Below are 72,089 nucleotides of genomic sequence, written 5' to 3' on the forward strand. Positions count from 1 at the left end.
ATTCATCATATGCACAATAGAATTAGTGGCACCTTGAGGCAAGGTACACATTCTGACAAGCCCAATAGGAGTTCTCACAGTGGTTATGTCCCTGCTTTCCAAAGCCAACTGAAACTGATCATATTCCGAATACAAATCACCTAAAGAATAGATGGCACGTCCAGCAAATGCTTCTGCAAACTCATCCACAACTGGACCTATACCAACATTCCTGATAGTAACTCTGTTTACTGGCTGCATGTCTTGTATAAATCGGAGAGTACCATTCTTCTTTGGAACCGTAAACCACCTGTTTGAGTATGGTGCAGATGAAGGCTCAAGAATTCCCATCCTGATTTTCTCATTCAACAAATCAATCAACTTTGGCAGGTGTGCCTTAGGCACTGGAATAGGTCAGAGGTTCCATGGAATATGAGGAATAGTAAAGATCACCATAGGAGCAACAATATCTGGATTCACACATCCAATCTCATGCAGGAAAAAAGCAAACCCCCTTCCATGTCGCTTAAGCATCTTCTGAAAGCATTGCTTCTCTGTAGATAGCAAGAAATCACCATTTCCAATTTTCAATTCAGCAAGAGCCTTCGCTGAAAATTTATGGCCTATATGCTCCGGATTCCTCAAAATTGGCTGTTTAGCAGCCCTCTCTATGTGACACAAAATCTGCAATTTCATGAAACATGTCCAGGGATTGCACTAATACATTACTATGACAACTCTGCATATCAGTTTTCAGCATATTCTCCATCTCTATCATCGTATCTGTACAAATCATACAGTCATACATCCCATCTATATGCTCATCATCCTCTAAAATTCCTGAATTTTTCAAATTTTTCTCCTTCTTGCATATGTACTGCCTCGCAGCTCTAGGCAACTTAGAAGTCTTTTGATAGCTCATCGAACTACTTGCTAAAATCCCAACAAAACTGGAGGAGAAAACACTGCTGCTAGGAGGCGAGAACTCCAATCTCCTCTGCTCTGTACCACCATCGTCTCGTGAAACGGCGGTACCTAATGAAAACCCGAATCCCTCACAGTGGGCAAAGGTGCATCTTTGAGAGTATCCCTGTTTCTAACATGGTTCACACACACAGTCATAAACTGAACTGCTCTCATACCATCTTTACTGCGAATCCGTGCATAAGCAAATCCATCATCCATTACCTTTGTTTCCATGCGCATCTCTGTGATGAATGGCTGTCCAAGAATTATGGGATAAGAGCATGAATCCTGCACAAAGAAATGGAAATCCTCCTCTACATCTCCAATAGAAACCGTGACACTGGGACAGGCAGCATACAAATCACCTGCAGTGTTGTTGGCGGCTCTCATACGCCACCCATGCTCTACATCCATAGGCCATCTATTGCTCTCATAAACTCCATGAACTATGAGATTAATCTCTGAACCATGATCCAACAAAGAAACATAAGGCACCTGTTTCTCTCCAATTTTTACCATCGTCTCTATAGTTGCCCTAGCTCAATGACTCCGCGAAAAGTGACTACCCGGTATCAAGACAGGCTCATCAGTTTCAGCATAATGCATAGGCTGAACCCTCTTCTCTATCTGCGGAAAAACAGAAGCATTCTCAACCATAACCTCATCCTCATCCTCATCCAACTCCCCAATCAAAGCTCCCTGTGTATCATTAGTAGGCAATGCATGTCTTTTCCTCTTCAGGACCTCTTGAAACTGATCTTGAAACTCTCTTTTCGAGATGCCCAAAACCTTAGAAATAGTAAAAGTCACCTCACTGCCAAGTATCTTGTCATTAAAGATTTTCTTCATGTCTGTAGATGTCTCAATATCAGACATCAATCTAAACCCTGGCTGCTTTCTCTCTCTAGGCTCTTGTCTCTTTTCTCTCTTTTGAGCATCTTCCATCTGTCATTCTGGCCCTGGTCTCAAAGACGGTCCTGTAGTAGGTGGAGTAACAAACTCACCGCCTCTAGTCTTTTAGCTGCACTTGGATTTTCTTCATCCTTCTTGCGCTTCTCCTCAACAAGTACATCCGCTCCCTGAGACTTAGCCAAGTAGGCATAAATAGAGTACCTGTTAACAGGCGAATCCCAACCTGTCTCAGATCTGATACTAGAGCCTGCACTAGTCAAAACAGTTTGCTGAATTTTTCCCTTGTTTGCTATCTCCATAGCATAAGTCCATAGTGCTGACTGATTCTCTGATCCCTTCTCAATCTGGACTCCATATGCAGAAGCATCTCCTCTAGCTGTCACATAAGAATTACGCGCAGCCATGTCATCCACTAACTTCTTCATTCCGCCTTTACCAAAGTTGGTAGCAAGCGGAGCTCCTGTTTCAGTCAACCAGATCTTACCATCTTGTCCCCAAAATACCAAATTCTTCCTCCTTGCATCCTGAAAAGATTCACAATCCCTACAATGCTGATGGTCCGTACTATCACACCAAATACATCTTTGATCTCTCCTAGGTGCACTAGGAGCACTCCTAGGTGCAGTAGAAGCACTAGAAGAAATAGTAGGCGCAGTTGAAGCAAACTGCTCTTTCAATTTTCCCACCAACTCCGCTTTAACTGACTCCAGTGTCAAATCCGTTATGCCTTTGATTATATCATCAAGAGAGGTAGGCATCGACAGATTGGATGGTTTTGAAGCAAAAGGTGCTGGCATCGGTCGTGTAACAGGAGGAATAGGAGGAGTAGAAACAGTAGGCACTGGCATAGGCCAAGAAACTGGCTGAGGAGGAGAAGAAATAACAGGGATAGAAGCAGGCATAGGAGCAGAAGACAGTGTCGGTATCATAGAACCATTCTGTAGGCGAGTCTTCCATATCCTCCTCTTAGTCAAAGTCGAGACTACATCCTGGGCATCTTGCCAATCTGTTTTAAGACCCATAGGCTTCATGCGATCCTCAAGAAGCTCTCCCAATTCTTCCTGAAGAGCAGGATCTGCAGCTTGCAAGAAAAGCTCAACTTTTTCAACATCCAATGCTCTTTGTTCAATGGCATCAAGCTGACTATACCTCTCTTCAAATTCTCAAATCAACTCTGAAGCAGCTAAACCTTTGTTTGGCATGTAGACCCACTCTTGGAATGACCGCCGTGTAGCCATCCCAAAGTCCTCAAGGAAATACTCTTCTTTCAGGGCCTTCTTAAAATCTTGCCAATGTGAATTTTGAATAAAAAGATCAGTCACTTTTGCCCTCAAGGCGGGTGTGACAAGACGAAGGAAGTACTTACTCATAAGTCCAGCTGGAACTCCAAAAAACCCCATCTTGATCTCATATGTCTTCAAATATACTGAAACGTTACGGCCATCAAATAGTTTCTTCTCATTCTCAAGTGCTTCAATCGCCTTAGTCGCACTGTTTGCATTCTCTTGCTCTGAATATAGTTGCCTTTGCTGAGACAACTGTTGTTGATGCAATTGCTGCTGCTGCTGCATATACAAGCGTGTCTGCTGATTTTGAAGCTGCATATACATGGACATATTCTGCAAAATCTTCTTTAGATCATCTGTTGAAGTACTTGACGCAGCAGTCATTGATGGAGCTGAAGTAGAGGACGCATCTGGAATTGTAGAAGAGGCTGAAATAGATGTTGAAGTATCTCCCATCCTAAAATTTCTGCGACGCTTTCACGTCGGGTTCACCAAAGATGTCGAAGGGTTTTTGAAAGCAAAGTCGCGACCACAAAGGACCTTGACTAATTTCAGGATAGAAGATCAATCAAGCGAGATCACATTTAATTACAACTTATTTTTCAGCCATGGAATACATATTTTCTTCCAACACTGTTTAGAGCCACACTTGATTCCTTTTCTGATCTGCTGCTATTTGTAGACTTCTATTAGTCACACTAGAGACAGTCTTCCTGTGCCCTGTTAATGTATGCTTCAGCTTTTGTCATATTTGCTATAAAATTCTTTTTCTTTTGCATAACCTCAAGTTCTCTATCCAGGCCTTTTGGGTTTCTGTTTGTTTTAAGTTTTGTGTTAACATCTGAAGTCGTTGTTTCAAACTCTCAATCTCCTTTTTATGAATATTTTGCTCTTCTTTCAAGTGCTTCTCATTCTCTGGTTGAATGTAGCTTCAGGCCCCAATCAATACAGTTTAATTTGGCATATAGCATAATGCCAAGGTGATACAAAGAGCGACGATACTTCTTGGGACAAAGGCCTAGCTGAGAAATTGGTGTATACACACTTTATTAGTCCCAAGTCCTCAAATAGCAGGGGGAAAGTGTTAATAGAGTGTCATCCAGCAATTCCCTATTACATTTTCTTTCCAAATGAGTTCGTATATCTAATTTTTGTACTTGTTAATTCCTAACATTTAACTTCCGTTTTCTTTAAAGATGAACTCATACCAAATAACAACAGTTGCCTTGCTAAGATGTGCAACTAGCAAATATAACTCCCTAATAATTTGAGCATCGAAAGAAACCTTTCATGAATTTAGCCATTTTACCATGATTCGTTGCGAAAGGAATAAGACTAATGGTGCAAGATATAATTTCTACACTTTAGGAATATATTACTATAGTAAATGGTTAATCTTGCCTATAATTTTATAATACTTGATGCAATTTGAAGAAAGTTAATTTGTATACATTGTCATTCATAAGCTAAATCCTTCGTTAAAATAACTCGAACAAATATATCTTTTCTTAACAATTTCCCTTTTGCATGATTGACTTAAAACCGAATTAACACCAACAAGAGAAACCTGGTTTTGGGGTGAGATATCCACATGGATTCCGGGAGATGATCCTTCCGCGGCTACGCCTTGGACTTTCTTAGGAGGCATTGCAATTGTAGTTTTTCGAACGTGGAAGCAGCTTTACAACTTCTCCTTAGAACTCCACCGTCACTCCTTGCACCGTTCGTCAAAAGTAGTTTTGAAAGGCTCTCTCCTTGAATTCGGGAATTGAAAAGGGTGTTTTAGAAACTTTTACCACTAAGACCCATTGAAGCCATGGGGAAGGCTTAATGGCCTTAGTAAGCTCGCACGAACGGGAATAACAAGGTGTGGAAAAGACACAAGGTGTAGGAGAGCTTTAAGGGAAAATAATAACCGTAAAGGTTATAAGTAAGGGTCTAAGGACCCTTAGGCAATTTAGGAGAAAAGGGACTCATGAGGGTTTACACACATAGGGGGGAAATGATTCCGAGACCAATGGGGAAGGCTAAAGGAAAATTAAAAAAAAAACACAGGGGTTGGGTTCCAACTAGGGGAAGGGGTCTTAATGGGGAAAGGGCTTAAATTGTGACGGAAAAGGGGTGTAAGGCAAGCTTGGGAAAGGCCTAAACTCTAGGGGAGGGAAGGGGGGTTTTAAAAAAAACCCGTTTGAGAGGCAATAGGATAGGGCTTAGGTGGAGCCCATGAAAATGGGAGCTTAAACCCTATTACAAAAAACCCGCTTGAAAGACAATAGGAAAGGGGACTTAGATCTCTCCCCTTAGAAGCTTGCAAGAAGCTTCTTGGAAGCTTCTGTGGTCTCAGAAACCACGTGGGAAAAGGGGAGATGACTTTGAAGAATTTATGGCGGGCAGGAGGCGGAATGCAGCAGTGATTTGGGATGGCATTTGAAGGCGGCTCAGCTTGAGGTAGCAGCACTGACGCAGGAGCTCGCGGCGACTTCAAGGCTTCAGGCAAAACATCCTCCTCCCTTCACGACTACCACACAGCCCCTCCTTCAGCTACGACTGGTGCAACATGTCATCGCTTCAGCTCCTCCTTCCTCACGATTTGTGGCGACTGCAGCGTTACCCTCTCTCTCCTTAATCTGCAGCATCATCCCCTCTCACACAATTCTTGGCGGCGTCCGATTATCACCCTCCTTCTCCCACTTGGCATCAACACGAGATTTTCTTTTAACAGAGCGATGGCTACCCGTCTCCCTTTTTTTTTCCCTCCCTAATCCTTCCCTCCCCCCCACAGGGGTTTATATGGGAGAGGGAGAGGTACCTCCCTTCCTTCACGTGGCTCGTGCATGGGCTTATTCCCTCTACGACCCCCAGCAAGGATGCTTAGTCATCCTTGCTATTCCCCCTCCCCTCCAGCACGACAGTCGCTGGGGGAAAAAGGGGGAAAATAATAAGAAAAATTTCCCTTATTCTAAAGCTTATCCTTTTGGCTTTCTAGGAGGAGGTTCCCACGTAAATTCTTTTAACTCGTTTATGCAAGTGGAGATCAAGATACGTAGTATGTAATTCGAAAAATCACACCATCAGCGTATTTTTGGATGTTGGAATTCCCTTGCATGACTATCACGTGGGTTTAGAAATATTCTCATAATGGAAATATTACAGTCAGGCATACCCAATACAATGTCCAAGTACAAATAACATAATCGTGCGCCCATGCGCATACAAAATAATAAATAAATATCCAACGCCTCAATAAATAGGTGTGACAAAATATAGGCGCCATGCCTAAGATATGCGCCCATCAAAATATAAGTGATAACTCGAATACTCGCTATCCTTCAATGCTTTCCTCCGCCACTGCTGCTATCTCGACACATCAACTGACGCATTCACAATCGTTAGTAAAATAATACAATTAAACCGACGAAAGTGAATACCTAGCAGTCTTCAGCTACATAAATAAATCAACTGGTTAGAAATCAATCCTAACCTTAATTTATTACGAGTGCGCACGTTTCCCTAAAACAACATAAATCTGGTAAGATGTAACTCTTGGTCATCGTTCTCGTTATTATTTTTGATGATGATGATCATTCCGCTGTCTTTCGAGATTTATGAGAAAAGTTCCCGGCTAACCGGGAACACCCAACCGTAGGACGCGGACCCATGGCCCATCCTCCGCACTTTCCTCGGTTTGTTTTAGTTAAGTAATTATCTAACACATTAATTTGACATATAACAATTAGCTTCTTTAATTAACCTTGTTAAGCACTGGTTCCTTCACGTAATCTTATCACGTGACATAGAAAAACAACATCAAGCAAGTTCTTTTAACATTTCATTATTTTATCTTTGAAATACAAGGAGTTCCGCCCGTAGGCTTTTCCATAATCTGTCCAAAGGCTAACAAGTAATCTCCATGGATCACTATTCCAAGCTTTCGCCCATCAACTAGTATGCGGGCCTCGAGATCCAATCCCGAGTCACGTTAGCCTCTTGTGTAGGACCCGAAAGGCGAGGGATTTACGGCCAGAGCCCCCCCTGGCACCCAAGCGTCCTCCTGCTCCAAGTAGAACTCAACGGAGAGACCTCTCGTGGCGGGTTCGGTCCACGTTCCTGGCGCGGTCAACAACCCCCTTGGTTAGGGTCAGGCAGGAAGTTGGGGGTAACTGAAGCTGCCTCTCCCTTCAGGCCTTTAACCTGAAGTATACGTACTTGTTTAATTTGTAATTCATAATTCAAACAGAGCCCTAAAATCTCTAGCAAGCACAAACATTTCCATTAATCAACCCAGTTGTATGGCAAACTGCTAAGGAAGTGTTCTTTTCTTTTGAGTGTATCAGCAGTCGTTCTCAAGATGTCTTGTAACTTGGCAAGATCCCTTATATTCGGGTGTAGGGTATACCCAACTTGGTTAACCCTAAGGTACCTTAGATATGCTAGTTTCTGGTTTACACCTTTTCTTAATTAGAAGGATACCCAAAAATATGTCTTTTTGCAAGATAACTTGCGTAAGGATCTGCCGTCCTCGATGAGGGTTTTTCCCTTTTCTCCTTGTGAATCAATCACAAAATGATTTCATACATGTTGCGCAAGTCCTGCGATGGAATAATCTGTTTAGATTCCTTAAGCTGGCGTATGTCAGGCCTAGGGTTTCTTCATTTAGGGACAAACCTTAGTTTCTTATCTTTATGAAATCATTGTCCTTATGGTAAGGAAAGTAGTCCAGTGTTTAGGGTATGAATGTTTCTATGTTTGGATTGGTTCAGTTATCTTTTGGAAGGTAATCTTAATCGTCTTGTCACGGTTTTACTATCCTTGTGACATTTAACTTTATAAGGTTTTTAAGCATTCCTAACACGTCAAAATTCTGGTAGGATAGCATTTCCATTCTGTAGCAAACTGTCATCAATTTTTCTATATGTTTGCAAGTAACAGAGTTCAACAAAAGATTCGTGTCTCTTAATTCAGCGTCAATCCAGATAGGCATTGAAGGATAGCTGATTCTGAGATGGAAGGAACGGTTCTTCTGTGCAAACTACCATAGCGAGCCAGAAGGGATCGTCCTGTAACTGCGCCTGGACATGGCTGATCTTCTTCTTGATAGGATTGTAGGGGTTGAAAGGGAGTAGGACTTTTGCGATGAGGGGGCGATGGAGCGGCTGCAGCTGCACCTTGCTATGACTATCGTCTAGAGCGGCTGCAGGGACGCCTGATTATGACGACGATGACGAGATCGCAGTTGTCGCTAATGCTGATGATGAGGAAGATGAATTATATGGTCGAGATAACGGGTTGAATACCAAGCGTCCTGGTGGGAAAGCTTCCCCTTTCCGTCTTCGACATGATAATCAGGAAGTCTTCAATCGAGCACCCTTAATGGATTCTGGTCCCCTCAGTCACACTCTGCAAGCTCTCCTTTTTATAGATCTTCCCTCCTTGCATCGTATTCCTTCCTTTCTTATTCTTGTTCTGTAGCCCTCCTCCTCTGATTTCCTTCAGCGTCCTTCCTTGACTTTTTCCCTCCTTCCCAAAGTTGCAGAACTCCCCCCCTTCCTTCACCAACTGCAGTCAGATCAGTCACAGGTATTTGTGACCATGGCATCTCTGCACCACCTGCAGCCCTACTCCTTGGATCCAGAGCTGTCACATGCTCTTGTTCATGTTTGGCCTTCTCCAGTAGAGTGTTAGGCGGTGGAACAAAACTTTTAAATCTTTTCTTTTTATTTCGAAGTTAATGGTCACCAACTTCTGGTATGCTGTCCCACTCCTTTGGGGTCAAAGTTGTAAGCTTTCTCTTCAGATTTGCAAACTGCTCTATGATCTTAGGATTTGATGCTCTGTACTTCTCTATCTCCTTCTTCAATCGTTCTTCTCGCCTGTCCTTCTGCCTTAAATCCATCCGCTTGTCAATGCTCTCCCATACAGCATCTGCCTCCTTATCATCTTCATCGTATTCCCCAGTATGAGAAGTAAGCACAATAGAGGGAGCTGAATAAGCTTCTGTCGCTGCCCATAGCCAATGGACCACATAAAAACTCCCAAGGACAATCAGTAGCCCCTTCCAACAGCAGGTGCCTCCCTCTTTTTTCTCCATGTCAACCGCTTTTTCCCAGGACCTCTTTCTCCCTCCAAAAAGCCCTCATTTCAAAAATAGACCTTGCTTTTTCTTTTTGCTCCTCTATTCCTGCCCCATCATATACAACCAAGGTACCACTATTGTAGATGCCTAGAGAAGATATAGCAGCAGAAAAAACTTACTGTGATGGTAACATGTGGGCCAATTGAAGGTGGGATCTACCACTCCATCAACATCAAAGAAGAGAGCACCTGGAATATCAGAAACCTTATATTCTTGAAAAGATCCATTTTCTCATTTAGCATGTACCAAGATGCATTCAATACCTTTCACAAATTGAAGCCTAAAATTCTTTTCTTCATGATTCAACCGCAATGTTTTATGGAATACAGTAGCAATCATAGAAGATCTAATTCAGAAGCTAACATGCATGACATTCTGAAAATATTGAGCTTCACAAAGAACTTCACCAACCACACCTACGAATATCAAAGCACCATATACATAACCAATCTCAGAGTTTGTGCTAGTCTCAGCCACATCTCCCAAAGCTCCTGTGAACTGTTGATCAAAACCTCCTCATCTAGGTTGACTGACCACTTGGCAAGACATGCCAACTAGAGCATTATTGATAAGTTCCTCTTGCTCCAAACCCTCTTCACTATACTACCTACGCAGAACAAAAGTATAATCACAACAACTAAATATGTAAAAAATATCAACTCCCACACACAACTTTTGGGTGGATTTCACACCTCGAATGCGCAGCAATACGACACCGGTATTCCTAGTGTATCACTTAATGGGTCATCAAAGCACTATGATGAGGATTTGGTACATGTAGTACAAGTTATGAAGGGGAAAAGAAGTGTTTGCCAAGTGTAAGAGTGTACACAAGAACCAAGGAGTTACACAAAAATGAAGATGGATAGAGTTCTAAGAAGAGAAAGTGCATTAGTATTGTGTTATTTATTTATGTGTGCATCCAAGGACGCCTGGAAATGTTTTACTTGTGTGTAATGAGCATTGCATTCATTTGGGTCATCCTCTCCCCTACAAGTCAAGGTTTAAGGTCTTTTCTTTCATTAAGAAAGATGAGAGAGGGAATTCTCTCACTAAGAAAGACGAGAGAACGTGATCCTCTGGAAGTGAGGAGAGAAGTGATTATCTCTTTCTAAGGTCTAAAATAACACAAGCTTTTATGTGGAATTCAATCTTAAGGTTGAGGCCTAATGCAATCTAATGAACTCTGCTTATCTATGACTCAAAGTGGTTGCATGGACCACAAGTTAAGAGTACAGTTTAAAAAGCTATTTTTTTGAAAAATCTATTTTTAAAATATCTCACGATAGAAAAAGGATCTCTAAAAATAGGCCGCTTAGGTTATCGTAATTAACGAGATCTACAAATTTCGTGTTGGACATTTTTTCATCCAAACAACGCACAAAGAGATATCTCAAAATTAGTGCTGCAAGTGGAACAACCACATCTTGCATGAAGAACAACTCAACTCTCTCTCCAAGAAGAGAAGCTCTTGAAAGCCTATAAAAGAGGAGGCTCTCTTTGGGTGTAAGGGAGAGGTAGAAGAAAGCATCACTTTGCATGTATCCAAGAGGAGAAGAGAAGGTGCAAGTGCTGCAGAAGGCCTGCTTAAATCAAGTGTTGTGGAAGCCCTGCTGAAATCAAGTTCTAAGAGGAGAAGAGAAGGTGCAAGTGCTGTGGAAGCTCTGTTGAAATCAAGTTCCAAGGGGAGAAGAGAAGGTCCAAGTGCTGCGGAAGCTCTGGTGAAATCAAGCGCCAAGAGAAGAGCCCTACACATATTGTGTAGGAGAGAAGGAGACTCAAGAAGGATCAAAAGGTGCCAACTTCCAAGTTGTGCAAGTGTTAGCCGGTTGTATACCGTGCAAGGAACCGTGATCTTGTTTCCAAGATCTACAACTAAGAACTGGCTTATGTGTAACGGAGGAGCTTGCTCCTTGTCAATAATATAACTCCACAAGGGGGGGGGACTGGACCATCTTCAAGTCCCTAGTGAGTTGCCAATTTCTCTATCTCTCTCTCTACATCTTTCTTTTCTCTCATCTACTCTCCCTTTGTGCCAACATAATATTTGCCATATATATTTTAAGTATATAAGAATATCGAGCGTGTATCTTGGATTTTATTATAGTGGTATCAAAGCAAGTCTCTTTGCTTTTCTCAAAGTAAAGGCGATCCTTGCAAGAAGAGGGTAAAGATGGCAACTGATGAAGTACCTACAAGTGACCAATTACTGGCTCAATTGACAGAGTATCGTAGCTTGTTGGAGATTCCCAAAGTACATCAATTGATTGAAAGCTTAAGGGAAAGGGAAGAAGCTACTTATGAAGGATCGAATCCTCCAAAAGGCGGTTATACTGGAAGAAACACCATTGCACCAATTGATGGTGAAGGTGCAAAGCATCCAATTATTGAGATGGTTCCTAGAAGGAAGAAGGACTCTCGGGTCAAGAAGAGTAAAAAGACCTCACATCGAGTGAGGCGGATAAGGAGGGATTTATCTCCCTCAGCAACAAGCTACTCCCATGATTACTCAAGTTCCTCCTCCTCCTCATCATCTTCTAGTTTCTACTCTCTTGGTTCTAAGTCTCGTGCAATCCACAAACGGACAAAGAGCAACCATAAGAGGAGCAAGCTTAAGAAGACTAAGACTTTCAAGTCTGGGGATAAGGACATAAATTTTGACTCTTACTCCCATAAGAGAGATCTTGCTAAGGCATTAGCCTTTGTCATGCAACTTAAAGTTGCTTTTTCTGATGGTAATTTCTCAAAAAAGTCCAAGCTAAGGCATGTAGGCATGCACTTGAAAGACACCGCTAGCAATTGGTGGTTGACTCTCATTTTGGAGGACAGGAAACCTACGAGCTGGAAAAAGTTCAAGAAGAAGTGCAAGTATCTCTCACCCTCTGAGATACAAAAGTACAAAGAGGAAGGAAGGTGCTTTTTTTGTGGTGAGTTAGGGCATATGAAGCTTGATTGTCCTCACAAAAGGAAGAAAGAAAATGTGGTTAGAGATCCTCCTCTGCCATCCTCAAATTCTGTTCTGGATGTGCAAGCTAACATTCATTCAAATGAGAAGAAAAGACAACTCTTAAAGGGTTGGGGGACACTCAACAATCGACGAGTTTTGATACTCTTTGATCCAGGGTCCACAGATAATTTTGTGTCAGCAGATACTGTTGAAAGGCTACAAATTCTGCCGGATCAATTGGGAATACCTATTGGATGAGGTTCAACATTTGAAGGACTTACAACCAATTCTACTCCTATTCAAGGGAAATTGAATCTTAGAATTGGAGATTAGCGCGACCAAGAATCTTCTCTACTTGCACCCATAGGTAACTATGATGTTATCTTAGGCATGCCTTGGCATTACCAGATTAGACCTCTTCCTGATTTTGTTAAGAAGACCCTTGCATTTCAATTCAAGGGTCCGAACATAGTATGCATTGCTGATGCTAGAGATTGGCCTATGCCAATGGTTAGTCATCATGTTAGCATTTCTAAAGAAATGAAGAAAGCTATTTCTGTGTACATAATTTTTTGTGAGAAAGTCAAAAGAAACTAATGATTCAAGGGCACTTGGTGCCTCTAATGAACACACAATACCAACTAATGCTTCTATGTCTCAGACTTTAAAAGAACCCCTCTCTTTAATTGATCAAGCTAGACATGATTTTGTTAAACAATATGAAGATTGTTTTAGTGATTCACTCCCAGGAGAGTTACCTCCTAAGCACCTGGAAGATCACATAATTGATCTTATCCCAGGTAGTTGACCACCTAACTAATCACCTTACCGAGTAAGTGCAAGTCAACAAGAGGAGATCCTAACACAAGTAAACGAATTGTTGGAAAAAGGGTTAGTTCAACCTAGCTCTTCTCCATACTGCTCTCCAGTCTTACTTGTTCAAAAGAAAGACAGTTCTTTCCATATGTGCATAGACTATAGATCTTTGAATAAGATCACAATCAAGAATCGTTTTCCTATCCCAAGGATAGATGATATCATGGATAAGTTGCAAGGGGCTAGTATCTTTAGTCGCATTGATCTCAAGAGCGGCTATCACCAGATATGGATAGCACCTGAAGATGTTCATAAGACAGCTTTTCCTGCAACATTTGGACTATACGAGTTCTTAGTCATGCCATTTGGTTTAACTAATGCACCCGCCACATTCAATCGAATGATAGAGAGAACTTTCAGACCTCACTCAAAGTTCACATGTGTCTTCTTTGATGACATTCTAATATTTTCATGGTTTGAAGAAGAGTATAGAAAACATATATCTATTGTTTTTCAAGAGCTTCATAAGCATAGACTATAGGTCAATGCTAAGAAGAGTGAATTTTTTTCTTTCAGAAATTCATTACTTAGACCATATTGTTTCTCACAATTTGGTAAGAATGGATCCTGAGAAGATTCGAGCCATTGTTGAATGGCCTACACCTACTTTTGTACATGAAGTTAGAAGTTTATTGGGCCTATGTTCATACTATAGGAGGTTCAACACAAGGTTTTGCATATGTTGCATCTCCTCTACATGCGAATGCCTTTTTGTTGGGGATCAAGGCAACTACAAGCCATTGAAAGAATTAAGTTTCTTGTGACTCAAGAACCAGTTCTCATAGTTTTGGATCCTCAAAAACCTTTTGAAGTTCACCGTGATGCTTCTAGGGATTGCATTGGAGCTGTGCTTAACCAAGAGTATCATATAGTAGCATTTGAGAGCCGACGCCTCAAGGACCATGAGCTACATGCTCCATTATGTGAGAAGGAGCTTATGGCGGTGGTACATGCTTTTCAAGTATGGAAAAACTATTTACTAGGTGCAGATTTTGTTATTAAAACAGATCACCAAATTCTAAGATACCTCCTCACTCAGAAGAAGCTCTTAGAGCAAGAGATGCATTGGACAAATTTTTTATCTATGTTTCATTTTCAAATCCTTCACACATCTGAAACTAAGAACGTGGTAGCAGATGCTCTATCACAGTGACCTTGAGTGAATGCAATCACAACCGTTTACCATAACGAGTTTATGGATTTACCCAAAATGTATGCAATTGATTCCGACTTCTCAACCATATGGGATAGCTTAACTCAAGTCAGTCGATTATACCTTACTCGATTCAAGATGGTTATTTGTATCATCATCAAGCAATTTATGTAGCATTACCATTGCGACATAGGGGTATTCCACCCACTACTCAAGCATTGGAAAGATATTTCTTTTGGCCCACTCTTAGAGCTGACATTGAAAGATATGCCTGCGAGTGCAAGATATGCCAAAAATTAAAGTATGACAGGCATAAACCACCTGGTCTATTGAAGCCATTACCTATTTCCAATGAGCCTTGGGAAATTATAGCCATGGGCTTTATCATGGAGCTTCCTCGCACACAAGCAGGCAATGATGCAATCTGGACTATCATTGATAGATTCAATAAGCAAGCTCACTTTATACATGTTCGAGAGACAATCAAAGCTGATCATATGGCTAAGCTATTCATTGCTCATATTTTGAAGCATCATGGCATGTCTAAGTCCATTATAAGTGATCGAGATCCCTGCATGACCAGCCTCTTTTCGCAAGCTCTCTTAGAGAACCTCGGGACAAAGTTAAAATTTTCATCCTTTTATCATCCTCAAACGGATGGGCAGAAAGAAAGTGCTAATTCTATTGTTTTGGACCTTTTAAAATCCTATGTCTCTGATAATCAAAGAGAATGGGAAAAGTATTTGCCTTTAGTAGAGTTTGCATACAATAATCCGGTGCACTATAGTACTGGTAAGGCACCCTTTGAGATCATCTATGGTAAGCCTCATTTAACACCCATTCTTCTTACAAAGGATAAGATCTTTGCAACATATGAGTTTTTTAGAGACATTGATACAACTTTCACTCAAGTAAAAGCTGCTATCCAAAGGACACAAGAGAAGCATAAACACGAAGCAAATAAGCATCGTGGTAAGTTAGATCTCAAGTTGGGATAGTATGTTCTTCTTAAGTGTGAGAAGGCTCGCTTGAAGAAGTAGAAAAGTCAAAAGGGTAAAGTGGTTAAGCTTTCTAATCGCTATTATGGCCCTTTCAAGATCACAGATAAGATAAATTTTTGTTTGGATCTACCAAGTCATTAGAACATTCATAATGCTTTCCATATAAGTTTGCTACGTCCCTATATCGGAGAACCTCCAATGGAACCAATCAAGGAAGATTTACCTGACATAGAAGAAACAGAAGAGTTCCTTGTGCCTGAAAAAATTTCACACCATCAGGAAAATACTCTAAGGTCAGGTAAGGTATTACGGAAGTTTCTTGTTAATTTTAAGAATTATCCCCCATTGGACGCTCAGTTTATGACTAAGAGAGAACTACAAGACTTTCTAGATCTTCTTAAGGACTATGTATCTCCTCTACAGTTGAGGTCAACTGTTTAGAAGCCAGAGGGATGTCACTAAATTGATTGCTTATTACGCATTCTCTATTTAATAAATTCATGTCAATAAATTAATGACTCAATTTTCTTTAAGTGTTGATGATGATCTAGCATGGCCATGAGACCATTTAGAGACCAGTATTCCTAGTGTACCACTTAATGGGGTGATCATAGCACTATGACAGGGATATCTGGTACATGCAATACAAGTTATGAAGGGGGAAAGAAGTGTCTATCAAGTGTAAGAGTGTACACAAGAACCAAGGAGTTACACATAAATGAAGATGGATTGAGTTCTAAGAAGAGAAAGTGCATTACCATTGTGTTATGTATTTATGTGTGCATCCAGGGATGACTGGGAATGTTTTACTTGTGTGTAATGAGCATTGCATTCATTTGGGGTCATCCTCTCCCCTACAAGTCAAGGTTTAAGGTCTTTTCTTTCATTAAGAAAGATGAGAGAAGGAATTCTCTCACTAAGAAAGACGAGAGAATGTGATCCTCTGGAAGTGAGAAGAGAAGTGATTTTCTCTTTCTAAGGTCTAAAATGACACAAGCTTTTGTGTGGAATTCAAACTTAAGGTTGAGGCCCAAGGAAATCTAATGAACTCTCCTTATCTATGACTCAAAGTGGTTGCATGGACCACAAGTTAAGAGTACAATTTAAAAAGCTATTTTCTTGGAAAATCCATTTTTAAAATATCTCATGATAGAAAAACGATCTCTAAAAATAGGCCGCTTAGGTTATCGGAAATAACGAGATCTAAAACTTTCGTGTTGGACGTTTTTTCATCCAAACAACGCAAAAATAGATATCTCAAAATTAGTGCTGTAAAGTGGAACAACCATATCTTGCATGAAGAACAACTCAACTTTCTCTCCAAGAAGAGAAGCTCTTGAAAGCCTATAAAAGAGGAGGCTCTCTTTGGGTGTAAGGGAGAGGTAGAAGGAAGCATCACTTTGCATGTATCCAAGAGGAGAAGAGAAGGTGCAAGTGCTACGAAAGCCCTGCTGAAATCAAGTGCTGTGGAAGCCTTGCTGAAATCAAGTTCTAAGAGGAGAAGAGAAGGTGCAAGTGCTGCGGAAGCTTTGCTGAAATTAAGTTCCAAAGGGAGAAAAGAAGGTGCAAGTGCTGCGGAAGCTCTGGTGAAATCAAGCGCCAAGAGAAGAGCCCTACACATATTGTGTAGGAGAGAAGGAGACTCAAGAAGGATCAAAATGTGCCAACTTCCAAGTTGTGCAAGTGTTAGCCAGTTGTATATTGTGCAAGGAACCGTGATCTTGTTTCCAAGATCTACAACTAAGAACTGGCTTATGTGTAACGGAGGAGCTTGCTCCTTGTCAATAATATAACTCCACAAGGGGGGGGGACTGGCCCATCGTCCCCATCGTCGAGTCCCTAGTGTGTTGCCAATTTCTCTATCTTTCTCTCTACATCTTTCTTTTCTCTCATCTACTCTCCCTTTGTGCCAACATAATATTCGCCATATATATTTTAAGTATATAAGAAAGTTGAGTGTGTATCTTGGATTTTATAACAATAATGACGGAAGCTGATGAAGGTCATGCGGGGAAGACAAGACGATGAGATGGAGTCGATGATAGAGTTAAAAACTCCATATTCGGGATTTTGGGAATTTTCCATCAATATGGGAAAACCAAATCAAAATGGATTTCATGAATTTTGGGAATTTCATTAATTTGGAACTTGGTGCAATTAAGCATATTACTGCTTATGGTTGTTTCCAAGAGATTGAAAAAAACTCAAAAAGGTGGTGTTAATAAACACCTTAGTTTTAATATCCTTGAAATATTCAAGGAAAATCTTTAGTCGATGGATTCATGTAGACTTTCTTTAGCCTTCAATACAACCTTTGGGGGAATTTTTTTGGGAGATTTTGTACCTTTCTTCATCCAAGAGAAGACAATGCTATCTATTGTTTCCCATCATTCACGATCTTTTTTGTTGCATATCCAATGTTTATCCCAACAATTAAAATACACCTCTGCATCTGTAGCATTTTGACGACTACAAACTGGTGGCCAATATTGTATATGTACCTTGTTGAAGTTTTTGGAATGTCTATTTGTATCGACCTCAGTTTGTGCAACACCAAGCCATATTGGATATATTGGATCTGAAGGTCTAACAAGCACAAAGTCATCTTTCTTAACATCAAGCATTGGTTCAAATGCATGTTTGGGTTGTTTGCTCAGAGGACCACAATAGTGATCATTCAACTCTTCCAATCCAATGAAGTCATCTGCATTATCTACATCTATATTGGTTACATCACTTTGTGTTCTTGGCCAAAATTCTATGAAAAATAAATCTTCTTGGACATTTGGAGTTTGAACAGTGTAGATCATATGTTTCCAATAATCAATCACTGATGTTATAAACTTTGTGAACTTTGCTTCAGGTCCTTGTACATTTGACCATCTTTCCCAATACTTCAAATAATCTTTAACTCCACTTACTACTTCTTGATGATCCTTCATGTACTCAAACATGGGCAGCAACATTGGAACACCCTTTGGAAGAGTAGGCTTTCTTACAAGGTCTCTTTTCCATAATTCAATGCTACCTTCTCTTGGTAACTAGTATGGGGACTTTGGATGCATCTTGTATTGCATGACAGGTGTATCTTCTTGCATATAAAACCGAAATTGAAGAGGTTTTGAGTGACCAACAAGTGTATCTTTCGAATCACACAAGTATCCCTCAATGTATCTCTTAAAGTCAAGCACATGTGTCAATAAGAAAGGTGTAGGACTAGTCATCTGGCATGATTGAAAATGTTGGATAAGATGAGGAAAAGTGAAGGTCATGCTCATCCTTAGCTTCTCTGAAAATTTGCTAAACATTGCATCGATGTCGTCATGTGTATGACCCACCATGAGAAACCCAAGCTGGATCATCTTGAATGTTCCTCGTGCAAAAAGCAATGATAGTTATGCAAAGAGATAGTGATTTTTGTTTTCTGACCCACAATTATCAAGTTGAAGAAGTAAGTTCTTTGGCAATCGTTTGAAATGATGGTGGTCATCTTGTGGTGTATTATCTTCCATGCATGATTTATTTTGTGCAACACCTTGATGGTGGTCTAGTGCTTTTTTCGAGTTGAGGGCATTTAGTAGCACAGAGGTTGAGGCAATTGTGAAGTTAGGATCATGAGGCCATAGATCGAGTGAGAAATGTCCATATCTACCTTCTCCATGTCCATGTGTAATCATGCCTGTTAAAGAAACTGGTAGTTGAGTAGATCTTTCAGTCTCTTTTGATCGAAGCCTTAACCTAGGGATAGCTGTCTTTTGCTGGTCCATTTTATCATGTATGATGCACAAGTTTTTATCTGGATCTAATGCTGAGGCCAAGCGCCAACTGTAGTATTTGTTCCGACAACTTTGTTGTTGTAGCATGTGACATTGACGCTTCTTTAGAAGCACATTTTGCTCTTGAAGACACTTTGTTGCTGCAAGTTGCTCTTTGATCTCTGAGCAAATACTACATTTGGAGAACTCACTTGTCTTTGCTAAGGTTACATGCTTGAACTCTGTGTTCCAAATACGATTGAAGGTGGACAAGGACATTTGCTTACATCCAATACCTCTCAATGTTGTATTTACTTCTGCCCATATATCTACTTGCTTATAAACATCTAGGATGACCAATTGTGTCTCCCTTGATCCATCTTGCATTGTTCTACTCTTGTGTGGCATTTTCTCCGCATTCTTCTTAACAAAGTCTCTAAGGATGGCTCTTCCCATCTCTGTGTGATCCCAAGCTGCTCTTATTACCCCCTTGTTTCCATGCATTGCCCTCCTCACGCCATGCTCAAATTGTGTTTTGTACCTGTAAAAAGATGTCTTTGGGATTCCATGAATCTCATACCATGCCCTTCCACATACCACTTGTCCATTGAAGATAAAGATGTACTTCCTTGTTCCCAAGTAATCAATCCTACATGATGATTCAAACTTGTCATAAACATAGTTTGTGCGGTCTTCAAATTGCAATCCCCAAAAGTATTTACGTAATTGTTGCATTGCTTCTCTATCAGCAAACTGACAACACTTTTCTTGGCAACAATCAATCATGGAAACCTGTGAAATGGAGTCCATAGAAGTCCTCAAGTTTGCACCTTTAGGGGCAATAATTCGAGGCTTTCTATTGACCATACAATATGATCTCTTCTGAACAAAAATTGATTTTTTTGCAGAAACATAATCTTCATTGGTATCTTCCATGTTTTTGGCACAAGCATTTGTAGATGGAAATTGCATGTATGATTATTGTTGTAGCAGTGATGTTCCATCATCAAAGGTGACTTGTTTAATAGGCCATCTTTCCAAAGTGACACAGTGGAGGTTGTCATCTATGTATGTTTCTGTGGTTTGATCAAGGGCTTTATCTACCACCACACCAACATCCTCTTCTCCTAGCAATTCAAAGTTTATCACATCATATGGAAAAGCCAATAATATAACCCCTGTCCCAACACACACAGTGTTGCCTTCTGTCCATAGCATCACTCTACGTTCTCTCCAACTTTCATGAATGCTAAGCACATCAATATCCTCAGAAGGTCTGATTCGTAATCATCTCTCTGTCATGAATTGTTATTGAGTTTGAAACAACCACCACATCTTTCTTTCCCCATTTTGCAAAACCACCTACAGCTTCATGAACCTTCATTGCATCAATTGTTGGGAATGGCAAATACGCTGCTACATTTAAACATTTATCAATAGCCACTGAAATATATCCATCTTCAAAAACACTCAAAACTCAAGCCAAATACATATAACAAGGATAAAAGTTCATTGTGATCTTTATGGAAAAGGATTTAGCCAGATGGTCAAAACCTCTATTGCAACTATTTTACACAAGACTTAGGATTAAAATTCTTTGTGATATCCACAAGAAAAGATTTAGCCATATGGTCAAAACATGTATTTAACCTAGATGATAGCAAGAATAATAATTTTTTGTGATGTCCATAGAACAAGATTTAGCCAAATGTTCAAAGCCTTTATTGTATGTCAACAAGAATAAATAATTTCTGTGATCTCCATTGAAAAATATTTGATCAAATGATCAAAACCTTTATTTCATGTATTCCACATGACAACAAGGATAAATGTATTTTTGAGAAACTTTGACCTTGTGTTTAAATGTTGAAACCACAATGACCTCTAAAGAATAGGAGATTTCATTCACTATGACACAAAGTTATAAATATTGAGAAAATTTTAGCATCAATTAGAAGCTATTTGAGAAGGAGATATAATTTTTATCATGGTTAAATATTTATAAATCTTATATTACCTACTTGTTGATAATAGTAAAATGTATCATATTATATTTTATTTTTAAGTTATACTATTTTATTCTAAATCATGTTATATTAGAATATCATACTATGTGCATATTATGGAATATATTATCAAAATATAATTTAAAAATATATATATTAAATTAATTTATTAATAATTAATAAATATAGTTTAAATATATTAAATCATATTTTGTAAGATTATGTATATTAAATGTATCTAATATGTAATGTGTAATATCATTGAGGATTTTGAACCCACCTTAGTGATAGTTCGAGAGTAGAATCTCTAGTAGGGTAGGATAGAGAGTATGTAGGAAAAATCTCTAGTTGTGGAAATAGGGGCAATTTCACAATGGTGGGTTCTTAAGGAGGGGCGAGGGGGAAGGAGCTGGTCTAGGAGAAATGCCCCTAGTAAGATTTTGAGGTCAATGTCTTCCTCAGTGGAGGTTTGGGAGCAATGCCCCTAGTGGGGTTTCAAGATAGCGCTCGTTGTAGGGATTTGGGGGCAAAGCTCCCAATGGGGGATTTAAGCGGTAGGGCCCTTGGTGGGGGTATGCGGGCAACACCCTTAGTAGGGGGTTGGGGGTAGTGTCCCTAATGGGGGTTTGGGGGCAACGCCCCTAGCGGGGGTTCGAGGGTAGTGCCCCTGGTGTGGGGGTTTGGGGGCAATGTCCCCAATGGGGGGTCTAGGGGGCAGCACCCCTTTGTGGGGGTCTGGGGGCAACGCCCCAGCAGGGGTTCGGGGGCAGCGCCCTCGGTGGGGGTTTGGGGGCAATGCCCCTAGTGGGAGTTTGGGGGCAATGCCCCCAGCGCGAGTTCGGAGGCAGCACCCCCGGTGGCGGTTTGGGGGCAACGCCCCCAACGGGGGGTCCGGGGGGCAGCGCCCCCCTGTGGGGGTATGGGGCAGCGGGGGTTCGGGGGCAGCACCCCCGGTGGGGGTTTGGGGGCAATGCCCCCAACGGGGGGTCCGGGGGGCAGCGCCCCCCTGTGGGGGTCTGGGGGGAACGCCCCCAGCGGGGGTTCGGGGGCAGCGCCCCCGATGGGGGTTTGGGGGCAACGCCCCCAACGGTGGGGTCCGGGGGCTCCACATAACAAGTTATGGTTATTCGAATAGCATGATACATTAAGTGATTCGTTTCATGAGTCGGTGTTTACAACTAATCATGACGTTTTTCAAAATGAGTTTCTCTTCCCCTCCCTCTCTCTTCCACGTAACTCTCTAACTTGAGCGTTTTCTCTGTTGCATTTTTAAAGTTGCAGGTTTCGCATCTCTGATCCTCTACGTTTTTATCTCTGCTCTCCTGTCGCCCCTCTCTTACTACAAGTGTTGCAGCCCTAATCTTTGGTGGTTCTATCCCCCTCCTCTTCTTTGACTACTCTCCACTGTTTCATTTTCTCAAACTGAAACAAATTGTGCAGTGCAATTTCTCGTTTGAATCAGGGTATTTCTTCGACTACTCTCCACTGTTTCATTTTCCCAAACTAAAACAGATTGTGCAGTTCAATTTCTGGTTTGAATCAGGATATTTTTTTGACTACTCTCCACTGTTTCATTTTCTCAAACTGAAACAGATTGTGCAGTGCAATTTCTGGTTTGGATCAAGGTATTATGACCAAAACTACGTGCGTCTTCAAATCAGAAATCTTGCTTCAAGGCTTCAGCAATTCAACAAGCTAGTGAATGATCGCTAGTCCACACCGTGCCTGCTCCTACTTCACGGTTGATTTCTGTTACGTTGGCACACATTACTGACCTACTAATTACAACAGGTTTTCATTTTTTCCCTACTTCATTTCTGATTTTGAGTTAAACTACATTGATTATGACCATTTCAATCCATACAATTATTACAAATCACACTACTACTCTTTTGTATGATTAGTATTGAATAATATTAAGATCAAACACCAAAAGCATTTTCTAAATAAGAATCATGTATGAAAACTAAATGCAATATGTATTTCTGTAGCAATGAGATTAGGCACTCACTCTTGAGAATTCAATGTCTTCTTCTTCTTCTCGATTGCTTGATTGATCTCTTGGAGTGCTTGTGTTTTTTATTGTCCAACCACTACCTTGCAAGTGATAGCTTCACTCTACGTCAATATTGAAAACATGACTTCTTGCACTGTTGAAAATACTCTTTTTGTTGTGAATATGAAGTGTATGATTTGTGTAATGTTGAAAAAAGTCTCTTAGATGTGAATATGGAATAAATGGTTTGTGCAATGCTTTTATCAATGATGAGTGCTTTCAAAATACTAGCCTTTCTTTCTATTCTGTGATGCTATATACCTCAAGATTTTGCCTCGAGGCTAAACCTAGCCTTATATTTGTTGTATCATTCTGTAATATTAGAGCATTTTATTAAGTTCTTATACATTGTATTATACTTTACTATATAGAACTTTCCATTATACTGTATTTTCATAGTAAAAGCATTACCATCAGATTTTATGGTTACACTTTTTATAATTTTGCAATAAGCATATGGCTATACAATACTTAAAAATACTCAATATGATTTTGCCATAGGATGTAATTTGATTTTCTAACAACACATATCATGATCTTTCATCAATTTATAGATTAGACCATATGGTCAAAAAATTTCTTGCAATATAAGAAGTACTTTTTGTTATTTTATTCAATACAAATTGAGATTTGGCCATGAGGTCAAATCTTTTCTTATAATATAAGAAGTAATTTATGTTCTTTTTTCCAATATACTATGAGATTTTGCAATGTGGCCAAATCTTCTCCTTAAGCTATCTCTTGGCCAAAATAAGGACTCCTGTAGTATCACAATATCTTGCAACCAATCAAGCACTTTGTTCATTTTACTACAAGAATGACATTTTGCCATTTGGTCAAATGCTTTCTTATATTATCAACCCTTGCTTACTTCCAAAAGGAAAGGTTAGTTTCTACTTAGAATTCCTTACTTTCTATAATTTGGCCATGTGGTAAAATCTTGTCTTGCAACAAACGAACCACTTTTTTGGAATTTGATCCTAAAAAATTAAGATTAAATCTATGGTGGGTTCAGTCACACAAATTTTGGGTATGCTAGATTTGGTTGTATGGAAAAATGTTCTAAGAAAAACATCTTCTATATTATCTCCAAAAAAGGAAGACCATGTTCTACTTGGAACTCCTTGATTACCTACTATATTTATAGGAAGTCTTGCCATGTGGTCAAAACTTGTTGTGCAACAAACAAACCACTTTGTTTCCATTAACCATTTCTTTCATTTCAATTTTTCATAACTTCCTTTATAAATATCATATCATTTTGCCACAAATTAGCCACTTTTTCCATTCCACTACAAAATAAAAATTGGCCATATGGTCAAATCTTTCATTTTGTTATCAATGCTAGCATCCAAGAATCCCCCATTCTTGTTTTGTTCAACCATATGATCAAATCTAATCTCATAAATCTTGTAAACCATGAGACCACTTTTTCATCCCATTATAAAACAATATTTGGCTATATAGTCAAATCCAATTTCACAACATGTTACAACAAATGAATCACTTTCTTCATATGGTTATGAAACTAGATTTGGCCATATGGTTAAAACTAGTTTATAGAAATTGTCTTATCCTGTAGGTTTTTCCATGAGGTCAAATCTCCACCTTTCAAGTGTTTTTCACTTTATCTTATATTGATATCTATGGGATTTGCTATATAGCTATATTTGTTTATATGTGAATCTCATATCACAATAAACCGCATCCTCTCTTTAACTAGCCTTTAAGAACCCTACGGTAAAAAACCATGGCAAAGTTTCTAATTTGATAGATAAGTCTTATGACTAAATAGGATTTGACCACATGGCTAAAACCAATGACAATGTTTCTACAATATAGCTCATTTCAAGGGAAACTTACATGTGTAGTAATTAAAATGTTAACTTTGGGCCAAATGGAATTGTGAGATTGCTACATAACCACATTGATATATAGGTGGATCTCATATTGGACTAAATATCATTCTTTGATTAAATAGGATTTGACCACATGGCCAAAAATCTTAGCAAAGTTCCTAGAGTATGATCCTTGCATAGGAAACTTACATGGAGAAGAAATCCAATATTAACTTAGGGACAAACTTATCCATGACATTTTCTACATAACCACAATGATTTTTCACTATATCTCATACCACACTCATACTCAACATTTCATTATCACTTGATCATTTGGTTAACCCCATGGTCAAGTCTCACTATTAATAGAATTTGATCTTCTCATCGAAGTCCATGGCAAAGTTTTTACTATATGATTCTTGCAAGAGAAACATAATTATTGCTAACTTAGGGCCACGATAATCCATGAGATTTGATACATAAGCACACATATTTATGGTTGGATCTCATACCATACTTAATCTCAAATTTCAATATTTCATTTTATGGAAGAGTCCCTTTAGAGTACATTTGTCTTGTATTTCGTAAAATCTTGTATTGTTGTGTTTTCAATTTTCAACTTAGAAATCTTATACATTTATTTGGGTTTTGTGAATTTTGAATATTTTTAAATCCACTTTTGTCTAACAACTTTTTCTCTTTGTAGAACTATTCAATGGCAAAGAAAGATAGCACATCCAAAAAGGAGACCCAAACCATTGATGAAGTTAGTGGTGGTTTTGTGTATCCATGGTATGTGGATGTTTATGATAGTCAAGGAAAAAGGGCTGACAATGTTCTCTTATTCACTTTGAAGAGTAATATTACATTTTTTCAACAAGATGGTGTCATAGAGAAGATAACAGATGGATGTGCTGGGAAAGAGGGAATACCATGTAATCTTGTTAAGATCAAGGGGAAAAATGTAGCATACAAACTTGATCCTTTGTCATTTCACTTTGCCAGTATTAAAGAGGATGAAGAATACTCTTTGAAAACAATGGGATGGACCTTATTTGAGGAGGTAAAGGGCACAAAAGACATTATATTAGCATTCCAAGCTGTTCAAAATAGTGAGGTACTTTCCCTATCAAGAAAATGTGATCGCCCCAACAAAAGAATGAAGCTCCAAGATAAACAAATAGACTTGAGATCTTCACCTTCTCCTCAAGAAGAAAATAATTCATGGAATCCCACAAGCTCAAAGTCAAAATCATCTCAATAAAGTTCCTTGTCATAAGCTCTTGTTGTTAGTATGGCTGCTAACACTACTAAGAATGATGTCGCTTTACCTTCCATGTTAGAAGTTACACTTGCAAAGCCAATAATTTCTCTTGAGGTCAAGGGAGTAGAAAGAACATTCGATTTTCCTGAAATAGTTAAGGAGAAGGGAAAGAAGGAAGAATCAGGATTTCATATGTTTGAAAAATTCTTTCCATTTGGTCCAACAACACAATTTCCTATTCTCCTTGATAGGTGTTATGAGGCACCTCCTTTGTATGCTCATAGGTCACTATGTTGGGATTATGTAGAGAAGCTAACCACGTCTTTCATAAAGACTCCCATGAACCCAGCAACATCAGCATATCTTATGCCTTTTGTACAAGACAACAATGAGAAGAGACCCATACATCGTGATGAGGTGGATGCTAATAATTTGGACACTTATAGTTATTGGATTATATCAAGGCTTCACTCAATTCATGCAGCAAAGATATATATTCAGAGTAATATTACATGTTGTCTAGCAACCAAGCATTTATACACCATAAGAAATGCTAGAATATTAGTTGATTGTCATGCGGAAATGTGCATTGAGCTTTCACGAATGACAAATATGGAATCACATAATGTTATGAAGAATGCACCTTATGTTGAGCAACTTCAACAATTAAGAGATCAGTGGGGGCTAGCATTTGGTTCTCCACCAAAACCCCAACAAGGGCTTTCTAAGACAAGCTCTCAAAGAGTACCATGGCAAGTAATCATATATAAGCTTACCTTCTTTTTTTGTGAAGATTAATGTGATGCTCTTTCTTTTGTTCTATGCTCACTAGTTTGATCTTTTTTTGGCAGAGATTTGTCGCATACATTGGAGAAAATTGTGCATCTAGAGATTGCCATATGATTGTTAGCTCCCAAGACATATTTGATAGTTGGATCAAAATCATGAAGAGATACTCTAGAGGTGAACTTATATCCGAAGAGGAGAGTTTGAGAAAAAAGGGAAGGCAACCTTCTCCTGCTGCATTTCGTTGCCTTATGGGTTTAAAGGATGGAGACATCCTTACACTACAAGAGGAGATCAATGAAGGTCATATCCTTTTTCTTAGAAACAAATGGGATAAGGAAGATATGATTGACATGGAAACAAGGGCTAAGCAAATCAAGCAAGATAGGGTCTTAAAGGAGGAATTAGTCACTCTTTTCAATGCTTCAGTTCCAGAAAGTAGCACTGTGATGAAGACTTGGGAAGAGCTTGTTGATGATTATGATATCAATGATGAAGTCTACACAAAGATTTTAGGCATTTGGAATGTTTGGGTATCAAAGAAGCTCACACGTGGAGCTGATGCAGGGTCCCTACCAAATGGAGCAAAAGATATTGTGAACTTCCAAATTGGAAAAAAGCAAAATCCTCTTCAATTCTCCACTACTTTCCCTTGGTGTGTATATGTTTTCGGATGCAATCTAGAAACCTTTGATCTTATACATAATGTTTACAGAGATCCAATTACCATTGGGGTTGTTGTTCTAGATGCAGCACATGGGGTTGAGGGAATGAAATGGGACACTCTACTACAAATGACATGTGAACCTAAACAATTCATGTTGTTATCATTTCTTGATCGAAAGCAAATGGCAGCTTTGGAAAATGCTCTTGAAAGCATTTCTTGCAAGTATCGCATGCTAGTTGGTAGTGTTGACTTCCTACCAATGGATAGAATGTTTGCTTTTGGATCTATAGATTCTTTTGTGGTTTTGACATTAGTGACCATGGAGAAAAGCTTCATCAATTTTGAGCGATATATAAACAATGTCAACAAGCCTTCCATTTTGGACTTTGAAGGCTTGGACAAGGAGTGCAATGATAAAGATCTTGAAGAAGAACAAAGGATTGCAAAGGCCGATTTGAGAAAGAAAATGAAAGTTATGGAAACTACAATCAAAGCATTCAATGATGCTTATGAGGTTGTATTTGATGTATATGCAAATGGACTTGCATCTAAGGTGGCATTGATAAATCATATGAAGACTATTGCAGTGGTTTGCAACACTCAAGAGCAAAGAGAGGTTGAAGCACAATTGTGGAGGGCCCATGAGAGTGCCAAACAAAATTCAAACTCCCAAGAGGTTCCTCCTACTGAAGTTTAAGTTCTTGAAGTACCACCCAAGGGCATAGAAGAATCAAGCCAAGATATAGCAAGTCTAATTATGAAAGAGAAATTAAGGGCTACTTCAGGTGTTTAAACTCCGTTCCTTCTCCTTTCATCAAGGAAGACACATTGATGTAATTTTGATTTTTTTCTTGAGAAGTTACTTCCATTAGCATTTGCAATATTTTCTTTCTTTGATGATATTAATTAAAGAAACTATGTCTTTGGTTTTTTAATTTTTTTTAAAAGGTACCAAGCATGTTTGATTTAAAAATTTTATTTAAGTAAATATTTTACCAAATTGGTATTAAAGAGCTCATTAAAATTTATCATCCTTTGTAAGGATAACTATTTAATTGTAATCTAGTGTGTAAGAATACTTATCATAATTGAGCTAGCTATGCAAAATTTACTTAAGTATATTTTAGATCTTATTTCAATTAAACTCTTATATGTGTTGTGTTATGATCTTGTCATGTTAGTTTTGGTTAGATTTGTCCACATGGTCAAATCTCTTATCTCTTACAGCCTCTTTTACTACATCACTAGTGTATGTCTATGCATGTACCTTAGGATAAGAAAGCCAACAATATATTGCACACCCCAAAAAAGATTCATTGCACCTCCTAAAGGAGTTTTACCTCAGTTATAAATATTGCAACAAAGATTTCTCTCCAATGCATCTTTTGAGATGTGTATATGGAATATTAAGGTAAAATCCTTGTTACAATTCGTGAGTTTAAATATCTATGGGATATAACTAGTTCAAAAATAGAATGGTTAGTTCTTAACAAGAAACTATGAAAACATATTCAAATAGAGTATAACTTATCTCAATTAAATTGTCATGTGTCACTTATATGTGACATAGTTTTGGTCACATGGTCAAAAGTATCATGTTTAAATTTTCTTTTATAATTAGGACTAATAAACATCTTCTTTGTACATGCCATTTTGAAGGCCTTTTTAAAAATTGAGTATGTTAAATATTATAATGATAAAATAATTTGTGCAACTAATTACAAGAATCTATTGTTAGTATCTCAAGTATACTTATAACTAGCGATAAAAAGTAGATATGGAAAATGACTTTATTAGAATAGATTTTACTTCAAAAATTTTGTCATATATATTTTTTTCACCTCATGATATTACTTTTGATTAGATTTGACCACATGGTCAAGTGTCTCTTTTCTTAAGACATCATTTTTCAAGTAGTACCTATTTATGTATTTATCAATGTGAAGTTAAATTGCTTTAGTATTCTATGCCAGCTTATAGCTAAAAAATTAGGTAGAATGATGAGGAAGTAAATGAATCTAATGTGCTTCTTTTTCTTCTTTGTAACTTCAACTAAGACATCTATGGTTGGATATCTAGCAGATTCAACAACAGTAGAGCACGATGATGTGATTGATGTTTCCTTGATAAGAAATGCAACACAATTATGTGTAATACTTGATCTCAATGGTCTTCTTTTACAACGATGCTTTGCTAAGTCTAAAAGGTTTCAAAGCTTTCAAATGGGAAAGCAATGGCTTGTTCTTCGACCAGGATGTATGGAATTTCTTGAAGCCTTATTTGCAAGATTCCAAGTGCTCCGGAGTTTGGTCAACAGCTTTATATAAGAGTGTCATGGCAGTTATTAAGTGCTTAGAGATGCATGCTAAAAGGAAGTATCCTTTCTTCATGATTTGGGGCCAAGAACAATGTCATAGACATCGACTCAAAATCATATATAGGCCAGATAAGATGGGAGTAGAAGCAATGTTCAAGCCTCTGAAGTATGTATGGGATCAATATGGAGATGTTTGTCAGCATACCAAGACTATTCTCATAGATGATAGTCCTTACAAAGGATGTAATATTTCCATTATGAGAATATTTCTAAACCCACGTGATAGTCATGCAAGGGAATTCCAACATCCAAAAATACGCTGATGGTGTGATTTTCGAATACACTTGCATAAACGAGTTAAAAGAATTTACGTAGGAACCTCCTCCTAGAAACCCAAAAGGATAACCTTTAGAATAAGGGAAATTTTTTTTATTATTATTTCCCCCTTTTTCCCCCAGCGACTGTCGTGCTAGAGGGGAGGGGAATAGCAAGGATGACTAAGCATCCTTGCTGGGGGTCGTAGAGGGGATAAGCCCATGCACGAGCCGCGTGGGGAGGTACCTCTTCCCCTCCCATATAAACCCTGTGGGAGGAAGGGAAGGATTAGGGAGAAAGAGAGAGAGACGGGCAGCTTCGCTCTGTTGAAACCAGGAGTCGCGAGAAGGGGACGAGCTCTGTTGGTTGCCGGGAAGATCAAGAGAGAGGGCAATCATGGAATAAGGCCACGTCGTCCACCAAGAGTGGAGGGAGGAGACGCCAATTTCCTGGCGGCTGTTGTGGGGCCAGGAAAGTCGTCGCCATCTTCAGTCTCGTCATTCACCGCCTGTCTAAGGAGACGCCATGCTGGCCCGACAACCGATTCGTCCTTTACTTCCCCCCACGTACCTTAGTAAAACCTCTAGAAGGCCTTGGAAGCTTCCAAGGGCCCTTCTTGAGCCCTTTCCCACACCTTTACTTATTAACCCCCGAGATTCTAAATTCCCCCCTAAGCCCTTATTCTTTCCCCCTCCCGGGATTTTTAAATTCCCCCCCCCCTAAGGCCCTTATTCTTTCCCCCCTCCCGGTGTTTTAAATCCCCCCTCCCTCCGGGTTTTTAAACCCCCGTAAGGCATTGTTTTCCCCCCCCTCCCAGTATAATTTCCCTCCTAAGCCTTGTTCTGTTCCCCTCCGGATTTTTTTTAATCCCCCAAAAAGTCCTTATTACTCCCCCCGGGTTTAAAATTTCCCCCCTAAGCCCCCTTGTTTCCTTTTTCGATTTTAATTCCCTAAACCCTTGCCCTTTTTCCCTCCGGATTTTTCTTTAAACTATTCAAGTCATCATCACGGCCTCGTATGTACCCCGTAAGGAAGAATATAGCCGTGAGATAAAAGATAGGGAGGGAAGTAGAGGGAGTGAAAAGAGGGAGTGACGGAGGAAGAGTGGGAAAAAGGAAAAAGAAAAGGAAGGAGAAGACGGTGGAATTCCAAGAAGAAAAAGGAAAAGGCTATCTCACGTTCGAACTACGATGCCGCCGAAGAAAGTCCAAGGTGTAGCTGCGGGAGAGTCATCTCCCGGTATCCATGTGGATATCTCACCTCAAAGCCAGGTTTTTTTTCTTGATGTTAATTCGGTTTTAAGTCAGTCATACAAAGAAAAATTGTTAAGGAAAGATATATTTGTTCAAGTTATTTTCTAACGAAGAAGTTAGCTTATGATTGTCAATGTATACAAATTAGCTTTCTTCAAATTGCATCAAGCATTATAAAATTATAGGCAAGATTAACCATTTACTATAGTAATATATTCAAATTATATCTTGCACCATTAGTCTTATTTATTTCTCAACGAATCATGGTAAAATGGCTAAATTCATGGAAGGTTTCTTCGATGCTCAAATTACTAGAGAGTTATCTTTGCTAGTTGCACATCTTAGCAAGGCAACTGTTGTTATTTGGCATGAGTTCATCTTTAAAGAAAACGGAAGTTAAATGTTAGGAATTAACAAGTATAAAAATTAGATATACGAACTCATTTGGAAAGAAAATATAATGGGAAATTACTGGATGACACTCTATTAACACTTTTACCCTACTATTTGAGGACTTGGAACTAATAAATTGTGTATACACCAATTTCTCAACTAGGCCTATTTTTCCCAAGAAGTATTGTCGTCTTTGTATCATCTTGGCATTATGCTATATGCCAAATTAAACTGTATTGATTAGGAAGGTTAATTGTCACTAAAATAGTAAAACCGTAACAAGACGAGTAAGATTACCTTCCAAAAGATAACCGAACCAATCTAAACATAGAAACAGTCATACCCTAAACACTTGACTACTTTCCTTATCGTAGGGACAATAAATTCATAAAGATAAGAAACTAGGGTTTGTCCCTAAGGTTCTTAAATGAAGAAACCCTAGGCCTGACATACATCAGCTTAAGGAATCTAAATAGATTATTCCATCGCCAGACTTGCGCAACAAGTATGAAATCATTTTGTGATTGATTCACAAGGAGAAAATGGAAAAACCCTCTTCAAGGACGGCAGATCCTTACGCAAGTTATCTTGCAAAAAGACGTAGTTTTGGATATCCTTCTAAATAAGGAAAGTTGTAAAATAGAAACTAGCATATCTAAGGTACCTTAGGGTTAACCATGTTGGGTATACCCTACACCCGAATATAAGGGATCTTGCCAAGTTACAAGACATCTTGAGAACGATTGCTGATACACTCAAAAAGGAAAGAACACTTCCTTAGCAGTTTGCCATACAACTGGGTTGATTAATGGAAATGTTTGTGCTTGCTAGAGATTTTAGGGCTCTGTTTGAATTATGAATTACAAATTAAACAAGTACCTATACTTCACGTTAAAGGCCTGAAGGGAGAGGCAGCTTCAGTTACCCCCGACTGCCTGCCTGACCCTAACCAAGGGGGTTGTTGACCGCGCCGGGAACGTGGACCGAACCCGCCGCGAGAGGTCTCTCCGTTGAGTTCTACTTGGAGCAGGAGGACGCTTGGGTGCCAGGGGGGGCTCTGGCCGTAAATCCCTCGCGTTCCGGATCCTGCACAAGAGGCTAACGTGACTCGGGATTGGATCTCGAGGCCCGCATACTAGTTGACGGGCGGAAGCTTGGAATAGTAATCCTTGGAGATTACTGGTTAGCCTTCGGGCAGGTTATGGAAAAGCCTACGGGCGGAACTCCTTGTATTTCAAAGATAAAATGATGAAATGTTAAAAGAACTTGCTTGATGTTGTTTTTCTATGTCTCGTGATAAGATTACGTGAAGGAACCAGTGCTTAACAAGGTTAATTAAAGAAGCTGATTATTATATGTCAAATTAATGTGTTAGATAATTAAATAACTAAAACAAACCGAGGAAAGTGCGGAGGATGGGCCATGGGTCCGTCCTACGGTTGGGTGGTCCCGGTTAGCCGGGAACTTTTCTCAAAAATCTCGAAGAACAGCAGAATGATCATCATCATCAAAAAGAATAACGAGAACGATGACCTAGAGTTACTTCTTACCCGATTTACGTTGTTTTAGGGGAACGGAATGGGACTATGCCTTATGGCAGAGAGGTTGAGCTTTGCATCCCTTTCGTTTCCCATTCTCCTTGAACCAAGTGCTGCGTGAATTCGCTTCGGACCTGGCGTTTCTGCGTAAAGTAGTTCGCTCGGGTCTGACGCTAGTTGCTGTTAGTTAACGACCCCTTTAGGAAAACCCTAATTCCTGTCGATCCTAAGTGGGAACGGCCAGGATACTTCCACTACGTGGCAGACGCGGGAAGAATTAGATCGCAAGACCCGTAACATTCCATGGGAGTGCCGGGTGGATCTTTCTAGACATCCTTTCCGATGGACTGTTAAAACGTGTCCTGGATGATACTAGGGGACACGTTACAAAGGATGTCCAAATCCTGTTGAGAATTGTATTTATCCAAAAACATTTTATATTGATCGTGAAGACTCTATCTTGATCAAAGAATTTCTACCATACTTGACTCGTTTAAGCAAATACCATGATGCACGTGAAGTCATCAAGTTTGATCGATATGGACAGGATCCAGTTCAATATGGACATGAATTGTATGCTCAATTCAAGGTTGTCATTGATGAATGGACTAGAGCAGAGAATGATGGTAGTTCATCTTCATCATTAGCACCGCACGAGACCATGATTGATAAAGATTGTATATATGTTCAATCTTCAATTACTTCTTGCTCCAAGAGACCATCTATTATACAAACATCCTCAACAAATGCTTCACGTCATCCGTCTCTTACATTGAACAACTCACAATTATCCATGTTGAAGCAAACTCATTTAGTCTCTACTTTGAAAGATATGGAAGCAATGCAACTTGCTCATGAGTAAGGATATCACAAACATTTCATAAATGGTAGTGCAGCTAAACGTTTTATACAAAATCTACAAAATTTGTATTTTTCCAATATACATGATGTAACAAGAAGGCGCTGACTCTATATGGATTAATTTTGACTTTCATAATAGATATATCCCTTACATTAAAGGCTTTTGCATGGCTATGAAATATATGCTTGTTAGAAATTTAAAGTGTTTTATGTAATTACCTTGGTGTTTCTAAACACCACCAATATCAATGAGAGAATCTACTTGATGTTTTTTATTGTTTCAATAACATTAGTTAATTGTATTGAAATTTCTTATAAAGTGGTTTAAATCCTATTTTGTACTTTATGATAGTCTACTATACAAACATACTCAACAAATGCCTCACATCATCTATCACTTACATTGAACAACTCACAATTATCCATGTTGAAGTAAACTCCTTTAGTCTCTACTTTGAAAGATATGGAAGCAATGTAACTTGCTCATGAGTTAGGATATTACAAACATTTCATAAATGGTAGTGTAGCTAAATGTTTTATACAAAATCTACAAAATTTGTATTTTTCCAATATACATGATTAACAAGAAGGTGCTGACTCTATATGGACTAATTTTGACTTTCATAATAAATATATTCCTTACATTAAAGTATTTTGTATGGCTATGAAATATATGCTTGTTAGAAATTTAAAGTGTTTTATGTACTTACCTTTGTGTTTATAAACACCACCAATATCAATGAGAAAATCTACTTGATGTTTTTTTATTCTTTCAATAACATTAGTTAATTGTGTTGAAATTTTTTATAAAGTGGTTTATATCCTATTTTGTACTTTATAACCATCTACTATACAAGCATACTCAACAAATGCCTCACATCGTCTATCACTTACATTGAACAACTCACAATTATCCATGTTGAAGCAGACTCCTTTAGTCTCTACTTTGAAAGATATGGAAGCAATGAAACTTTCTCATGAGTTAGGATATCACAAACATTTCATAAATGGTAGTGCAGCTATCTACAAAAGTTGTATTTTTCCAATATACATGATGCAACAAGACAATGACTCTATATGGACTAATTTTCACTTCCATAGTAAATATATCCCTTACATTAAGGGCTTTTGCATGGCTATAAAATATATGCTTGTTAAAAATTTAAAGTGTTTTGTGTAGCTACCTTGGTGTTTTTAAATGCCACCAATATCAATGAGAGAATCTACTGAATGTTTTTTATTCTTTCAATAACATTAGTTAATTGTGTTGAAATTTCTTATAAACTGGTTTAAGTCCAATTTTGTACTTTATGTCTTAGCTAACAAATAAGTCTTGATTGATTATAAAATTTATGTCTATTTCTTTGGAAACAAAAACCATTGGTCAAAGGTTAAATCTTTAGTCTTAGAAAAATCATAAACTTCTAGCTTGGTATATAAATCTTTATTTTATGATATGTAAATTCATTTAGCTAGTCAAAGTGTGAAACTCGTTAATTTTGGCCAAAGTCAATATCCATCTTGTCCATATATTGTCAAGAATAAAAGATATTTATATATCATGCATATACATACAAAAAATATAAATGGGGTGAGCAATTATTTGACATACTTGTGTCTATTGGTTTACAAAAAAAAAGAACCATCACATCATAGGTTATCCAAACTTATTACGATATGGTATTAGATCAAGTTATTAAACCACACCTAGTTAGTGGTGACTCTTTTAAGGTCCTAGTTCATGAAACTTATACATGTCACTTTAAATGATGCTATATCTAAAAGAAAAAACTCGTATTATAATATCTTCAAATCCATAACATTATAAATTTTGGCCATGATAATATATTTTCATACAATGTTTAAGGCTCTTGTATTCTAAATTCTCTCTCCACTCCATCAAACCTTTGTATTCTTACATTAAACTTGGAAATTTCCTAGGTATATACTAGTTAAGCCTCCTTGATGTTTCCACCACCATACAACATCATATTTTGTTAGTATGCTAGAAAAGATAGAGGTGAAATCCAAATCTCGTAATCGCCACATAGCTTACATTCATCATTTAAGCTCTCAAGATGTGTGATCTCATATTTGTAACATACAAAGTTCCCTTTAAAGATAAACATAAACATAGTGCTCTCTTTCATTCACAAAAGTAAGACATTCATTCAAAGTGGGACTTGGGAAATTCCCAAAATCTCTAATATGGTATTATAATGCTTCACTATGATTTTACACATGATCTAGGTTTAAGATCCCTATTGAAGGAACCCAAGGAATCTGTGTGGTTTGACCTTACTTACTCAATCACAACCGTAAATAAAGTACTAAGTGTACAGAGACTGTCATGAGTAGAACCTTTCTAAGTGTGGGTATGCATGGTAAACAATAGAGGCTATCACAGAAAAGGCCAAGTGCGGGTACAAAAAAAAACATGGCTAACATGAGGCTATTATGCATAAGTTACATGAGGAGTTTTTCATGGCTTGTGAGAGGAGCATTAATGGTAGGTACATACAATAAAAAGTTCTAGTGAAAAATGGAAACAAGGCCCAACAGGTCCTTGTGGTTTTCTTCATCAAATATGTCATGGTAGGCATAGCAGATCTTCTTTTTCTTGTCCTCTTCTTTAATGTAGTTCACTTTGCTTTCTTTGATACTATTTTTGTCTTCATGGTCTTCTTTTTCTTGGTCTTCATTTTTATGGTCCTTTTGGTCTTCTTCTTCATTGACTTTGTCTTCTTCTTTATGGTCTTTCTGATTTTCTTCTTCATTGACTTTGCTTGCATTAATCTTCGTGTCCATATCCCCCTCAAGCAAAGGTGTCATCATCTTTGAGGCAATAAAAATTTCTTCAGATTCTTTAAATAAGATCATTGATTGCTCTTTAGTATTGGCATCTACATTTCTTCCTTTTCCAGCAATAAGACCAAACTGTCTGAGAGTGAGATGGTGAAATGGCTCCCCACTAGTAAAATGCAAGAGTGCGACTGGGAATAAAACAAGCCCATTGAACAATCCAAGGAAACCAAAAGTTAACGTTGTACTTTCTTTCTCTTCTCCACTTGTTTCGTCCAAAAGTTTCTTCCAGATGAGTGTTGTGTATATTGCATAGAAAACAACTAATATAAGGTAGAGTAAGTCGCCCCATGTTGGATTAATAGCTTTGCTAATGCCTGTCTCCAAATTTGACAAGCTCACAACTGTTTTCCTTGCCATACAAAGAAGCATACTCCATAGCTTTACCCATGTGAACTTCACTTGCATAAATTTTAGGGACATGAGGAACGTGAACAAACTAGAAGTTGAACTTAAGATCATGTTGGAGGTTAGAGTTTTGTACTTGAGAGATAAGTTGAATGTGAACTATGCAAGGAACCAAAAGGTGCATATAAAAGGCTAGTGTAGGTGGTTTATTTCCCTATCCACATTTGTGGGGATGCATAAGGTTTTGAGGCCTCTTCCGTGACAATCAGTTTTTCATAACCAGCATCAGCATGTTCTACCATGCTGACCATATTATTAGATGAACCATATCTCTTAGCATCTCTATCTTTTTCCCTTGTTTCAACTCTTTTACAATCCCATCCTCCAAAAGGTTGTCGATTTCCGATCCAGCACCTTCCACTGTACTGATCGGCATGATGAGATTTGCGTAATGCTGATGCCATAGCTAAGCAAACAGCAGCTGCAAGATTCGGCCTACTTCAACGATAGGTAAGTATACAAGAAAGAGCGTGTTGCAGATGTAGGTGACCAGAAATGGAGAGACTCCACTCTCGATGACTAACTGAACAATGAAGCTAGCTGCAATCTAGATGACATGGATCTAGAAGCTCTAAGTGAGGTATGTCTTGTTGGTTATGGTTGCCATGGTGGAGGGTCAAGTGGAAATAGAGGTGGAAACTGAGGTCATAAGCTAACAATAAGTTGACCAAAAATGAAGAGGAGCTAAGAGAGTAGAGAAGGGAGCTGATTTGATCTAAGCCTCCATGCTCACTATGTCTCTAATACCATGTTGAAATGCATGGATCTGAGCATGGCTATGGTGGATGGAACACAAAGATAATGTTCATGATGTCATAGATTAGAGAGACCAAATATTACTCAAGTGAATTAGGTTCCAAGATGGAAGCTTGGACTCATAAATACAATCTTGAGCATGATACTAACTATGACTGAAATGAGAAAGTATAATAGTATTCCATCATTGAATGATAAGAAGGTACATCACTTTATAGGCTCATGATGGTTCCCTTTGTCTCCACTATGCTTATAGGATTCAGGCATCTTGTATTTCAGGCATCCTCTCTAGTAAACTATTTGATTCTTGTGCTATTGCTCCATACAAAGAGGTTGCCACATGGGTGTGATTGCATAATGCTCAACAATAGCACCCCTAGAGGATTGGACAAAAGAATTCCACATTTGTGCAAATACATCTATTTATGTTGCGGGCATTATTTTATGTCAAAAAAATGATAATAAGATTTCCCAAATGATTTGATTAGTGAGGTAATAAAACTATATAATATTAAGCATCACAAGTCAACACATTCTATCCTAGAGCTAATGGCCAAGTTGTAGTGGGATTGATTCCATCGTTTGCAATATTTTAATCAAAAGAGGTGCTTCTCATAGAAAGATTTGGATAAGTGTCTCTATGAGGCTCTTTGGGCCTATAGAACCACCTATTAGGTAACAATGCAAAATACACCCTTTAATTTGGTATATGGAACTAATGCTATATTTCCTATTGAGCAAGAGTTATGCACTTTACGGGTAGCCTTTTTGCTACGATTAGGTGAGTTTGAATTATTGAAATAAATGATTTTACAATTGGTGAAGTTAGATGAGGAATGATTATTGGCCTAACAAAGTTTAGAGGCAATGCAAAAATGCCGTAATGCTTGGGATGATTTGAGTATTAAAGTAAAAGAGGAAGATATAGTTTTACTATATGACAATCAATATTATAAATTTCCTAGAAATCTCAAAATTTGTTGGTTAGAACCTTTTCAGGTTATTAAATCTTATGATAATGGTTCTATAGATGTGTAAGATATTAATGTGAAAAATGAAAATTTTAGGATAAGTGGCCTACGTCTTAAAATTTTTTGACTTAGCGATAGTTAGGTACCATTAAGGTTGTAATTAGAGTAGTTTTGGACTAAAATTCATTAGAGATTTCTTTTGTTTTGGGGGTTATTTCTTATTGGGTTATAAATAAGTATATTTTTTGGATGGATACGCTGAGACCTCACCTTGACATCGATAGTTCAGATCTTATTCATGTGGGACCTTATAGTATTCCTCAATTTTAGATACATAACATGTTTTTGTATGGTTTGCAATGTGAGGTATGATGTGATACAACTTTCGTGGTTATCTTTTGTTTGTAGTATCATCCACTATTTTGTTGTAGACCTTGTTAGCGACACTTCTTTTTGCATGCTCAGCTACTGTGTTGGTAATGTTGCACTTACTTTCAATACTGTGGTACCACTGCCATGCACAAGATGATAGGTCACACTTATCATCACCATAATATAGTTAGTATATTTCTTCTTGAGTGTATCATTAATTATTATAGGGTGGTTAGAAGGCGGCAATAATTTTCTTGATGTCAAGCTATTGTTTACCACCTTACTCAAATTATTATATCTTGACCTTCAAGTCAATGATAGTTGCCCCTATTGGAATTACATATTTTGGTATATAGATGCAACTAAGGGCTATTTTTAGATTGTTTACCATTGGCACCTATGGCCTATTATGATGATGTAGCCATGGCTCCACTACATGAGATGATGGATGTTTCTAGTAACGCATCTAATAGTGGGTCTATAACATTTGATATGCTTACTCTAGAGACCATGCAAGAGCATCCTATATCTAGTAGTTTAATAGATAGGTTTGACTTTGATAGCACGAATGATCTTGGCTGGAGATTACTATTTTCCTTAGAGAATTTTAGAGAGTGTGATGATTTTTTCTGAGATCTTTTGTTTTTCTAGGTTCTTTACTTGTAAAATTTCAATATTTAGCAAAATACAAAAACAAACAAAATAATAACTTGAAAATTTTTATCAAACACTATAGGTGCACTAGTTTAATTTCACATGTATACTTTTAGTACTGGGTGTTTGTAATTAGTTAGCTTCATGCAAGGTTAGGATCATCCTATTAGAGTTAGTGGCAGTTAAGTTTTGATAAGGGAGTGGTTATATGAGAGAATAAGTCTTATTTGAAAATCCATAATATTAATGGAGATAATAGTAGTTTTAAAAAGATCACAATGGATAGAATGATCAATATTTTGATATGGGGGTTCTAAAGATTCTAATTTTCAAGGGATTTTTATTGTTTATTGATCTAACCCACTTATAGTGTACTGGTTAATATGTGCTTCATGTGTAGATCTAGTTATCATGTCAATTCAAGAGCTACTACTTAAGAATTATATTCATATTAAGGTTATTTTGTACCTATTTTAATTATAGTTTTTTCTTTATGATGAGAATAAATAAATAATTATAAATTTCATTACTGGGAATTCTTTAAAGAGAAGTACAAAAAAACCAAAATCACCAAATGAAACAATAAAGAGCCACATTTATAAATACTGAGACCAAGAAAATAGTTGAGATCCACCCATAAGGGATGGGACAATAGTATTAGGAAGTAATAAAATATGGATAAATAAATAATAAAGAGGAATTTAAATGGAAGTGCAATTATAGATCAAGAATATCTACATTTTGAAATACACTTCTCTAAAGTGAGACAAAATATAGTTATTTGAAAAATTGCCACAATCATGGTAGGAGCAAGTTATGAGGAGCTATCCCTGTAAGATAAGGGGAAACCATAGTTAATCTAGGATTAGAACTCTAGTGATTAATTTAGAGACCTAGTAGTGAGTGGTTACAAAAAGTGATGTAAATGAAACTATGAAGGCTTTCTTAGTTCCAAGATATTGGACAGTATCCATTCGGCTTTTACAACAATATAGTGTCCAAAATAATTGAAATACTAATTAAAGTCATAGAATCGAATGATAAATATGACCCAACTAGTGCAAAAACTCTTAGGAGTTGTCTTGTAAATCTTGTTTAAAGTGGCTTGACCTTTGGTTTGGTCACTTAGAAAAAACATATTGAGATGCATTACCACTTTGTGAGATAGAAGGTACTAGTATGAGAGATTGATTTTGTGTATGTCAATACACATGATCAAAATTGCTGACATTTTCACATAGGCATTCTGTGCAGAGAAGCTTTAAAAATTTTAAAGCTTACTTGGAGTTGAAGAGATATATTTGAGCTTGATGGGGAGTGTTGAGATGGAAAGCTCAACGTGTACAAACATTAATGATAAACCACTTTGTTAGATGGATTCATACATGCACATGTAGCATGTCGGTGGTCATTATGGTCCTCACATGGCCACTAAATTATCACTTATTATATTTGATTGTTACACCTACCTACAACTGGCCTAGTTATAGTGCCATTCAATTAGTATAGTTAGTTATGCACTGTTTGGTTTATGCCTCCATCTCTCTTCTTGTTTTTTTGAGTGATCTTGGATGTATAGTGTATGCTTAGTCTAGCAACTCAAGCAAGTCTCCCCACCATGCGATTTGTAAGATAATTTACTTGCAAGTGTAACCCACAACGAAATGGGATTACAAAAATAAAAAGTAGGTATATTATAGAAGTTACACATGCATTGATGGATGAAAAAAACTTACCAAATTTATTCTAGTCTGAAGTCGTTTATACTATTGTCTAAATTATCAATAAAACTCCCATAGCTATCATTTATAAAATGACCCTTGAAGAATGCTTTACAAGCAAGAAGCCTCATGTCTCACACTTGAAAGTGTTTGGTTGTATTCCATATGTTCATATGTGAGATGAGTTGCAAAAGAAGATTGATCTGAAGATTATAAAATTTATTTTTATTGGATATTATTTAGATCAGAAAGGGTATCACTATCATAACCCTATCATAGGTAAGTTTAGAGTGACCAAGGATGCTATAGCAAACATATGAATTGAGTGTTGATGTTGGGAGGAGATAGAAGATCTTACTATGTTTAAGAGGATAGTAGGAAGTTTGATTTACATGACTATCACAAGGCCAATGAGCTATGCTATCGATTTTGTGAGCTAGTTTTTGCAGATGCCTAGAAAGACTCATTTGGATATAATTAGACGTATATTGAGATATGTGAAGTCCACTTTGTATTATGAACTTTTTAATGAGAGAGGTAAGGATGTACAAGAAATCTCTTATATGTTAACCCAAAAAGTATCTTATTTATTCATTGGATGGTTATGAGAATCTTTCAATGGGTCAAATTTTGTTATTTACAAAGGATACTTAAGAAAAACAATTGAACCATGTGCAAATAAGATTGGATTACTTGTTCCAACCAAAGCAAGAGGTAATCCTTGATTGTTTGCTAGTCTTGGTTCTTATTTTTGAACATTTAGGTAATCACAAAGTGCTTTATATCTTGGGTATTTGCTCCTCTTAAAAAGGACATCATATATCCTAGATATGAAGCATTGGGTTAGACAATAGCAATTAAATATATGTGAAACTTTTTTAGTGGGATAACGTCCTATTTTTGTCAATATTAGTTCATGGTTTATTGTTGTTTGATACTATTTAGACTATGTTGTCCCTAACTAGGCAAATATTATTTTATTAGCTCTGTTTATCATTAATTTACATAGATATTTGAAATTTTAATATTATGCTTATTTTTTATAAGTTATATTTCATAAACATACTTTGCATATTTATTAGATAAAAAATATTACAATAAGTATGAGAATTAAAAGGTGGAGCAACATAGAAGTGCAAGTAGAAGCAAGAAAGAAGTAAGAACTATGGAGGTTCAAGCACAAGCGAGAAACAGAGTATGTGGAAACTCTAACATTTACAATGTGTGACTTGTCTTCCCCTATTCTATTCTCATGCAAAGAATACATAATAAAATGATAGTGATAGGTGGATGCCACATGTAGTGTAAATGTGTGTGGGAACTAAATACAAGTAAATGTAAGTAACTAGGCATAAGTGGCCTTTGATCCCCAATACTCTCTCACTTAAATTTGAAGGTGCTTGAGTATGGAGAAAATTAAAAAAAGAATACAAAGTACAATGTGTGTATCTAAGTTTAGTGAGCAGATTTGCAAGATTCTCGTCAATCAAGATCTTGATAAGCTCTATCTACTTGTCCTCAATCATGCCTCTAATGAAGTAATAACGGATCCTAATGTGATTGGCCTTTGTATGAAACACCGAGTTACATGCCAACAGAATGCCAATCATGGAATTTGAATGCAATGTAGGAGTCATAGTCATAATAAGGTGTGTTGCCACCAAACAGCCTAATCATAGGGCCTCATTACAAGCCTCAATGGCTGCAATATACTTAGCCTTGATAGTAGACAAGGTCATGCATTTTTTCACCTTCTATTTCCAAGAAAAAGCACCTCCAAGAAAGGTAAAGACATAGCCAGACGTTAACTTCCTATCATTTGCATCCTACATAATTAGAGTTTATATAGCCCATGGCTGAAGTATCTTGGCCACCATAACAAACACATATCTCTAGTGCCCTTAAGGTATCTCATAGTATCCTCCAGGGTGTCCCAATATCACCTAGTAAGTGTCATAATATAATGAGCCACAACTCCCATAAAAAATGTAATGATAGGTCTAGGGACAATTGGCCTAACTAACCTTCATATAAGAAGGTAATGGAAAGCCAATTGGCTTACCACACTACATATGGAACCACTCAAGTTTATGAACGCATTCATGTGATATGAGTTGAGTCTTTGTCAACTTGGACATGATGTATTCATTGCCCTTTTTCTCAAAGCCCTTAGACTGCTATGTATAGATATCCTCATGCAAGTCCTTGTGAAGAAAAGCCATTTTCACATCCATTTCGTACAAGTCAAGATCCATCTATGCAATCAAGGTCAATACCAAGTGTAAGGTAGTCACCTTGACAACATGAGAGAATATCCTATCAAAATCAAATTCCTTCTCTTACTTAAAACCCTTAGCAATCAATTCGGTCTTATATGTTGGCTTAGGTTAACCAAGGAGGATACTCCTCAACTTGTATACCCACTTTACAGCAATGCAAGTTTCCCATTTGACAAAGGAAAAAAATCCCATGTCTAATCTTTCTGTAATGAATCATAACCAGGTTACATGGCCCTCTTCCAAGAGTGACTATTATCTTTACATATAGCCTCATCATAAGGGCCTCATTAGAATATATTCACCATGACATAATATATAGAGGGCTCACAATAGCGAGGAGGACGTGAGTCTCTAGTGGACCATCTCAAGGCAGACTATGGTGCCTATATGGATTTTTCTCTCTATCCAACATCATGATCCTACACAATGGATGGATCCTAGGCCACTACATTATTAGCTATAACAAGCTATCTAGCTGGGCTTGGTTGTATTGTAACAAAAGGCTCTCCTAAAATATCATCATGTGTATCTCAACCACCAGCTTTAATATTATCTTTTTCTCATGCAATATGACATTATGGAAATGGTGACTAAACATTTGAGATTGTGGATTCCAAATATGGTGGCTCATCTCACATGCATTACTATATCTAAGAAATATACATTTGATGGACTTTTGATCCAATTTATTGTGTTTGTCTTCAGGAAGATGGCAGAAAGCCTCATATCCAAAGATATACAAGTGTGCATATAAGAGAGGTTTATGAGACCATACCTACTCTACCACCAAAGTTGGTGCATGGAGATCTATTAATCAAGTAAATTGCAATAGTAAATAACTCAATGTTAAAGTATTATGGTAAGCCTACCTATGCTAAGCATATGATAAACTCTTTCTTGAATAGTCTTATCCATCTAGTTTTTGGGGGTAAAGGCATCTCCGCAAAGCCACCTGTGTATTAATACACTAACAATGCTCACCATTGCACACTGCAAGTGGTGATTCTTTATTCTTTTAGTGACAATTTGAATAAAGGAAGGCACGTCACACATTGTGACTGTTGGATTTCCCATTTGGTCTGTCTCTATTTCTTGCTCTTGCTCTCCCACCATTCCAAGCAAGCTTTGATCCTTCTCACCTTTCAACTAGTATTAGAGTATGGATTCATGACTACTCGAACTTGGTTCATGGAGTCTTTAGCTTCTTGCTGAATCCTTACATTCATTGGATCTCCTTCCTAGGCAACCATGGCTTCTTCCACCAAAGTATGTTCTTATGCTTCCATTACTTCTCAGCTTGCACCAGCCTTCAATAGGCTTGATCTGCCACTTGAGTGGGATTATTTAAGCATCATCGATGCCCCCCATATGCCCCATAACTCTCAGCATAGGAAACAGCAAAGCCAATAGTAGCTGGCGTGTTTGTGCCTATTAGGGATGTTGCCTCCCCTGTCAGATTTTCTCACTCACATGCCCCTGTACAACTTGAAAATGGTCCTTGGCACCTTGGAAATGAATGCTAACCATCCCAACATTCATCCTTTAGATTTGAGCTCAATTTTTACATGTTGAGATTCAGCCCTTGACTATGGAAATAGGGCAGATTGATGTTATACTTCCAAGAGAGCATGTTTTGTTATGCCTATGGCTTATATTATGCTAAGGGGATGCTATTATTGTGTCTCGATATTATGTTGATTATTTGGAGCACGTGTGGGATGCTTTGAGCCATTGATAGCTCATTTTTCACAAGATTTATGGTTGTATATAGTTCTATACAGTAAGCATTTACAGGGGAGTTTATGCCTAACGCCTATGGATATGGTTTGGGAGCTTCATGATGTGCCCATATATGTGAAGTATGCCACACGTTGCCTTTGCCTTGGATATTGATTTGAGCTTGGATTGAGTATTTTTTAGCTTAGTTTTCCACAGTGATTTCAAGTTGTTTACATCACGCCTGATCGTACTTCTCAGTGGATATTTAATACCTCTTGGATTTAGGCTATAACTTGGCTATATACATTGATGTAATAACTCTCAGGGATCGACTTCACAACTTGTACCTACTATTGCTGATGTTGACCTTGGCGTTGATCTTCCAATTGATAATGAGCATGGTGCGTATCATGTTTATGATGTTGATATTCTTGAAAATTCTCTCAATATTTGTGAAGACCATATCTCTTATAGTGATGCCATGTCATCTCCACAAAAGGAACAATGGCAAGAGGCCATGGAAGCAGAGTATGAATCTCTTCTCTCTAAAGGTACATGGGTTCTAATTGAGTTACCACTTGGACATACTACTATTAAATGCAAGTGGGTTTATAAGGCTTTAAAAAAATTAGATGGAACATTTGACAAAATCAAAGAACGGCTAGTTGCCAAAGGTTTTTCACAAATTGCAGGAGTTGATTATCAAGAAACTTTTTTACCTATTGTTTATATTACCAGTATTGAGGTCTTGTTAGTTTTTGCTATTGAGTTTGATTTGTAGGTTCACCAAATGGATGTGAGAATTAATTTTCTTAATGGCCATTTAAAGAAAGAGATATACATGGTGAAACTAGAGTGATTTGTATCCAAACATAAGGAAAATCTTACTTGCAGACTTCGTCAAACACTCTATGGTCTCAAACAATCTTCACAATCTTGGTATCAAAAGATTGATCTCTTCCTTACAAAACAAGGTTTTATCTCTTGTTCTTCAAATCCTAACTTATATGTCAAGAACTACAATGATATATTTGTTATTATTTCTCTATATGTGGATGATACCATACTTGTTTCTAACAATCTCAACTTCCTTCAACAAGTAAAGAAGGCTTTATCTTCTACATTTGACATGGTTGATCTTGGAGACATACACTCATGTCTTGGTATTCAAATTCAATGCTATCAAGAAAAGGGTGTTTTATTATTGTGTCAAATAAAGATCATTGAAGATATTATTCAAAAGTTTGGTTTGGGTTCTGCACATCTTGCCCAGTACTCCTTGTCTTGTGAGCTCTACCAAAAACTCTCACTTTCTGTAGAATGATGGAAAATAAGCATTATATCAACCTTATACTAATTTTGTTGGATGTCTTCAATTCGTTGGCTTAAATTCTCACCCTCACATTCTTTTTGCTGCAAATTTTCTTGGACAACATCTTAGTTATCCATGCCTTAAATATTGGACTATATCGAAACAAGTTTTAAAGTAATTGAAAGGCATTAAATATTTTGGATTGGTTTATCGATGCCAACAAGACTTTGATTCTCTATATTCACTTCAACTTGTGGGTTATGCAGATGCAGATTGGGCAAGCTGTCACTTATATATGCATTCCACAAGTGGAAATTTTTTCTTTATCAATGGTTGTCTTATTTCTTGGACCAACAAGAAACAATGTTATGTTGTTGTTTCCACTACAAAGGCTAAATATGTAGTTGCATCTTTAGTGCCTTGGGAGTTAGTATAGCTTTGCCAAATTCTATCAGATATTGCCCATCCTCCTCTCTCTAGCACACCACCTTGATGTGATAACCAAAGTGCTATTAGTCTTGGGAAATACTATGTTCAAAATAACAAGTGTAAACATATTGTAGTGCATTATCATTATGTTTGATATGAAGTAAAGAAAGGCACGATCATGATTGAACATTGTCCAAGTGATCAAATGATTTCATATATATTTACCAAACGACTCAATGAAGCATGCTTCACTTTGCTACACATAGAACTTGGAGTTGTCTCAACTTCAATCTTTGGGAATTAATCTACTATGTGCCTTATACATACTCCTTGTAGGCTGTAATATCCCGCGTTAATAAAAATGAATTAGTTAATCAAATTTTTTTAATTATTATTCCCCCCTTATCCCTCCAGCCGACTAACGAGCTGGAGGGGGAGGGGAATAGAAGGAGCTACTAAGCTCCTTGGTGGAGCCTTTGGAGGGAGGGAGGACATGCGTGTCGACACGCAAGAAGAGAAGATCCCCCTCCCTCCACTATTTAAATGAGGGGAGGGGGCCGTTGAAGAAGAGGGGGCTGAGCCGTGTGAGAAGAGAGGAGACGACGTCAGTTTGTTGTGCCGCTGTGGACCAGGAATCGCCGCCATCAATCGTTGGATGCCGCCGTCTGCGCCAACCCTTCCGCCGCCTGAAGGCCGCACGCCACATTGATACAATCCACCATAGCCATCATCGCCTGGGGGAGTCAATTCCCCCCCCCCCCCCCCCCCCCACGTGGCCCTTCCAGGAAGCTCCTTGGAAGGTTCCAAGGTGGGCTTCCTAAGCCCTTGTTTCCCCCCCCCCTCCCGGGTTTTAAATCCCCCCCCTAAGCCCCCTTGTTTCCCCTCCCGGGTTTTAAATCCCCCCCCTAAGTCCCCTTGTTTCCCCTCCCGATTTCAATTTTCCCCCCCTAAGCCCTTGTTCTTTTCCCCCCCTCTTAGCTCTTTAGACTATTCAAGTCACACCCATAGGCCTACTTTGTCCTTAGGCTACCTTGCGGACTTCCATTTTCTTGCATTAATTCCTTCACTCACTTTTTAGATCTTTTTGTGCAAGGCTCTCTTAGTTGAGCTTTGTGTTCTTAGTTTTATCAAACAAGCCGGTCTCCACACACTCCCATGTCCTAAAAATCCAATTCATCATCATGGCTCGTATGGTATCCCGTAAGGAAGAAATAGCCGTGAGATAAAATATAGGGAGGGAAGTAGAGGGACTGAAAAGAGGGAGTGAAGGAGGAAGAGTGGGAAAAAGGTAAAAGAAAAGGAAGGAGAAGACGGTGGAATTCCAAGAAGAAAAAGGAAAAGGCTATCTCAAATTCGAATTACGATGCCGCCGAAGAAAGTCCAAGGTGTAGCTGCGGGAGGGTCATCTCCCGGTATCCATGTGGATATCTCACCTCAAAGCCAGGTTTTTTCTTCTTGGTGTTAATTCGGTTTTAAGTCGATCATGCAAAGAAAAATTGTTAAGGATAGGATATTATTGTTCGAGTTATTTTTAAACGAAGGAGTTAGCTTATGAATGACAATGTATACAACTTAGCTTTCTTCAAATTGCATCAAGCATTATAAAATTACAAGCAGTAATATATTCCTAAAGTGTTGAAATTATATCTTGCACCATTAGTCTAATTCCCTTTCGCAACGATTCATGGTAAATAGCTATATTCAAGAAAGGTATCTTCAATGCTCAAATTACTAGGGAGTTATCTTTGCTAGTTGCACATCCTAGCAAGGAAATTGTTGTTATTTGGCATGAGTTCAACTTTAAAGGAGGCGGAAGTTAAATGTTAGGAATTAACAAGTATAAAAATTAGATATACGAATTCATTTGGAAAGAAAATGTAAAAGGGGACTGCTGGATGACACTATATTAACACTTTTTCCCTGCTATTTGAGGACTTGGGACTAATAAAGTGTGTATACACCAATTTCTCAGCTAGGCCTATTGTCGCTCTTTGTACCACCTTGGCATTATGCTATATGCCAAATTAAACTATATTGATTGGGAAAGTAAATTGTCATAAGGATAGTAAAACCGTGACAAGACGATTAATATTACCTTCCAAAAGATAACTGAACCAATCTAAACATAGAAACATTCATACCCTAAACACTTGACTACTTTCCTTACCGTAGGGACAATAAATTCATAAAGATAAGAAACTAGGGTTTGTCCCTAAGATTCTTAAATGAAGAAACCCTAGGCCTGACATACGTCAGCTTAAAGAATCTAAACAAATTATTCCATCGCAGGACTTGCGCAACATGTATGAAATCATTTTGTGATTGATTCACAAGGAGAAAAGGGAAAAACCCTCATCAAGGACGGCAGATCCTTACGCAAGTTATCTTGCAAAAAGACGTATTTTTGGGTATCCTTCTAAATAAGGAAAGTTGTAAACCAGAAACTAGCATATCTAAGGTACCTTAGGGTTAACCAAGTTGGGTATGCCCTACATCGGAATGTAAGAGATCTTGCCAAGTTACAAGACACCTTGGGAACGAGTGCTGATACACTCAAAAAGGAAAGAACACTTCCTTAGCAGTTTGCCATACAACTGGGTTGATTAATGGAAATGTTTGTGCTTGCTAGAGATTTTAGGGCTCTGTTTGAATTATGAATTACAAATTAAATAAGTACCTATACTTCAGGTTAAAGGCCTGAAGGGAGAGGCAGCTTCAGTTACCCCCGACTGCCTGCCTGACCCTAACCAAGGGGGTTGTTTGACCGCGCCGGGAACGTGGACCGAACCCGCCGCGAGAGGTCTCTCCGTTGAGTTCTACTTGGAGTAGGAGGACGCTTGGGTGCCAGGGGGGCTCTGGCCGTAAATCCCTCGCCTTCCGGGTCCTGCACAAGAGGCTAACGTGACTCGGGATTGGATCTCGAGGCCCGCATACTAGTTGATGGGCGGAAGCTTGGAATAGTGATCCCTGGAGATTACTGGTTAGCCTTCGGGCAGATTATGGACAAGACTACGGGCGGAACTCCTTGTATTTCAAAATGATAAAATGTTAAAAGAACTTGCTTGATGTTGTTTTTCTATGTCAAGTGATAAGATTACGTGAAGGAACCAGTGCTTAACAAGGTTAATTAAAGAAGCTGATTGTTATATATCAAATTAATGTGTTAGATAATTACATAACTAAAACAAACCGAGGAAAGTGCAGAGGATGGGCCATGGGTCCGTCCTACGGTTGGGTGGTCCCGGTTAGCTGGGAACTTTTCTAAAAAATCTCGAAGAATAGCGGAATGAAATCATCATAAAAAAGAATAACGAGAACGATGACCTAGAGTTACGTCTTACCCGATTTACACTGTTTTAGGGGAACGGAATGGGACTATGCCTTATGGCAGAGAGGTTGAGCTTTGCATCCCTCTCGTTTCCCATTCTCCTTGAACCAAGTGCAGTGTGAATCCGCTTCGGACCTGGCGTTTCTGCGTAAAGTAGTTCACTTGGGTCTGAAGCTAGTTGTTGTTAGCTGATGACCCATAAGGAAAACTCTAATTCCGGTCGATCCTAAGTGGGAATGGCCAGGATTCTTCCGCTACGTGGTAGACGCGGAAAGACCTAGATCGTAAAACCCGTAACATTCCACGAGAGTGTCGGGCGGAGCTTTCTAGACATCCTTTCCGATGGACTGCTAAGACGTGTCTTGGATGATACTAAGGGACACGTTACAGTTGGTATGAGAGCCGACCAACAACGGAATTGTTTTTATGAGATCTCAATAAAATGAAGTAAAGAAATTGTTGATGTCCAAACATTTCCTCATCTTCAATGCTGTCTTGCAGAACTATGAAGCGTGGAACAAATTTTTGGTGTTTCGGGTCATGTTTATGATTGCAATGCATTCTCCGCTTTATAGACAAAGAATTGGGATGATGAACATCCTGGAACAGATTTATAATCCATCACCTTTATACATAGAACGAAGATGGACAGGGTCTTCAGGAATCTACTACATAGCTGCCCACCGGTTCGCTTATCTACAGACCAACCTAAAGAGGATCAAGTGGTTGGAAGACTTGAAAGTCGTGAAGCTGTTCATTTTTGTGGAAGCTCACGTAAATTCGACTTTACATATTCAAGGTCGGAGGGTTGAAATGAACTCATATGTATATGAGGAAGTAACCCGTGTAATCCCAGCCGACAGGATTAAAGTGTTGGGCCGCCATGAGAAGTATGGATTCCAACAAAAAGGGTATCCCGAACTTCCAATGAATTATCGATTCCTAAAGATCCATGACCCAAAACCCTACTATTACACAGTTTCTGTAGACAAATGCAATACAACGTTGTTCTCCCCAAACTGAATGTAATGATTGGATTATCATCACACGAGACGTTGTATAAGGCTACGCCCATGTAAATATAAATAAAGGCTTCTTTTATCAATATCTGGCTGTGCATCAGAGTTGTTAAAAAGTTAAGTAGCTTCATTATTTACGAGATAGCTGAACTAAAGATAAGCTAACGTTAATTATCATATAACAACGTTAAGAAAACTTTTATCCAGGCACAACCCCAGGTACAGGTTCCAAATTCGCCCCCTACATCAAGTACTACTGTGACCCAGGAGAAGAAGTTCCTCCTCAAGCAGATAAAGCCACCCGAGTTTGACGGGAGAGGAAGATTCGTCCAGTCTGATGCTGAAATTTGGATTGAATCTATGGAGGATTACTTTGAAGCAGTTGGTACTGCACCTACCAATCAGGCCATGCTCGCCAAGTTAAAACTCACCGGCGAAGCCAGACTTTGGTGGAGGAATTGATTGAACTTCCGCCTCCAAGAGAAGTAGATCATGAAATTAGGCTAGTGCCTGGAGCTGCACCAATCGCAAAGAGACCTTATAGAATGTCCATACCTGAAGCAATTGAGTTGAAGGAACAGCTCAAGCAACTGTTGGATGCCTAGCAACTCACCGTGGGGAGCTCCAGTACTATTCCAGAAAAAGAAAGATGGGACACTTCGACTATGTATTGATTACCGAGGGTTGAATCAATCAACAGTCAAGAACAAGTATCCTATTCCTAGAATAGATGAGCTTCTTGATCATCTTCAAGGTGCAAAGATCTTCTCCAAGATTGATCTCAGGTCAGGTTACTATCAGATAAGGATCAAGGAAGAAGATATTCCAAAAACGGCCTTCAATACAAGATATGGGCACTTTGAGTTCTTGGTTATGTCATTCGGGCTTACAAATGCACCTACCACCTTCAATAGATTAATGCAGGATATTTTTAGACCATATCTTGATGATTTCGTGCTTATCTTCTTCGATGACACTTTAGTCTATTCCAAACAAGAAAAAGATCATGAACCTCAACTTCGGATTGTCCTTGAGACAATGAAGTTTCATAAGCTGTATGCAAAAATGAAGAAGTGTGCATTCTTCAAGCATCAGATTGAATATCTGGGATTCATAGTATCATCAGAGGGAATATCAGTAGATCCAGCCAAGGTCAGAGATGTGCTTGAATGGCCAATACCAGTATCCATCAAAGAGATACGTAGCTTTCTTGGATTGACAGGATGGTATAGGGTCTTCATAAAAAACTATGCTTTGATTGCAGCACCTCTTACAGACTTATTAAAGAAGTAGACTTCTATTATATGGTCAACTTCCGAACAAAATAGCTTCGACAAATTGAAGCAAAGTTTGGTATTAGCACCTATTCTAAAACTTCTTGACCTCAATAAAGAGTTCAAGGTAGTAACTGATGCTAGCATTCTTGCCTTGGGGTGTGTACTTATGCAGGAAGGTCATCCAGTAGCATACTCTTCAAGGAAATTGAAGAGTCATGAAAAGAATTATGCCACGCATGATCTAGAATTATTAGCTATCATCCATGCTCTAAAGCTTTGGAGACACTACCTGTTGGGTAACAAGTTTACTCTAGTAACCGATCATAAGAGTCTCAAATGGATTTTTACCCAGAACGAGCTTAACATGAGGCAATGTCAGTGGATTGAAGTATTGGAGGAATATGATTTTGAAATCAAGTACCGACCAGGGAAGGAGAATGTAGTTGCCGACGCACTCAGTCGCAAGGCATTCCTAAATTCCCTAATCTTACAGAATCCATCAACGGCCAGATCTCTGGCTACAAAGGTATCTATGCCAAACAACCCTATACTTGAACTAGCTAGAGAGGAAGCATGCCATGATTTGGCCTACCAAACATTGATAAAGAAAATATCTACCAAGGAGCAGAATCAGAAGCTGCAAGCTAAGTATCAGGAATTTTCCATTGATAATGGACTTGTCTACTACAGAACAAGGCTGTGTATACCAGCAAGCCAGTCACTTAAGCAGATGATATTATGGGAAGCTCATGATTCTCCTTTCGCAGGACATCCTGGCTATGCAAAAACTCTTAATGCAGTTAGGAAGAGCTACCATTGGGAGAGGCTTAAAGGTGACGTTCTCAAGTATGTCACTGAATGTTTGTCTTGCCAACGTATCAAGGCCGAATATGTCACGATGCCAGGGAAACTGCAACCGCTTGACATTCCCCAAATGAAATGGGAATTCATCAGTATGGATTTTATTGTGGGCTTACCCCAAGTCCAAGGAGGATACAATTCCATTTTGGTTGTGGTTGACATGCTTACCAAGGTTGCACACCTGATTCCGGTAAAGACAAACTATAAAGCCTCCGACATTGCAAGATTGTTTATCAAGGAGATATTCAAGCTACATGGGTTACCTAGAAGAATCATTAGCGATCGAGATTCTCTCTTCACATCACACTTCTGGAGAGCTATCTTTGAAGCTATGGGGACTCAACTCTGTTTTAGCACCGCCTACCATCCCCAAACGGATGGACAAAGAGAGCGAGTAAATCAAATCATTGAGGATATGCTTAGGGCATACTGCTGTCGAGAGCCGAAGAGGTGGATTCAATACTTGCCATTAGTTGAATTTGCCTACAATGCTTCTTACCAGCAGAGCATTCAAATGACCCCTTTCCAGGCATTGTATGGTCATCATTGTCGAAGTCCCCTAAACTTTTCTGATCCAACCCTAAGAGTTGAAGCTTCAAGACAAATGTTGGAGGACATGGATGATCAAATAAGGTCAATAAGACAAGACATACAGGCAACCAAGGATAGATAAAAGGCATATGCAGATTTGAAATGTCAAGAAAGAGTCTTCAAAGAAGGAGACATGGTCTTCATTCGGGTACGCCATAAAAAGAGTTCTCTATCCCTAGGAGAATGCAAGAAGCTAAGTCCAAGGTATTGTGGGCCGTATAAAATCCTCAAATGCCTAGGACCCAATGCTTATAGATTGCAAATCCTTGAGAACCTGAAGATTCACAATGTATTCCATATCAGCCTATTGAAAAAATATGTACCCAATCCTAATCATGTACTTGATGACCAAAAATTGTAATGCCTAGTCAAGGAGTCCTTGAACTAAGGCCAGAAAGGATCTTAGATGTTAGGGAAAGACAGTTAAGATCTAGAACCTTGAAAGAATGCCTTGTCCAATGGAAAGATTATCCTGAAGAGGATGCCACTTGGATAGATGAAAGCTCTCTCAACCATCAATATCCCCAGTTTATCTCGAGATGAGGACATCTCGATTCCTCCAAGGGGGAGAGAATGTAATATCCCGCGTTAATAAAAATGAATTAGTTAATGGAATTTTTTTTTTATTATTCCCCCCTTATCCCTCCAGCCGACTGACGAGCTGGAGGGGGAGGGGAATAGAAGGAGCTACTAAGCTCCTTGGTGGAGCCTTTGGAGGGAGGGTGGACATGCGTGTCGACCCGCAAGAAGATAAGATCCCCCTCCCTCCACTATTTAAACGAGGGGAGGGGGCCGTTGAAGAAGAGGGGGCTGAGCCGTGTGAGAAGAGAGGAGATGACATCAGTTTGTTGTGCCGTTGTGGACCAGGAATCGCCGCCATCAATCGTTGGATGCCACTGTCTGCGCCAACCCTTCCGCCGCCTGAAGGCCGCACGCCACATTGATACAATCCACCATAGCCATCATCGCCTGGGGGGGTCAATTTTCCCCCCCCCCCACGTGGCCCTTCCAGGAAGCTCCTTGGAAGGTTCCAAGGTGGGCTTCCTAAGCCCTTCTTTCCCCCCCCCCCCCCTCCCGGGTTTTAAATCCCCCCCCTAAGCCCCCTTGTTTCCCCTCCCGGGTCTTAAATCCCCCCCCAAAGCCCCCTTGTTTCCCCTCCCCGGTTTTAAATCCCCCCCCAAGCCCCCTTGTTTCCCCTCCCGGTTTCAATTTCCCCCCCCCCCCCCCTAAGCCCTTGTTCTTTTCCCCTCCTCTTAGCTCTTTAGACTATTCAAGTCACACCCATAGGCCTACTTTGTCCTTAGGCTACCTTGCGAACTTCCATTCTCTTGCATTAATTCCTTCACTCACTTTTTAGATCTTTTTGTGCAAGGCTCTCTTAGTTGAGCTTTGTGTTCTTAGTTTTATCAAACAAGCCGGTGTCCACACACTCCCATGTCCTAAAAATCCAATTCATCATCATGGCTCGTATGGTATCCCGTAAGGAAGAAATAGCCGTGAGATAAAAGATAGGGAGGGAAGTAGAGGGAGTGAAGGAGGAAGAGTGGGAAAAAGGTAAAAGAAAAGGAAGGAGAAGACGGTGGAATTCCAAGAAGAAAAAGGAAAAGGCTATCTCACATTCGAATTACGATGCCGCTGAAGAAAGTCCAAGGTGTAGCTGCAAGAGGGTCATATCCCGGTATCCATGTGGATATCTCACCTCAAAGCCAGGTTTTTTCTTCTTGGTGTTAATTCGGTTTTAAGTAGATCATGCAAAGAAAAATTGTTAAGGATAGGATATATTTGTTCGGGTTATTTTTAAACGAAGGAGTTGGCTTATGAATGACAATGTATACAACTTAGCTTTCTTCAAATTGCATCAAGCATTATAAAATTACAAGCAGTAATATATTCCTAAAGTGTTGAAATTATATCTTGCACCATTAGTCTTATTCCCTTTCGCAACGATTCATGGTAAATAGCTAAATTCAAGAAAGGTATCTTCAATGCTCAAATTACTAGGGAGGTATCTTTGCTAGTTGCACATCTTAGCAAGGAAATTGTTGTTATTTGGCATGAGTTCAACTTTAAAGGAGGCGGAAGTTAAATGTTAGGAATTAACAAGTATAAAAATTAGATATACGAATTCATTTGGAAAGAAAATGTAAAAGGGGACTGCTGGATGACACTCTATTAATACTTTTTCCCTACTATTTGAGGACTTGGGACTAATAAAGTGTGTATACACCAATTTCTCAGCTAGGCCTTTTTGTCCCAAGAAGTATTGTCGCTCTTTGTATCACCTTGGCATTATGCTATATGCCAAATTAAACTATATTGATTGGGAAAGTAAATTGTCACAAGGATAGTAAAACCGTGACAAGACGATTAATATTACCTTCCAAAAGATAACTGAACCAATCTAAACATAGAAACATTCATACCCTAAACACTTGACTACTTTCCTTACCGTAGGGACAATAAATTCATAAAGATAAGAAACTAGGGTTTGTCCCTAAGATTCTTAAATGAAGAAACCCTAGGCCTGACATACGTCAACTTAAAGAATCTAAACAGATTATTCCATCGCAGGACTTGCGCAACATGTATGAAATCATTTTGTGATTGATTCATAAGTAGGAAAGGGAAAAACCCTCATCAAGGACGGCAGATCCTTATGCAAGTTATCTTGCAAAAAGACGTATTTTTGGGTATCCTTCTAAATAAGGAAAGTTGTAAACCAGAAACTAGAATATCTAAGGTACCTTAGGGTTAACCAAGTTGGGTATGCTCTACATCGGAATGTAAGAGATCTTGCCAAGTTACAAGACACCTTGGGAACGAGTGCTGATACACTCAAAAAGGAAAGAACACTTTATTAGCAGTTTGCCATACAACTGGGTTGATTAATGGAAATGTTTGTGCTTGCTAGAGATTTTAGGGCTCTGTTTGAATTATGAATTACAAATTAAATAAGTACCTATACTTCAGGTTAAAGGCCTGAAGGGAGAGGCAGCTTCAGTTACCCCGACTGCCTGCCTGACCCTAACCAAGGGGGTTGTTTGACCGCGCTGGGAACGTGGACCGAACCCGCCGCGAGAGGTCTCTCCGTTGAGTTCTACTTGGAGCAGGAGGACGCTTGGGTGCCAGGGGGGCTCTGGCCGTAAATCCCTCGCCTTCCGGGTCCTGCACAAGAGGCTAACGTGACTCGGGATTGGATCTCGAGGCCCGCATACTAGTTGACGGGCGGAAGCTTGGAATAGTGATCCCTGGAGATTACTGGTTAGCCTTCGGGCAGATTATGGACAAGACTACGGGCGGAACTCCTTGTATTTCAAAATGATGAAATGTTAAAAGAACTTGCTTGATGTTGTTTTTCTATGTCAAGTGATAAGATTACGTGAAGGAACCAGTGCTTAACAAGGTTAATTAAAGAAGATGATTGTTATACGTCAAATTAATGTGTTGGATAATTACATAACTAAAACAAACCGAGGAAAGTGCGGAGGATGGGCCATGGGTCCGTCCTACGGTTGGGTAGTCCCGGTTAGCCAAGAACTTTTTTAAAAAATCTCGAAGAACAGCGGAATGAGATCATCATAAAAAAGAATAACGAGAACGATGACCTAGAGTTACGTCTTACCCGATTTACGCTATTTTAGGGGAATAGAATGGGACTATGCCTTATGGCAGAGAGGTTGAGCTTTGCATCCCTCTCGTTTCCCATTCTCCTTGAACCAAGTGCAGCGTGAATCCACTTCGGACATGGTGTTTCTGCGTAAAGTAGTTCGCTCAGGTCTGACGCTAGTTGTTGTTAGCTGATGACCCATCAGGAAAACTCTAATTCCGGTCGATCCTAAGTGGGAACGGCCAGGATACTTCCGCTATGTGGCAACCGCGGAAAGACCTAGATCGTAAAACCCGTAACATTCCACGGGAGTGCCGGGCGGAGCTTTCTAGACATCCTTTCCGATGGACTGCTAAGACGTGTCTTGGATGATACTAAGGGACACGTTACATAGGCACCATACACTTCACATATGCACATACACCTTAGACCTCTGGATTTTCTTTGTAGATACATATTCAGTTTCAGTTCACATGCACAAACTCACTTTACATGCACACAATAATCTTTCTTGATCATGTTTGTACATTTGTAGTAGGAGCTCAGGTTTATTCCCTTGTGCTCCCCAAGGGGTTCTTCATCCATAGCTAGAGATTTTTGTGTGAGTGGGTGTGTTGGAGCTATATATAGCTCACCCTATCTAGACTAGGTCTCACATATATATATGTAGATTGTGATCAATATGATATAGTCTTTTCAAGTGTACATGGTGCATCTCTTCTCTCCCTCTTGCATCTCTACATCTCAACATACTTGGTGAAGCAGTAGAATGTCATAGGACATCTTGCTCAATGGATTCTTTTTCTATGGTAGCTTGAGTTTTGGGTTGTACATGGGTCCAGGGTTCAATTGTGTGATGATGGATTTTCTTTCTTGACTAGATCCTGAAGAACTCCTAGGCATCATGAAAGATGATTTCTTCAATTCTCAGCTCTTCATGATGGTAGTTGCCCATGATTTTGATTGTATTCTAAAAAATCCTCCTTGGACATGAGATGAGAAAGTGTAACCTTTCAGGGCAGCCATAGAAATCTTATGTTTACTACACTGATCAGAAAACTTTTGTGTAATATAAAATTTTGATGGATTGTTCCTTTCTGGGTATTACATAGTTTCAAATCTAATTACCCAATAAATCTCCATGAGAACCTTCCCCCCCACACAATCAATGGCGTATAATTACAAGATTACCATACAAACAAGCCGGTGTGTCCATTCTCCATTTCATATGACTCCAACAAGTCTTTTGATTCTTCTCATCCTTATTATGGAGTTGGAACTCCTAACTCTTGGGTTCCTATGTTGGCTAATATTCAGATCCAAGTGGCTCTAGTTTGGGTTAGTTTAACCTATTGGGACCTCTTCAATACACTCATTATTCTATGTAGGTGATAAATTTAATGGTAGTATAATGTTTTGAGATGTAGGTAAAATATATGACATATCATGGGGTTGCTAGTATGGCAAGTATACGTTGGTGGAAATTTTCCATGCCTTGATTACTACAACCATACCATGCAAAAAACATTCTTTCTTCATCATTCTCACTTTGACATAGCTCTGTTGTAATCATCTCTCCTTGTTTACCGCAGCACAGAGGAGCAGGAAATGGAAAAAAGGAAATAGCAAAAGGCACAGGACAAAAGGAAGAAAAAGGCGCCTTAACTGGTAATCAGACGCTGAAAAAATTAAAAGCACGGGCATGACCCTCATGAAGTATTAGAGTCGCCCAAGGAAAGTAAAAGAGTAAAAAGTGCACCATTAAGTGTGAAAACGCTCCCGAATCCTTGTAAGAGAGCGCTAGGCTCACTCCTGTGCAAATTGTATGCATTAGTTGGGAATAGAATAGACTAGAACAGTGGGAAATGAGAAATGGGCCTAGGCTAATGGCCGGCCATGTAAAAAAGGGGATGACCACCCATGAAAAGTAGGGCATGTATATAAAGTTGAAAAGTGAATGAGAAGCTCATTCTTGTGTGTGGCCAAATCTTCTTCTTCTTCTTCTCTTGTTTCTTGCCTTCTTACTTGTGCTTGAGAGAGGGATTGAGAGAGTGTGAGGGAGTGAGGGAGTGATTGTGTGAGAGTGAGGGATCTTGGAGAAGAAGCTCTCCATCTTCTCTCTTCATCTTCCCCTCCTCTCTTATCTTCTCTTGTCTCACGCATGTCTATGGAGGATGAAGCTCATGGGAGAGGGATTGAGGTTGCTTGAGCTTGCCTCAAGGATCGTGGAGCTACCGGTGTGAAAGAAAGAGGAGGGTACTCGATCGAGCATCAAGATAAGCTCACTACACCCGTAAGGTAGGCATTGCGTGTCGGCTATGTGAGAGGTAGCCATGACACTTGAGCAATAAGTCGTCCGTAGGTCTCGGGGTAGAGCTTGAAGCTCCCCTCCATTTTGGTTCCGCTGCCGGGACCGACGGAATCGAGCCTTGAGCACCGCGGGCATCAAATCGAGCATAGAAGTAGGGTTTGCAGTCTGAACCAGTGCTCGAGATAGCTAGGAGATTTAGGAGGTTTTAATCCGTGAAACAAGTAAGTATTTTGGTTTGTTGGAAGCACTAGTGTAGGACTACCATTATGTATCTCTGTTTTGCATTTTGGCTGCACTAGATTAAGGTTAGATTAGGTTAAGAAAAGAGAAAACAGAGGTTTTGGCTGCTGTTGGAAACAGGGAAACAGGGGACCAGGTTCAAATTTCTGGGTAAAATAGGAAAAGAGAACTGGCTTTAAGGTTTTGCACTGCTAGAAAAGGACCTTAAGAGGCTTGGGAGGCCAGGAAAAACCTCATTTCACTGGTTAGCTTTGAGAGAGAGAGAGAGAGAGCTTTTGGTTACCAGGAAGAGGGAGCGCTATCACGATTCTGGGTGCCATCGATTTGTGCTACTCCGGGTGAGTCTGGTGTTTCTTAGTAGTGCCCTAATCAGATCTGGAAAGTCTCTTGTGATTGTTGTAGTAGGCGTCAAGTGGGATTGAAACGCGTCATAATCATGCATGCCGCCAGACGCAGTCGAACCAAGTCTCAGTGGTCCGATTCCCAGAATCGGACCACCTAAGTCCTAGAGTCGGACCATCCGATTCTAAGAATCGGACCGTTCGACTACTAGAGTCGAACCAGCCCTATCCGATTCCCAGAATCGGACAGTCCGATCGGACGTGCCACATGGCACTCGGACCGGCCATCATAATTGGACCACTCTGCCTGCCCATCATAATCGGACCGTCCGAGAGGATCTGAGTAAGCAAGCAATGAGTAAGAAGGTCTCCCTTTTTTCTACTCTTTCTCTTTGATAGTGTTTATGAAGGAACTAGAAGCATGGCATTTCTAAGTGTCATTCTATTGGGCTTCAAGACACTCAGATATCCAATGGCCTTCTTGTATACAAAACTAATATATTTTATTTTTGGGGATGGTAATACCCTCCTCTATGTCCCTAATGTCTTTCGCAACCTCCTTGGTCCATACCACTGACCTTCTTATTTTTGGGGATGGTAATATCCTCCTTTTTCTGCTTGATGTCTTTCTCATCCTCCTTGGCCCACATTAGTAGATGGATAATCTTCTTGGGTATGTAACATCCCAAATTTGTGGCAATAGATGATCTCGAGTGATTCAAATGGGCTAGTTGCACTCCCTTGATGCCTTACTAGGGCACAGTATTTTTTATTTTACTATGGGTATTAAACTGAGAAACTTCATTATGGTGGTAGACATATGAAAAATGCCACACCACCACTCGTTTGGACAACACTCCATAGCCAATTGATCGGATTACAACACTTGGTACCCCACAGGGTTCTGATAGTAGGTCTTTGAGTGCCTTCTGAGGGTTGATAGGTCTGGTCTTTTCTTCTTGGACATAGTTGGCTTCTAGTATTCCTCTTTCTCATAGTTCTCCTCTCTACTGCTCTCTTTTCCAACTCCAATCCATATTACGGTTATTAGATTCCATATGACAAGTTTTATTAGCAAGTTTGGTTGATTTCTCCCCTTTTTCTGACATTTCCATAGCAAGAAACATCTTAATGTGGCTAGCACACTAGTAAAAATAATCCAAGGTATCAACTGATAGGTCTTTCAAAGCCAAAGCATTTTGAACGTTACAATTCAAGTCTAGCACACTAGTAAAAATAATCCAAGGTATCTACTGCTCATGTCAAAGCCATTATGAGAACACAGGCTAGATGTCCTCCTCTAATAGACCCTAAGAGTGTATGTGCATGTCAACCTAGGTGTGTGCTAAAGATGAGTATGGTTACCATGTGTAATCAAGTCCAAGCTCCAATTGTGGTTGCTGGGTGTAAACTAGTTATGCTAACTCTACGGAATAGCATTGATTATAATACCCAAACACGATATAAGGATATGCTAGCATTGTGAATTCAATAACAAAACATAGTGAAAGAAAATACTACCATTTGTACTAACTGAGAACAATACTTAATCAAGACAAGAAATATTCATATATTCCAATAAGAGTTTATACGTTTTGGCAGAAATTAGAATATAGGATGAAAGAGTAACTATTAAGAAGAAATTCATGATAATGGACTAGATCATCTTGGTTGCCATCACAATATGATACTGTGTGTGTTAGAATATCAAGCTCTCGTTACTCTTCAGTCAGTCTATCTTTATGTGTGTGACCGACATTAGCTGGATACAGCTATATACATGTGTGACATTCAATAAGTCGGTGTAGTCAGTGGCTTAACCACAGTTATTCATTAGTCATACCTATGTGTGTAAGTCTCTTTCAGTGAGTATGAAGGAAGAATAATGAAATAAATAGGCCTTGAATGCACGTGATGTAGAGGATATACATATATTAACTTCCCCGAGGCATCTCTATTGCTATTACCTTCCTAACTTTAAGCCATAACTCCTCCTCCATTAGTAGTACATAAAATTTCTTAAACATCAAAGCTTGGGGTCTCACCTAAGTATGTAATATAGTTACCAATCCATCACCATTTGGTGGAAAAATCTGAAAACACCTTTGAGCTAGCTCCTTACTAGTCTCTTGTATATTAGTGATAATCATGTGATTGCACAAGCTCTTGATTTGAGTAATAAATACTTTTGCAATCTCTCCTTTAGGAAGCTTCTCTAGTGCTAATTTATACTCCAAGTTCTGAATAATTGTTTGATTTAATGTTTCATACTAACTCCTTACTACATTCCAAATCTTTGATGCCTTGGTTGTATGATAAATCAAGGTCAAGACATTGTTAGAATAACTTGTAACTAAGGCACATAACGCATCTGCATTTTTTTGTTTCTAAGCTTGTAAAGGATCTATATTTGGAGCAATCACAATACTCAAATTTGATGGATTTAGGGTAGGCTATGATTCTAGGTTAGTCCCTAGCATCATCTCCAAGAACTCATAAAAAATAAGGATAGTTTTAATTTTAAACCTCCACAAGCTATAGTTTGTACTAGCTAACTTGCCTTTTCTAAAGGTTGCTAGATGAATTCTTAGTATTTGAATTGTTAGTAGAGTAACAATATTACCTAATGCACTAGCACCACTGCTTGATACACGAAAAAAAATTCTCCTCCTCACTATTGAAGCCCTAGACTCTCACATACTCTTCACTCCTTAGAGCCCATTGGGCTCTAATATCATGTAGAGATTACATGGCACAGTGGATAGAATTTGAGCAAGGAGTAAAAAAACACACAACAAATACAACAACAATAGAAACATCTTTAATTTCAAATGTACTAATAGAAATATTGTTCTTTCCATCCATGTGCTTCTTCTATAAAGGTTAGTTTCCATCCATGTCCTTTTTTTATAAATATTTTGTTGTGAAGCCAATGAAAGATTGTATGGATACACATTTAAACTTGTGACACAAGGATCAACAAGGGCTCATTAAGCCTTAAAAAATATGTAGACATGATTACAAGGATGTCACTACAAGGAAACTCAAGAATAGCGACGGCGAGTAGCGGCTGTTATGGGCTGAAATAACCAGTCATAAATAGGGCAGCCCACTGTTATTGTCCATTTTTATGAGCAAACAAGAGATTTATGTGGCTGTAATGAAAGGAAATGACCTCTTTTCATCAGGACTTTGTTCATTAATGATTAGAGGAGCTTCTTCATGAGTTTATGCACTCATTTTGAGCTTGATTATGGGCTGAAATTTTCTGTTTTAAAACAGAGCTAAAGCTAAAATTATGCTTTTTCAATTCATTTCATGTATCTTTGGCCCAAATCTTGAATGTATTTGAGTCTATCAACATAATACTTGTTCTAAAGGGTTGAAATCCATCTATGTACTTGAAATAAAAGCCATTAGAACTTGCATTTGATATTCATAATTGAATTGAGAATTTGAAAATATCCTTTATGATATGATGTATGTATCCAGAGGCATTTGATGTAATCAAGATAGAGTTATTTCTTCGGTTCATGTATGCTAGATACATAGAGAAAAAGCTTGAATTCTTCTTCCGTACCTAAATCATTTCTAAATCCCGGATCTTATTAAACCCCAATCTATTTCCCCTTCCTGAACTTTGAATCCTAAACTCCTCTTCTGCACTAAAGCCCCGGTGGTAAACCTTCAGCCCTTAACACGACGACAGTGGTGAACCTGACGTGAAGGTCCGCGGCGGAAGAAGAAGTCGAATGGGAGAATCCTCAAGTTTGGGAGGAGATGCCTTGCAACAGTTGGTTCGTCTAATGCAAGAAAGCCAACAACAACAATTGCAATTTTAGCAACAGTTGCAATTGCAACAACAACGGAAACAAGAAGAAGAGCGGATTGATGCTGCTGCCATTTAAGCCTTAGAAGCAGTTTGACAAGAGCTCAAGCAATTTAATGGGAAAAATGTATCCTCTTTTATCTGCCTTTATACTGACAAGATGGTCTTCTTTGGAGTCCCTCAACATGCCTGGAGCCGTTATTTTGACCGTCCGGCTGTGCATGGTCTCCAAGACCGAATTGATGGTCTTTTCCAAAAAGATGCAGGATAGACTGTGTTCAAGAAGGCTCTTCGAGAAGAATTTTTCCTTGAAGATTCTGGACTTATGACAAAGAAAGTCTTCACCGAATGGGTCGAAAGGCCCAATAAGGGTCTAACCGCCATTGCTCTTCATCGAGAATTTGAAAGCAAATTTGCCCAACTAGATCTCGACGACCAACAAGGTATGGAAAGTCAAAAGATTGAATTATTTCTAAAGGCTGCAGATTCTTCTCTTCAGGAGAAATTAACTGATCGACTTGAAGACCCTGACTCTGAGACGGGATTGAAGACTGCTTGGAGTGATGTCATTGAAGCAGTTAATATGATTGCTCGAAGAGAGCGATTGTGCCTTAGATGGGGATCAACCCCTGCAACAACTAAATCTATGAAGGAGCCTATTCTAGTTTCTCGACCTCCTGTCTCTATGGCCGGAGCAACCAAGAAATTCTGTTGTTCCATTTCCAAAGAAGGATGTCATGGACGAGCTAATTAAAAGCATGCAGGATCTCCATCTTAATCTAATGGAGATTAATTCTAAAGTGGAAAGGCTTGATGTAAAAGTAGAAGAAAGGGGTCCGTCAACTGCCGAAAGGCCTGTACGAGAAGGCTTCAAAAGACGGTGTATTTGGTGTGATAGCCTTCAGCATGACAAGACGGAGTGCGGTGCATTCCGTGAAGCTGAAGCACAAAAATTAGTCTTTTGGAAGGATGGTAAAATTCATGCAACCAAAACCGGGCTTCCTCTTGAGCCAAACTTTGGCAACGGTGGCATGAAGAAAATATTGGAGGATTTGGCAATAAGAATGGCCTATGCAACTGTTGATGCTGCAACCTATGGGCTGCAAATTGAGCCAACTCATGAAATTGTTAAAGCATGTAAAACTAATGCAAAATCTAAAGTGTGGATGCAGGCCTTGGATCACATGGAGCAAGGCAAGGCAACTAAAGATGATTTAACCACTGCCAGTCAATGTATTCGAGGAAGAACTGATTGGACCGAGCCTGTAGATTCATTTTCAGCTTTTGCCCGATTAGCTGAAATTAATAATCAAGAAGCCATGATAGAAGAAAAGAGAAGAAGAGAAGAAGATGTTGCCGGTCCTTCTTCAGGACTGACTAAACGCATAACAAGAAGTAAACCAGACCAACAGAAGGCTGCTGAAAATCCACCACCGCCAGAGTTTGACATGGGAGATGCCCCTCAAGCAAAAAGACAGAAGGAAAAAGAAAAAACAAACATCCTAGTTACAAGTTGCAGTCTGACATAGAGACCGCAACAAATCTTAAACGGATCCTAGAAGAAAGGATTCTTGGAAGTAGAATTGAATTTACATTAGGTGAAATTCTTGGTATTGCAAAACGAGGATTTCATGATGTAATAATTGATGTAATTAAACGAAAAAGACAATGTGTTGGTGAGGAAACTGAAGAATCTGTACATGCTTTTTTGCAAGTACTTCATGTGTATTTGCAGGATGAAGAGAAGCTGAAAACTCAAGGGATTCGATTGGAGGCAATCAAAGAATTGATTGCAGCCATAGAAGCCAAAGATGAAGACATTTATGAAGCAGAAACTGAAGAAGCCATTATGGTGGGGACTTCTCAATCTAAAGTGCAGCCCATGCGTAAGAAAGAGGTTCTTCTTCACAACATGCAAGAAGAAAGTGAAGCTCACTTTATTCCTAGTAGTCACTACTCCCGTACCCATTAGGCAAGGGCGACTACTAAAACCATTGTTAAAATCGGTGAAAAAGAAACTCCATGCATTGCCCTTGTAGACCATGGTTCGAAAATTAATGTTATGTCAAGAAGTCTCTATGAGAATGGCGGATGGCCCATTGATGTGGACCTAGGATGGCGCATGAAGGCAGCCAATAACTCTTCTAGCGATCTTTATGCAGCATATCCTTATGTACAAGTTACTATTGGTAATGTAAAAGATGAATTTCATTTCTTTGTTCAAGATTCCTGCAGCTATCCTATCATTCTTGGACAACCATTTATTTCCGAGTCTCGTTTAGAGACAAAGGCTCTTGATGATGGCTCATCATATGCTCAGATAAGAAGTAAGGATAATGACAAAGCTATCCAATTCCTGACGGTCTGTGTTAATCACCACCGAAATAGGTATTGATTGAGAGATCATCCTGTTCCTCCTAATGCCCGAGAATTTAAGGGTTTTCGGGTAGCGCTGCTATAAGTGGAGGCTATGGCAGTGCATCATGTCACAAAAAATTGCCTCCACATATAAAGGATGCAAGGCCAAAAGCTGATTTGCAAGTTTTTACAGCCAATAGTGTGGGCTGTTATAAACAGTTTTCAGCCATGAACAAGGCTGAAAGAAAGTATTTGTGTTATATGGAACAAGAGCTGAAGCAAATTGATGTTTTACCTAAAGATGAAGAAATTTCAGGACTATTTTATGGGCTGAATTATAATGATACAATGGCTGAAATTTATACAGCCGTTCATGCAGAAAATGAAGCTGAAAATCAATCCATATAGGTATGTACATTAGATATGTATGACATAATTCAAGAATTTGTAGATTATGAAGCTTTTGGACAGCCAAACAAGGATGAAGTAAGAGTAGAAACAAAGTATAAAACAGTTGATAAAAAGGTCAAGCCGATAGTTACTTCTCTACCGCCTGAAATCAAAGGACTGGCCGAAAGGGTATCCAAACAGCCAAGCCTTCGTGATCCTAAAGATATTGGTCACCAATTTATAGCAGAAAGTCTATAAAAGCAGAAAATTGGTGAAGACTCTTTCCTCTTGCCAACTGAAAAGCAAATCTTCATGCAGATATTAAAGAATCATGGCAAAGCCTTTTCATTTCAACCACATGAAATTGGCTGTGTGGATCCAAGCATTGTGGCACCAATGGTGATTTTTACGGTCCCACATGTTCCTTGGAATCTTAAACCAATTCTGATTCCAAGGGCTCATTTATCTAAGTTATTGGAGCTTCTAAATGAAAAGATAAAAATGCGAATATTGGAGCCATCTTCAGCTCCATATTCTAACCGATGGTTTACCGTACCTAAGAAGAATGGATCTTTGCGATTCATTCAAGATTTACAACTCGTTAATAAAGTCACTATTAGAAATGTTGGATCAGGGCCAATTGTTGATGAGTTTGCTGAAGCTTTTGCAGGTAGGGCAATCTATTCCATGGGAGATTTATATTCAGGCTACGACCAATTTCAGCTTGCTTTGGAAAGCCGAGACATTACCACAATGAAGACGCCTCTTGGCCTAATCCGCATGTGTACTCTACCTCAAGGGGCTACGAATTCAGTAGCTCACATGATGAATGCTATGCATAAAATATTGAGGGATTATATTCCTCAATTAACTCTTCCTTTTCTTGATGATGTTCCAATCAAAGGATGTGAAGGTCATGAGAAAAATGAAAAACTCAATGAACTTGGATGTCGAAAGTTTGTTTCTGATCATATTAATGATTGTGCTCAAATCTTGTCTAAATTAGAAGAATTCCATCTTACTCTTTCAAGAGCTAAATCTGTTTTTGAAGTCGAAGAAGTCCTTGTGGTCAGACATATGTGTGATCCATATGGCCGAAAGCCTTCCCCATCCAAAATAGATGCTATCAGCAAAATGCAGGAAGAATATACAAATGTTTCAGAGGTGAGAATATTTCTTGGTGCATGTGTCTTCTACCTTATTTGGATACCACATTTTTCTCATGTTGCGGAAAGTCTTTATCAGCTGCTAAGAAAGGGCCAAAGGTTTATATGGGAAAAAGAACATACTCACGCTATTCGAAAACTCAAGAAAATGCTGATTTCAATCTCCACTTTAAAGATGGCTAATTACTCTAATGGATAGCCCATTATACTCACAGTAGACACAAGTCCTATTGGAATAGGATGGGCAGTTGGTCAAGACGACCTTGAAGGCAACAGATATGTAATCCGCTTTGGAGCAAAGGTTCTTAATGAACGACAAAGAAGGTATGCTCAAATTAAAAGAGAACTTTGGGGAGTAGTAACTGCATTAAAATGTGACAGAGAGTACTTCATGGGTGCACACGTTATAGTTGAAACAGATTGCCTTCCACTCTTGGGCATGATCGCCAACTGTTCCACTCCCGATATAGCCATGCTAAGATGGATAGCCTATATTAAATCCTTAAATCTTGATTTGAAATATATTGCAGGTAGAGATAATCCAGTTGCTGACATGCTTTCGCATGCCAGATATAGGGATAAAGAAGAAATGATGGATGAAGAAGAATCAGAGTTTATAAATGATGCTGTAAATGCAGGTACAAATCTAAAAACAGCAAGTATAGCTCAATCTAATGTTGATTCAGCAGTCAAAAATGCAGGTACAACAAAAATTACAGCAAGTACAACAGGTTCAGCCCTTAAAACAAATTTTACATCAGCAAGGAAGGATGAAACAACCAAAGAAGGACAATGGACAGCTAGTAAACAGCACATTCAATGTTTTGTTATGGTTTGTTCACACTTTAAAGAAGAATATTATGCAGATGATTAGCTAAAAATTGGCCAATTTTTGAGTACTATGATAAAGAAGGAAGATTGGACTAATGAAGAGTTCAAGAGAATTAAGAGAAAAGCTTATGGTTTTTTTCTTAAAGATGGTTACCTTTGGAGGCATGCGAAAAAGAAAGGAAGGGCGCCTGTTCGTGTCTTAGGTGACAAAAAGACTCAAAGATAGGTCATGCAAGAATTTCATGAAAGCCTATTGGCTGGTCATAGAGGCATATGGGGCACTTTTGCCAAAATAAAAGAGAAAATTTAGTGGCGAAATATGTATAAAATATTGAGCATTTTGTTGAGTCTTGTCATGTTTGTTAAATGTACTCTATGGTAAAGCATAGAGATGGGCTTCAGCCTACCTATCCTTTATCCATTCACTATAGATGAGTTATTGATTTAGTAACCATGCCTATAGGAATTTGGAACATGAGATATCTAGTACTTGCTAGAGAAGATCTCACAAATCAAGTGGAAGGAAAAGCCTTGACAACAAAGTCTACTCATGCTGTTTGTAGATTTTTACTTGAAGAAGTATTTTGCAAGTATGGATGTGTTGCTAAAGTAATTGCTGATAGAGGAGAATTGGATGCTGATGGGGCTCGCTATTTCTTTGATCAATTGGGAATTAAGCTATCTCTTACTTCAGCCTACAACCCTGAAGGCAATGGTAAGAGTGAAAGAGGTCATCAACCAATTCTTAAAGCTTTAGCAAAATCATGCAAAGGAAAGATGAGGGAATGGCCTAAAGTGCTACCATTCGCATTATGGGCTGATAGAACTACCCATAGTGCAGTGACAATATATATGCCAGCTAAACTTATATATGGACAGCCACCTGTTATGCCTATTGAGGAATCCATTGTCACATGGAGTATCTTACCTTGGGATGAAGGCATGAATAGAGAAGAGTTGCTGTCTCTGCGCATAAGGCAACTCGAAAGAAGGACAGAAGATGTCAAAATAGCCATTGAAAGGCTGAAAACGAAAAGATTAAAGAATAAGAAGAGGTTTGACAAGCATCATCGACTCCGTCCAAGAACTATTCAAGAGAATGATTGGGCACTTGTCTATGATAGCAGCCTGGACAATCAATATAGTGCTAATAGGAAGTTAGCGAAGCGATGGTTTGGACCATATGTTGTAAAAGTAGTACATAATAATGCTACTTACTCTTTGGCTGAAATAGATGGGACCATGATTAAGATACCAATAGCCGAGAAACGAATCAAACTCTTCAAAGGAAGAGAATCTTCAACTTATGAACTTGATGACTTAGATATGAGCCCTCTACTTGAAGACATGCAGGAAGAAAAAGACTTAGAGAATGAAGATGAAGATATATCAGAAGAAGACCCTCCTTGACCTATAATCTTATGAAATGGCACAGGATGTGCAGGTTAGGAGGGGGTGAATGTCAAAGAGTTTACTGTTCATAATATAAATCATGGGATTCTTATGAACACAGAAGAACTTCACTGGGAGTTATATGAGGAATTTGCATACAAAATTCAGACATTGTTATCCAATAACCAACTTAGTTACATAAGTTCTTTTGTATTTAGCATATAATTTTTAGTTCTACCATCTATATTGATGAAAAATAAGTCTATGGGAACCTACAACTTGGTCAACTAGAAGTAATTGACAGTCTGCAGGATAAATCACATTGATTCAGGTGCAAAAATATGGTCAGAACTCAAGAAAAATGCCAAAAGTTTCCAAAAGTCCACTAAGTTCACAGGGGACCTGAACTAATAGACTTGAGTGACCAACAAGTGACCTGGGTAGGTCAAAAAGTGACCTAGGCCTGAGCAGGGAGTAGCCCGCATTTTTTGGCGCAAAATGCGGGCTGCACAATCTGAGCACAACTAGAAAGCTGAAGCTATGGTGCATGCTTTGGAGCATGCAAACTGAAGATCAACAGGCCCAGAAGCTGAAGATGTAAACACGGTGAGAGCTCCACTTCTCTGCCCATTTGGTCTAACGAAAATGCATGTTGAAACAGTCTATAAAAAGGGAAAATCTGAGAGAAAATTATTCAGCCTGCTCTTATGCACGACTTCTCTCATTGTGTCTACCTCATTCTTGGTCCAATGAAGCCCGA

At 38.9% G+C, this 72,089-nt stretch overlaps 1 pseudogene; it reads right to left on the reverse strand.

The window, feature by feature from the left end:
- Window positions 1-9,627: 9,627 nt before the first annotated feature.
- On the reverse strand, window positions 9,628-37,979 carry LOC148020309 (uncharacterized; annotated as a pseudogene).
- Window positions 37,980-72,089: the final 34,110 nt, after the last annotated feature.

The sequence above is a fragment of the Lygodium microphyllum genome, chromosome 19 (genome assembly GCF_053477565.2).
Source record: "Lygodium microphyllum isolate KBCC chromosome 19, Lygodium_microphyllum_v1.1.10, whole genome shotgun sequence".
NCBI classification, from domain to species: domain Eukaryota; kingdom Viridiplantae; phylum Streptophyta; class Polypodiopsida; order Schizaeales; family Lygodiaceae; genus Lygodium; species Lygodium microphyllum.